Genomic DNA, 71,930 nt, shown 5'->3' with positions numbered 1-71,930 from the left:
TATTCTCCCTTTACAACACACACACACACACACACACACACACACACACTCACACTTACTTTGTACAGTCACTAAATGAATTGTTGTAAGTAGAGGACTACTTGCATACACACACACACAAACACACATATATACATATACATACATATATAATACATACATACACAAACATATCTGTCTATCATCTATCTCTATCCACCCATCATCCGTCCATCCATCCATCCATCCATCCATCCATCCATCCATCCATCCATCCATCTATCTATCTATCTATCTATCTATCTATCTATCTATCTATCTATCATCTATCTCTATCTATCCACCCATCATCCATCCATTCATCCATCTATCATTATCTATCTATCATCTATCTACCCATCATCCATCCATCCATCCATCCATCCATCCATCCATCCATCCATCCATCCATCCATCCATCCATCCATCTATCTATCTATCTATCTATCTATCTATCTATCTATCTATGGTATATTTGAAGCAACAGCAAGCAGTTGCTTCTTCCTATAACACTAAATATTCTTGCCACTCCTGCTGTTAGAAACGAAGGGATCTGTGCAGCCCACAGTGTTTCCAAAAAGGATTACTTCTCTCCCCCACGGAGAGCTGATGCAAAAAATGAGCCGCATTGAAAAGAGAGCTAGTGAAAAAGAAGTAACTTTACCAACATGAAAGTATCTGGAGACAAAAGGACAATTGATTTTCTGGGATGATGTGATTAATACACATTTTACCTGCTGCGACTGGCAGATTACAAGCTGTACCTCTTCCCTTTAATTGCTGTTTTACAATTCCCATTAAATGCGGTTCTTTGCAAGGTGACATGGCTTTTATAGTGCATATTTGCCAGCTGAGATAATGTGGGGGATGCTGGTTGGTAGCTTCAAGGGGGCAGATGAAGGAAAACTGGGACGAGGTAAACATGTTTATAAGTAAAGGTGTCAGATCCCTAAAAGTGATACTGCCATTCAATTGGGAGGAGGGGAGCCTCGGAGTTAAATCATTAGCTACATCTGAAACAACTGAGTTTTACAACTTTACACCTGGTTTCCTGTCACTGGGAGACTGAAGGTCCCAACATCTCTGGAGGGATGTTTATGGTAGCCATGTGGGATATATAACTTTGATGTCTAACTAGAGATAGCCATGGGAACGTGTGCTTTATTCACTCCCAGGGCAGAAGAGTTAAGGAAGCATCTTCATACTTGTGTATTGGTCAGAATCTGCATTCGGACAAAGAGGAGGGGTCATTATCAGCTTAATCCCATTTGCATGGCCTAAAGGTTTTCAGATGCTGCTTTGCTTCTAATGATTTCCATCCCGCTTGATTAAAGGTTCCTTTTGAAATAATCCCTTTCAAGAGTCTTTACTTTCTCAAGTTAGGAGAGGAGCCATTACATAAAGCAGCATCTCTCTGCAAAGTGGTCAACCAGGAGAGAAACATTTTTACTCTACCGAGGGGACCCAGCAAACCATGTCTGAGCATAACAGTGAATAAGGGGAAACTGACTGCTGGAGGGAGATGGAAACCCCTCCACAACCAGAGATCTGTTCCTTGTATCCTGACAGAGAGAACAGAGTGAGCTTGGAGGACCCCAAAAAGCCCCGTTGGTAAATCAGAATCAGGACAAAAGATGGCTGGGAAGGGAAGACCAGGGGAGTCACTCCAGAGGTGGGTTCCTACCAGTTCACACCTATTCGGTAGAACCGGTTTGTCAAATCTACCAAACCAGTTAGAAGAGGTTCCACCAGTGGACCCAGAAAGCAGGCCACACCTACAGAAGAGGTTCCAAAATTTTCTGAAACCCACCACTGAGTCACTCTTACCCAAGGTAGCCGAAAACCAGGGTGGAAATTGGAGTTAGAAGCCCCCTCTGACCAGGAGGAGCTAAATGAAGCCGCGCTGAGAGAGGATCCTCTGAAGAGGCATGTAACCCAGTTGGTGATGGAAATTTTGGAAAATCTCAACATCCAGGGGAAGCCAGACCGGCAACCGAGAAGCGTTGGAAGGGTGGCAAACGGGGGTGACGCCAGGGGAACTAACCCCCCTCTGGTCCCTGCTGATCAAGCTGATGGCACAGCAGCAACAGCTAGGAACCCAGAAAACCCTCCCCCCAGTTGGCGCATGGGTTGGGGGCCACTCCGAACCAACCCTGAAACCTGCAGTTAGAAAGGAAAACTCCTTCCCTGGAGGTAAAATTTGATGGGAACCTGAAAAAATTGGGATTTTTTGTGGCACACGTGCTCACCTACATGCAAGAATATGGATGTGATTTTCGAACCCAAGGATCCCGAGTGCGAGTGGTCACCCTAGCCCTGGAAGGAGCCGCCGCCAGATGGATGGTGACTTTACATGATGCCGATGCACCAGAACTGCAGGACTTTGATCGGTTCATGATGGCCCTGTGACGACGGTTCAAGGACCCCTGAAGAGCATTCGGAGACTTCAGCTTGTCCAGAATGCAGCAGTGCGAGCGATTGTGGGTGCACCCCGGTACACCCACGTTACACCTATCCTCTGCGAGCTGCACTGGCTGCCCATTGGTCTCCGGATACGCTTCAAGGTGCTAGTCATCACTTATAAAGCCCTTCATGGTATTGGACCTGGGTATTTGAGAGACCGCCTGCTGCCAATTACCTCCAACAGGCCTATTAGATCCCACAGACTAGGCCTCCTCCGAATCCCATCTACCGGCCAATGCCGATTGGCTACCACCCGGAGGAGGGCCTTCTCGGTGGCTGCTCCGACCCTCTGGAACGAACTCCCCGTGGAGATTCGGACCCTCACCACCCTTCAGGCCTTCCGCAAAGCCCTTAAAACCTGGCTGTTCCGACAGGCCTGGGGTTGACAAGTTCCCGTCCCCGCTCGAACTGTGTGGTTGTTGATTGCTTTTAAATTCTTTTGTAGTTGCGTGTTTGTTGTTTCCCCCGTGTCTGTATTCCCTTCCTTTGATTTGTGAGCCGCCATGAGTCCCTCCGGGAATAGGGCGGTATATAAATGCAATAAAATCCAAATCCAAACCCCCTCGCAGACCACAAAGCACGCGACCGCATTAAAGTTGTGAAGCAGGGACGCCGGCCAGTGGCAGAATATACTGAAGAATTCCGAGACCTGGCATGTCATGTGAACTGGCCAGACGATATCCTGGTAAGCTGGTTCAAGGATGGGCTGAGTGATGAACTCTACAATGCTGGTGTGGCCCGAGGTGCCCCAACCCATCTACATGAGTGGTATCTTATTGCTGAAGAGGCAGAGATCGACATGGACAGAAATCAGTATCGGGCAGGACAAATGTGGAAGAAATCCCCACCCCAATGGAAACAAGAACCTTTTAAAACTGCAAACAACACCTTCTCCAAAATCCTTACTTTGTTTCAAGTGTGGAAAAGAGGGGCACCGAGCTACAGAATGCTGTTCTCAGGCACTAGCTAAGAAACCAGATCGCCCATTGGGGGGAAAACCTACGAAACCGACCAGCACGGAAAGGAGATGGCCCTGAGGAGCAGGGAGACCGTAGAATTTCCACCCCTCCCTTCTTTGAGGAGGAAACCCTGGCTTCGCAGCAGGAAGAACCATACTCATCTGGAAGCGATCCAGAGGATGAACCACTGGTGAATCTTTCCTTTTTCTAAAGAACGGCAGCATGTCAGATCGCTAAAAGTGATACTGCCATTCAGTTGGGAGGAGGGGAGCCTCGGAGTTAAATCATTAGCTACTGTGCATCTGAAACAACTGAGTTTTACAACTTTACAACTGGTTTCCTGTCACCAGGAGACTGAAGGTCCCAACATCTCTGGAGGGATGTTTATGATAGCCATGTGGGATATATAACTTTGATGTCTAACTAGAGATAGCCATGGGAAAGTGTGCTTTATTCACTCCCAGGGCAGGAGAGTTAAGGAAGCATCTTCATACTTGTGTATTGGTCAGAATCTGCATTCGGACAAAGGGGAGGGGTCATTATCAGCTTAATCCCATTTGCATGGCCTAAAGGTTTTCAGATGCTGCTTTGCTTCTAATGGTTTCCATCCTGCTTGATTAAAGGTTTCTTTTGAAATAATCCATTTCAAGAGTCTTTACTTTCTCAAGTTAGGAGAGGAGCCATTACATAGGGCTGTTTCCCCCCACCCCCACCCCCTTCACCTACTACATCATTATGGTAATGATCAGTTACTTGATCTCAGTGAGAAAGTGAAAGGAGTAGGAAATAAGAGGCAAAAATAAAGTCCTGGATAGGAATAAACACAGATTTAGCTTGTTTTAGCTTTTATAGCAATAGCACTTAAGACTTATATACCGCTTTACATAGCTTTACAGCCCTCTCTAAGCGGTTTACAGAGCCAGCCTTTTGTCTCCAACAATTTGGGTCTTCATTTTACCCACCTCGGAAGGATGGGAGGCTGAGTCAACCTTGAGCCCATCAGGATCGAACTGCTGGCAGTTGACAGAGTCACCCTGTAATACTGCATTCTCTCCTTCCTTCCTTCCTTCCTTCCTTCCTTCCCTCCCTCCCTCCCTCCCTCCCTCCCTCCCTCCCTCCCTCCCTCCTTCCTTCTCCAACAATAGCACTTAGACTTATATACCACTTCACAGTGCTTTACAGCCCTCTCTAAGGGGTTTACAGAGTCAGCATTTTTGCCCCCAACAATCTGAGTCCTCATTTTACCCACCTCGAAAGGATGGAAGGCTGAGTCAACCTTGAGCCTGATGAGATTTGAACTGCCAAATTACAGGCAGCCAATAGTCAGCAGAAGTAGCCTGCAGTACTGCACTCTAACGACTGCGCCACCATGGCTCTATTATCTATTTATAGATACTATTTATCAGATACTATTTATCAAATGCAGATGGATCCTGCCCCCCCACCCTCCTTTCTGGGTCTTTAGGTTCTATGATGAACAATACTGATGAAGAATTTAACAGCCTTTGGTCTTATCGGTATACTGATAGTCCTGGAGTTACAAGCATTTGTTTAGTGACCCTTTGAAGTCACAAGGGCACTGAAGAAATGAGAGTCACAGCTGTTTTTCACACTGATAACTCTTGCAGCATCCCCATGGTCACGTGATCAAAATTCAGACAATCAATCAATCAATCAGAATAGAGCTGGAAGGGACCTTGGAGGTCTTCTAGTCCAGCCCCCTGCTCAAGCAGGAGACCTTAGACCATTTCAGATAAGTGGCTGTCCAGTCTTTTCTTAAAAACCTCCAGTGATGAAGCACCCACAACTGCTTGTGGCAAGCTGTTCCACTGGTTAATTGTCCTGTTAGGAAGTTTCTCCTTAATTCCAGATTGCTTTGCTCTTTGATCAGTTTCCATCCGTTGTTTCTTGTCCTGCCTTCTGGTGCTTTTGGGAATAATTTGACCCCTGCTTCTTTGTGGCAGCCCCTCAAGTACTGGAAGGCTGCTATCATGTCCCCGCAATCCTTCTTTTCTCTAGATTATCCCTATCCAAATCCTGCAGCCATTCTTCCTATCTCCAGTCTCCTAATCATCCTGGTTGCTCTTTTCTACACTTTTTCCAAAGTCTCAACATCTTTTTTGTAACGTGATGACCAAAGCTGGATGCAGAATTCCAGGTGCGGCCTTACTAAGACTTTATAAAGCGGAAGTAAGACTTCATGCGAAACGAAATGGTTCATATGTATAATGATTGCAATTGTCCCGGGATCATCTTTTGTGATCTTCTCTCAAGCAAAATCAATCGGGCATCATTTAACAACTCTGTTACTAGCTTAACAACTGCAGTGATTCACTTAACGGTGGTAAGGACGTTTGTAAAATGGGACAAAACCTATTTAACACCTGCCTTGCTTAGTAATAAATATTTTGGCCCCAGTTGTCGTCGTAACTTGAGGATTACCTGTACATTTCTCTAAGTTGGGTTGTAGTCTCCTTAGCAGTTCAGAACTGGGGTGGGGCACTGATGTTCCTGTAATCTACCCACCTCCACCTGAGTCTGGGGCAGTTCCACTCTCTCCGGTTGACCTATTATCCAGCGCTGGTTTTCGAGAAAGTAGAATATAAATCTAACAAAGATTCTCAATACAAATTTGCCTCTAGGACAGTGATGGCTAACCTTTTTTGGCTCCCGTGCCAAAAGCGGGGGGAGTGCAGGGGGGTCGTGTGTAGGCGTGCCACACCTATGCTATGTGCCCACCCCCCACTTTTGGTGTGCTTTTTTCGCCCTCCCCAGGCTCCAGAGGCTTTCTAGGAGTCTGGGGAGGGTGAAAACAGCCCTCTTGCCCTCCTGGGGGCCCTTCAGGGGCTTCAGGAGCTTCCCTGAAGCCTCCGGTAGGCGAAAAACGGACCTATGGAGAACCGGGAAGTTTGGAAATGGTGACTTCTGGTTTGTCAGTAGGGCTGATTTTAGACCTCCGGAGCCTTCAGGAGGCTTCCCTGAAGGCTCCGGAGGGTGAAAAACGGCCCTATGGACAAACCAGAAGTCCGTTCCTTCTGGCTTTTCAAGGAAGCCTCTGAAGGGTGAAAAACGGCCTCAAAAGAAGGCCGAAGTCAGCTGGCAGGGCAACGCCTGGTGTGCCCTAACAAATGGCTCCGCGTGCCACGTGTGCCATAGGTTTGTCATCATGGCTCTAGGATGTGAAGAACCTGAGCCTCTAGCCCACATGTCTGTCTCTGGGATGGGCTTTCTACAGCAACTCAAATTGCAATCCTGTAATCCTGATTGCCAACATAAGGTCCATCTTGGGGGATGGAAACCAAAACATATGAAGAACGGTGGCAGGAATTGGGTATATACAGGTCTAGTGAAAGGAAGGGACACGGTGGCTCAGTGGCTAAGATGCTGAGCTTGTCGATCAGAAAGCTCGGCAGTTCAGCGGTTCGAATCCCTAGCGCCAGGTAACAGAGTGAGCTCCTGTTACTTGTCCCAGCTTCTGCCAATCTAGAAGTTCGAAAGCACGTAAAAAATGCAGATAGAAAAATAGGAACCATCTTTGGTGGGAAGGTAACAGCGCTCCATGCACCTTTGGTGTTTAATCATGCTGGCTACGTGACGATAGGAGATATTTTTGGACAGTGCTGGCTCTTTAGCTTTGAAACGGAGATGAGCACCACCCCCTAGAGTCGGGAACGACTAGCACATATGTGTGAGGGGAACCTTTACCTTTACCTTAGTGAAAAGAAAGACTAGGGGTGACATGATAGCAGACTTCCAGAATTTGAGTGGCTGCCACAAAGAAGAAGCGGTCAACCAATTCTCCAAAGCACCTGAGGGCAGGACAAGAAACAATGGATGGAAACTAACCAAGGAGAGAAGCAACCTAGAACTAAGGAGATATTTCCTAACAGTGAGAACAATTAACCAGTGGAACAGCTTGCCTCCAGAAGTTGTGGGTACTTCATCACTGGAGGGTTTGAAGAAGAGACTGGACAGCCACTTGTCTGAAATGGCATAGGGTCTCCTGCTTGAGCAGGGGGTTGGACTAGAAGACCTCCAAGGCCCCTTCCAACTCTCTTATTCTCCTATTCTGTTATTCTGCTTGGAGAATGATTGTTATTTGCTTGATATTCTTGGAGTTGCATCTGAATATCTCCAGGGAAGGTACTGAATTGCCTTCTGCTGCCATTGCTTGCCACTGAAAAATACTGTCTTAATTTTAGGGTTTTATAACTATGTAAAAAAAATGTGTTCTGCTTTTTATGTGGTTTGATATTCTGTTCTCCGATGCGGTCATTGACTCCAATAAAATTATACTGCTACCAACAAATCATCACATTCATCAAGTCCAGAGATGGGGGAAATCACTTTTATGAGTCACGAAGCAGCAAAGAAGTCTCTACAGGTAGTCCTTGACTTACAACCGTTGGCTTAATGACCATTTGAAGTTACAACAGCCATTGATATAAAAGTGATGTAGGTACGACTCATCTTTACACTTACAACCATGATGTCAACCCTGAAGCTGATCCAACTGAAACCATCTTGGAACTTCAGTGCTGCCACACTGGAGCTGAGGGATAGGAAGGGGGGAATAGAGATAGCTGAGGTTTTGTAGCCAAAACAAAATACGGACTATAAGACGCACCAAAGTTTAAGACGCACCAAGAATTTGAAGAGGTAATTTTTAAAAAAAGGTTTTTGCACTCTGCAGGCCTCCCAAACACTCTGCATGCCTTGTTTTTTTACAAAAAATAAAAATAAAAATAAAAACCCGGCATGCATATGCTTTGGGAGGCTTGTAGAGGACTCCTAGAGGCTGGGGTGGGTGCAGAGGTGGGTTCCTACCAGTTCGCACCTATTCGGTAGAACCGGTTCATCAAATCTACCAAACCGGTTAGAAGAGGTTCCACCAGTGGACCTGGAAAGCAGGCCACACCTACAGAAGAGGTTCCAAATTTTTTTGAAACCCACCACTGGTCCTTGGATATGATTATTCTACACTATCATGCTCATATTTATAAAACTCAGTGCCTCTGTGAAAGGTAAGGATGACTACTGCGTTTGTGGTGCAATCAGAACATTGCGTGTGTTGAAGTTGTTTTAACGCAAACCAAAGATGCCTTTTAGAAAACAAGTTTACATCATACTCTTATGCATGCCAGTGCTGTGTGTGAGGTAATTTAAGGTGGTTCTGACAAGTGTCATCGGCATCTTCATGTCCAGTCACATAGGCAGCAAGCCACTCCCATCCGGTCACATGGGGCAGCAAGCCACTCCCACAAAGGAGGCCACACCCACAGAGTAGATTCAAACAATTTTTGAAGCCCACCACTGGGTGGGTGGGTGGGTGGGAATCTTGCCCGCACTTTGCAGGTCTCCCAAAGCCTATGCATGTCCATTTTTGCGAAAGGGGTGGGTTTCAGGAGGCCAAAAATTCTGTATTCAGTATATGACACACCCAGATTTTCACCCTCTTTTTTTGGAGGGGGGGGGAAGGTGCGTCTTATACTCTGAAAAATACGGTACTTTCTCCTGGGAACCAAGGATATTCTCATACTTGGTTGGAGAGAGAATAGAAGTGACGTTACCGGCACCTTGATTGGACCCTGCGACTGATTGTTTTGGGAAAGGGGAAAACTTTTACTTTTAATTAGGCGAAAACCATGGGAATCTTCAGAAACGGTTTTCACCAGTTTGTGCCAACATGATACATCCAATAAAACTATTCTTTGGGGAATCTACCTGCCTCGGAGTTTTGTTCGCTATGGGTGTATTTCTTGGAACCCTGGCATTAAACCGACTCTCTTAAAATTTTCCGCTCCAGTCAGAGCGGCTCTCTAGGGTCTTGAGCTGCTACCTAATCTACCCCGGAAGCAGGAAGATGAGATGGAGAAGAAATGTGATGAGAATGTGGATTCTGGGAAGCTAGCAATATTCTCAAGGTGACATCATCAGCAACTGGCATGTATTTATGATGATTGCAGCATCCTGGGGTCATGTGATTGTCCTTGGTGACCCTCCCACCTGGCTTCCGAAAAGCAAAATTAAAGGGGAAATCTAATTTACTTAATGACTGCATGATTCACTTAGCAACCACAACGACTTGCTTAATAATGTGGCAGAAATGGGGAAAATGGATTCATTTAATAATGTTACTTAACTGTAATGATTAACTTACCTGTGGCAAGGAAGGTCGTAGTTGTTAGTTGCGAAGTTGTGTCCAATCCATTGTGACCCCGTGGAAAACATTCCTTCAGGCCTTCCTGTCCTCTACTATCCACTGGAGTCCATTTAAGCTCAGGCCTACTGCTTCGGTGACTCCATCCAGCCACCTCATTCTCTGTTGTCCCCTTCTTCTTTTGTCCTCCATCGTTCCCAGCATTCCTGGCTCTTCTCCAGGGAGTCCTTCCTTCTCTTTAGGTGGCCAAAGTCTTTGAGTTTCCTCTTCAGGATCTGGCCTTCTAAAGAGCAGTCAGGGTTAATCTCTTCTAGGACTGACCGGTTGGATGGCCTTGCAGTCCAAGGGACTCGCAGGAGAGCAAGGTCGTAAAATATGGCAAAATTCACTTAACAAATGTTTCACTTAGCAATATAAAATCTGGGCTCACTTGTGAGTCAAGGACTACCTGTATTCCTAGCCTCCCCAATGTAACCAGCCACCCATTTTTTTTGGTCAAGCATGTATTAGATAACAGATATTAGTATAAACATGATTATGAATACATGAAAGGCAGAAGACAGTGGTTGGGTGTTTAGTTTTGGCACTGTGTGCTCTACAAAACTCCCCTTTTTGTTTTTGGTTTATATGAGCTACCATTGATGGCTAATGAATGTGGATATTTCAGTGTGAATTCAAACTCGACTTATGGCTGGGAACCTTGTGTTGAAAGAAATGTCCTTCTGGGTTCAGTTCCAAGTGTGGAAATACGACACTGGAAACACGGAGGCTGCTTGGAAAGATGGTTTAATGGTGGACAGGATCACACGGCTTGAGCTCCTGAATAGAAAAGGGGGATCACATGCTTCCAGATGTTGAGTGAAGAAGAAAAGGGAGTGAGATGCTGAAAGTCCCTGGTTTTATGCCCTCTCTGGCCTTTGATCTTGTATTCTGATTGGTTGTCAGACTCCAATGGGGCCTTGCAGGGGAAACATTGTAGGCTGTGAGTCCACATTGGGGTTGAGCCTTGCTTCTTTCCAGGTTCCCTGTGGTCAGATGGGCAAAGGGTTAATACTATCATGCCTTAATCCCATCAGCCTGGAGCTGAGGGGGGATATCTTTGTTATGTAGAATAGACCAACCCAGGCTTTTTAGTGGCCCATTGATAAAGGTGGGGGCTATTAAGAGTGAGTCTGATTTTAGAATTTTTTTTATTTTCAAAACAAACACAACACACAAAATCTTCCTTCTTTACATGCTGTAGAAAGTGTATCAGTTGGTTACAAAAGGTTTTCGTGCATCTCTTCCACAGTCAACAAGCATAATTCATATTAACTCAAGTATTCTAAAACTCTAAAATAAAAAATAAAATAAGAGTGAGTCTGCTTCCTGCCTATAAAAACATGTTTCTCCATTTCTTATCCAGGGAAATAGAATATTCTGCCTTTTCCATATTTCTCAGGAGATTTCATTGTTTTAGGAGACGGTGGGTTTTAACGTCCTACATTTGTATGAATTCAGCCCTGGATGAATTGCCATCCGCCGGTTTCCAAGCCCAACGACTGTCGAGGGCTTTAAAAAGTTACGCAACTGCAACACTTGGTTTGCAAACCGTTGTTTACAGCTTAGCGAGCGGGCTGAGCCGGCTGCAACTTGCAAAGCCTGTGCTGAGTGAATCCAGCCGCTCCGCTTCCGCATCCACCAAGCGCTGGAGTTCAGCCAGAGACGGTGCGCAAACGGCCATTGGTTCTGCCTGCTGCCCGGCCCCTCCTGGCGCACCGGCATTCCCGGGCCGGGCGCACGAAAGTGGGGCGGCTCAGCCCCGTCCCCGTTGCGCACGGACTGGCCGAGGGCGGTTCCCGAGCAAGCCCCGAGGGCGGGCAGGAAGGAAGGGCGATGGCGGGGGGCTCTCGCTTGCACCCGGGGAGAGGAGGTGCCGGTAAGGAACCGGGACGGGTGCCAGGCGAGAGAGAGGAGGCCTCTGGCCATACGCAGAGTGCAGCCGTCCCTTTCTGCAACGCAAACTCTGCGGGGTTCGGGGAAAGGGTTGGAAGTCCCGCGACGCGGTCCCGGACTTGGGAAGTCGGAGCAAGCAGCCGCTTTACGCCTTGTCAAACGGGCGCTCGGGGAGTCAGCGGGAAGTGTTGGGGCGCAGTAGGATGGGGCGCAACCGCAACCCTGTCGAGGAGGAGAACCCCAAGAGCAACCGGTGGTCTCAGCTCTGCCTTTGGGAGGAAAGGGCCAAAGGCTGGGGGGAAAGCTCGGGTGCGCAGGGAGAGTCGGTTCTTTTTTCTAATATATATAAAATGTCATTTTTTTCTTTCCATATACATTCACAAATATACATTCTCGCAGATACTGTTAACATTTATCTGTTGACTTCTAGCCTTTATCACAATCCCCTTAAGAATATAAAAGACACAATTGGGATCACTTTCTTGCCACCCCACATCTCCATCTTATTTTGCAACAACCCTACTCTTTCCTTCTTCCCAACCTCCTCCTTTCCTCCTCTCCTTCCTCTTCCTCCGAGAGTCGCTTCATGAGCGTGAAGCTGGAAATGTTACTACCGCTTTATAATGCCTTGGGAAGACCACCCATGACTCGGGGACCCTGCAACTGTCATAAATATAGAAGATGGAATAAGAGAGTTGGAAGGGACCTTGGAGGTCTAGTCCAACCCCCTGCTTAGGCAGGAAACCCTACACCACTTCAGACAAATACTTATCCAATCGCTTCTTAAAAACTTCCAGTGTTGGAGCATTCACAACTTCTGGAGGCGAGTTGTTCCACTGATTAATTGTTCTATCTTATACTGATCTTACGCTTAGAATGCTGCATGCAGTTTTGGTCACCGTATTATGAAAAAGATGTTGAGACTCTTAAGTGCAGAGAAGAGCAACAAAGAGGATTAGGGGGCTGGAGGCTAAAACATATGAAGAACGATTGCAATTGTGTATGTATGTCTAGTCTAGTGAAAAGGACCAAAGGTGACATGATAGCAATGTTCCAAAATTTGAGAGGCTACCACAAAGATAAGGGGGGGGGGTGTCAACTTATTCACCAAAGCACCAGAAGGCAAGAAGAGAAGCAATGGTTGGAAACTAACCAAGGAGAGAAGCAACCTGGAATTAAGAAGAGACTTCCTAACAGGGAGAACAATCAACCAGTGAAACAACTTCCCTCCAGAAGTTGTGGATACTCCATCACTGGAGGCTTTTAAGAAGAGACTGGACAGGTATTTGTCTGGAATGTTATAGGGTCTCCTTCTTGAGCAGGCGGTTGGACTAGAAGACCTCGAAGATCCCTCCCAACTTTGTTACTCTATTATTCTGTTATTTTGGATGTGTGTTTCTGAACACCACTACTCACCTTGGCCAAAGCTATGATGAGCAACCCCCAGAGATTAAATCAAAGTCACCAAAACTAGGTTGCATTATGAGGTGTGAAGAGGCCATCATACTAAGCCAGGGTCTCCAACCTTGGACACTTGAAGACTTGTGGACTTCAATTCCCAGAATTCCTCAACCAGCAAAGCTGGCTGAGGATTCTGGGAGTTGAAGTCCACAAGTCTTCAAATAGCCAAGGTTGGAGACCCCTGCACTAAGCCACAGAATGGTGGAATTCTGGGAGTTGAAGTCCACAAGTCTTCAAATGGCCAAGGTTGGAGACCCCTGCACTAAGCCACAAAATTGTGGTTTGGACTCCCTCTTTCTGGCTTCAAATATATATTGCTATACATTCTTGTTGAGCTTTCCTTAATGGGAAGGATATACAAAGACTTTTAAGAACTTGATAAAATCAATGTTTATATACTAAGCCAGGAGCATCCAACCTTGACCACTTTTAAGGCTTGTGGACTTCAACTCCCAGAATTCCCCAGCCAGCTATGCTGATTTTATCAAGTTTTTAAAGTTGCCACGGTTGGACTAACCTCTGCACTTGGGTATAATAATGTTAGGATATAATAGGTTGGCTCCAGTTCCTTTTCTAATTTGTGAGCTAGCAGGTTGGATTTGAACCCAGGCCACTATGGTTTGCTGCATTTAAATGGCCTAAGCCAGTGATAGCTAACCTATTTGCCCTCTTGTGTCAAAATTGCACTTGCATGCCCATACCCCTAATGCAATGCGCCCAGCCTCCCTGTGCATGCGTGCATGATCTCACGTTCCCCCACCCCCTGCACATGTGCGGCCACCCCCCCACTCCCCGTGCACATTCACATGACTCCCCCTGGCACATGTTGGGGCTAGCAGGCCTCCCTGAAGCCTCCTGGCACCAAAAACGGAGTGCGGGGGGGGGCGTGCCACCTCCCCCATGTTCCCCTCGCCCCCTGCGCATGGATCTCCCACATGCGCGGCAGAGACCCAAAATTAGCTGGCTGGCGGGAGGCATGCACGCATGCATGGTGGAGCTTAGCTGGGCAATGGCTCGCGTGCTCGCAGAGAGGGCTCCACATGCCATCTGTGGCACGAGTGCCATAGGTTAGCCATCACGGGGCTAAACCAAGTCCTGGCTTGATTTATAACCCTGCCAAATGTGGTTTGCCATCTTGGATTAATGGCTTAGTGAAGTCCACCACTGAAGGCTTATTCAGCAGAGCTGAAAACAAACCTGGTTTATGGACACAAGCAAATCTTGCTGCAAATCTCTGTTTATTGATGCCCCCCCCCCCCTGTGAAAATGTTGCTTTTGTAATTTACGAAACTAGTTGAGGGGCCAATTTTAGCAAGAGAATATTGCCAGCATCAGATGACAAGTAGCTATGACATTCTCTTTTTCTTCCCCATGAAGAATTTTCATAGAATTTGCTGAAAATGAGTCCATATTTTGGGAGTGATGACGGTAGTAGGGAGATGGTAGAAATAAAACCCCCCAAAATGTTGAATTTCTTGGATCCTGGTGCTTTTTGGTAGAGATGGTGTGGTCGCATTGCTGAATAAATACACATTTGGTAACAAAGGCTTGCCTCCTTTTAAGTAATGTTTATTATGTTGTAAGGGATGTTGTTTAGCAATGTAAAGTTTTCTAAGGGTTTGTGTTTTGGGCCTGATTGTTGTTTTCCCTGCCTTCAGTCCATCTGAAATCTAAAGATAGGGCATTGTTTATGCAAACTTGAAACAATTTTTACTCTGGAATCAAACTTTCATGTGGTTTGTTTTGATTTTCTTAAGATAGTCTGGTAATAATTCCTTTCCCCTCTTTGCCATTTCCTACTTAATCGAATTTTGAAGATCTGTCAGTCTTGTGCAAATCAAAGCCATTTCCTTCCTTTGTTAACAGTTTATTTGTTTGTTAAAAAAAACAGGGTATTAAAGCAACCTAAAATTAACTGAGGGGCCTAGAAGTTTCATACTGCTAATCCTTGACTTATGACTAAAACCAAACCCAAAATTTTTGTTGCTAAACGAGACATTTGTACAAGTCAGTTTTGCCCCATTTTATGACCTTTCTTGCCACAATTGTTAAATGAGTCACAGCCGTTGTAAAATGAATCTGGCTTCCACCTTGGCTTGTCAGAAGGTCGCAAAAGGTGATCCCATGCGCTTGGGACACTGCAACCGTCATAAATACGAATCAGTTGCCAAGCATCTGAATTTTGATCTGTGACCATGGGGTTGTACTTGTGAGAAATGGTCATAAATAACTTCCTTCAGTGCTGTTGTAACTTCAAACTGTCACTAAATGAACGGTTGTAAGTCAAGGACTACTAATTCTGTTTACAACAGTATTTTTTGACCTTGGCAACTTTAAGAGGCATGGACTTCAACTCCCAGGATTCCCCAGTCAGCATCCTGGGAGTTGAAGTCCACAAGTCTTTAAAGTTTGAAAAAAACATTGATCTGCAAGATAGACACTGATGGATGGCAAGTGTTTTACTTTTTTCTCCTCTTATTCTTTTGTATTCGAATTCTTTGCCCCCCCCAAAAAATTCAAGAAATCTTTTAATGTGATTTGAACCCTGCACTTCTGAACTGGAACTTAAAACATGCATCCCATTTCCGGTTGAATGATTAAGTTCATTTTATACTTACTTTATTAAAACGTGGTTTATTGGTTCACTGCAGAAATCACAATTGGCTGGTACACAATGTATAGTGAGCCGTAAATTTATGTTTTCATACCACAGTGGTTGGTTTCTGGCTTAGCAAGCCGTAAGAAGAACTAAATTATGGGTAGTAAAATCATGAATTTAGCCTTTGCTTCTTGTACCGATTCACTGTATGCATTTTATACTCTTAGCCTCATGGTGAAAAGTAGAAATACCAGTAGGATTTTTTCCTACTGGTAAAATTTCCATGGCATTTTTTCCACGATACATCTGACCATTAATGGTGTATTAATGTACTTAGAGTGTATAATGTATGTATAGTGTATAATGTAATTCTACTTTTGATTTTTTTGTTCCACATTTTCAGTCTGATCAGATTTATAATCTGTTTTTATTACTTTATAATTTTTTTTTATTCGAGGTGATAGCAGCATTCTTTTCCTCAACTGGCTTTATTTTATAAAATGAATACCCAACTGTAGCGTTTGAATTTTTTAAAAATACAGGTAGTCCTCGACTTAATGACCAAAATTGACCCCAAAATTTCTGTTGCTAAGTGAGAATCACTGCAGTTGTTAGTGATACAGTTGTTAAGTGAATCTGGCTTCCCCATTAACTTTCTTATAAAATTACATGGACAGAGTCTTGCAATTTTGAAAGTGCAAACTTCCTCCCCCTTCCTTTTCTGTCTGAGAAACTAGGGAGGGTCTCTTCTGAGTCTCCTTCCCCTCCTCCCATTATGCAGCTGTGGGCCATGCTGTCTCTTTTCTGACTGTTATTTTGGCTGGCCTTTTTGCCCAGTATCCCAAGGTCTTACTCACCTACCACTGCAATCCCTCATTCTCTTTCAGTCTACTTCCCATCCAGAAGTTGAACCATACTCTGGCTGTTGAACCATCTCCAGCTTGTGAGATATAAGTCTGTCATCGGCACCTCTATAACCAGGGGTGGGATTTAAATAATTTAACAACTGGTTCTCTGCCTTAATGATTTATTCCAACAACCAATTCATCAAACTGCTCAACCGATTCTCCCGAAGTGGTGCGGACTGGCTGAATCCCACCATTGTCTATAACTGTCTGGTTTGGCTCTGCAATCCAACAAGACAGACACAGACTTCAGAGGAAAATTAGAACTGCAGAAAAAACAATTACTACAAACCTGCCTTCCATTGTGGAGCTAGACATTGCAGGAGTCAAAAAGAGGGCTGTGAAAATATCTACAGACCCCTCACATCCTGGACATAAATTGTCTCAACTCCTACCCTGAAAACGAAGCTATAGAGCACACCAGAACAACTAGACACAGGGACAGTTTTTTCCCTGAATGCCATCACTCTGCTAAACAAATAATTCCTTCAACACTGTCAAACCATTCACTAAGGCTGCACGACTATTAATCTTCTCATCTTCCTATCACCCATCTCCTCCCACTTATAACTGTATACTAAGTTTGTTGCTTGCATTCTTACAATTTATATTGATTGTTTCCTAGTATGATTTGATTGCTCATTTGTACCCTATGACTATGCGATGTCCCTGTGATCAGCAGAACATAGACTTCCTGTTCACTGTCTCTCCGGGATGGTTTAGGTCCGATTGGACCACCCAGCAAGAAAAGTATTGGCGGCGATCTCAGAGCATCGAGATCGGGTGACCATTTCGTAGCGACATAGGCTCCTCCTCCCACCCATCACTTTGTTAATAACCCTTGCAGATTGTTTTTAAAACCACTCCGGGTTTATTGCAACTTTCCAACCAGAAGATCCTTATATATGATATGAATCACTTAAAAAAAATGTAATTCAACCTGATAAATTCAGGAAGGTTTTATTCTCTACAGCTCCTATGTATGTATGTATGTATGTGAAACCTTTGTGGAAATGAGAAATTTGAAAAGTAAGACTGGCAGTTATTAAACAAAGGGACTTTCATTTTGTAATGGCTAGAATTCCTTCCATTTTTGGTCACCTGTCTGGCTGATATATTAAGTGCTTAGACAGAGTAATAGGATTGGAAAGGACCTTGCAGGAGACCCTACACCATTTTTGACAGATGGGAGTCCAGTCTCTTCTTGAAAGCTTCCAGGGATGAAGCTCCCACAACCTCTGAAGGCAACTTCTCTTCCACGGGTTGATTGTTTTCACTGTCAGAAAATTCCTCTTATTTCCAGGTTGAATCTCTCCTTGATCAGTTTCCATCCATTATTCCTTGTCTGGTCTTCAGGTGCTTTGGAGAATAGCTTGACCTTCTCCTCTCTGGGGCAGCCCCTCAAATATTGGAAGGCTGCTCTCCTGTCTCCCCTGGTCCTTCTCTCCCCTAGACCAGCCATGCCCATTTCCTGCAACCGTCCATCGTATTGTATTGTTCTGCCTCAACAAAATACTGCACAGGTAGGCCTTGCCTTGTGGCCACAATTGAGCCCAACATTTCTGCTGCTAAGCAAGACAGTAGTTAAGTGAGATTTGCCCCATTTTGTGACCTTTCTTGTCACCCTTCTGGAGTCAATCCCTGCAGTTGTTAAATTAATAACACGGTTGTTAAGTGAATCTGGCTTCCCCATTGACTTTGCTTATCAGAAGGTCGCAAAAGCGGGATCACAAGACCCCGGGACACTGCAACCGTCATAAATAGATGCCAATTTGCAACTGTCTGAATTTTGATCATGTGACTATGGGGATGCTGCAATAGCAACATCACTTAGACTTATATACCCCTTCACAGTGATTTACAACCCACAGAGTCAAGAGTCCTCTTTGCCCCCAACAATCTGGGTCCTCATTTTACCCACCTTGGAAGGATGGAAGGCTGAGTCAACCTTGAGCCTGGTGAGGTTCGAACTGCCAAATTGCAGGCAGCCAGCAGGCAGCAAAAGCAGCCTGCAGTTCCGCACTCTAACCACTGCGCCACCACGGCTCTTGTTCCTCTTATAATGAAAATAGCAATAGCCCTTAGACTTATATACCGCTTTTCAGTGCTTTACAGCCCTCTAAGTGGTTTACAGAGTCAGAGTCCTCTTTGCCCCCAACAATCTGGGTCCTCATTTTACCCATCTTGGAAGGATGGAAGGCTGAGTCAGTCTTGAGCCTGGTGAGATTTGAACTGCCAAATTGCAGGCAGCCTGCAGTCAGCAGTAGTAGCCTGCAGTACTGCACTCTAACCACTGCACCACCATGGCTCTGTGGTGCAGTGGTCATAAGTGTGAAAAACGATCAAGGGTGGTTCAGTGGCTAAGACGCTGAGCTTGTCGATCAGAAAGGTCGGCAGTTCGGCGGTTCGAATCCCTAGCGCTGTGTAATGGCATGCACTCCCGTTACTTGTCCCAGCTTCTGCCAACCTAGCAGTTCAGAAGCACATAAAAATGCAAGAAGAAAAATAGGGACAACATTGGTGGGAAGGGAACAGCGTTCCGTGCACCTTCAGTGTTTAGTCATGCCAGCCACATGACCACCAAGACTTCTTCGGACAGCGCTGACTCTTCGGCTTTGAAACAGAGATGAGCACCACCCCCTAGAGTCGGTAACGACTAGCACATATGTGCGAGGGGAACCTTTACCTTTACAGTTACAAGATTCCCCCCCCGCCCGCCACCAGCATGGCTGAAATGTTTGCTTTCATCCAGCTATATTTCACAAAATGTGAATGCAATTCTTGGATTTTGGGGTGCAGCTTTACACATTGAAGATATTTGGCTGGCAAGAATTTTTAAAAAAATGTTTCCAGTTCAGATTTTTCCCTGTGATGCTTTCTGTCTCTTGAGGTAGATAGCTCTCTGCCATAGGTCAAAGGAATGACGCTAGAGAAGGCTTGTTAGTTGGACATCTCTGGAATTTTAAAGCAAATTTTGAGTTCTTGGAAGTGTTTTATGAGAATGAGAAATACTCCGTCTATGATTCAAGCATTACTGGGAAGGAAGACCATGTACTGTGTGGAATGCCTTGTCTCTCACTGGGGATGGAAGCAAAACCTATGTGCTTTGTCAACTTCCATCGCTACATAAAGATGTTAAAAATAAGATTGCTGTTAATCCTAGAGGGCATTCTTCCACTCGCTAATATGTCAGCATGTTGAGTAATAACGATATCTCCTTCGTAGAGTAGGTACCCTTTACCTTATTTGGTCGCCTGAAGGATGGTGGCAGGAACTGGGGATGTCTAGACTAATGAAAAGAAGGATTAGGGAGACATGATAGCAGCGTTCCAATATTTGAGTGGTTGCAAGCAATGGATGGAAACTCATCAAGGAGGGAAGCAACCTAGAACTAAGGAGAAAATTCCTAACAGTGAGAACAATTAACCAATGGAATGGCTTGCTTTCAGAAATTGTGGGAGCTCCAAATCTGGAGGCTTCTAAGAAGAGACTGGACAGCCACTTGTCTGAAATGTATAGGGTCTCCTGCTTGAGCAGGGAGTTAGAATAACAGAGTTGGAAGGGACCTTGGAGGTCTTCTAGTCCAAGCCCCTGCTTAGGCAGGAAACCCTACACCACTTCAGACAAATACTTATCCAATCGCTTCTTAAAAACTTCCAGTGTTGGAGCATTCACAACTTCTGGAGGCGAGTTGTTCCACTGATTAATTGTTCTATCTTATACTGATCTTACGCTTAGAATGCTGCATGCAGTTTTGGTCACCGTATTATGAAAAAGATGTTGAGACTCTTAAGTGCAGAGAAGAGCAACAAAGGCAAGCTGTTCCACTGGTTAATTGTTCTAATTGTCGGGAAATTTCTCCTTAATTCTAAGTTCCTTCTGTCCTTGATTAGTTTCCACCCATTGCTTCTTGTCCTGCCTTCTGGTGCTTTGGAGAATAGTTTGACTCCCTCGTCTTTGTGGCAGCCCCTGGGATATCGGAAGACTGCTATCATATCTCTCCTAGTCCTTCTTTTCATTAAACTAGACATACCCAGTTCTTGCAGCTGTTCTTCATACGTTTTAGCCTCCAGTCCCCTAATCATCTTTGTTGCTCTTCTCTGCACTCTCGAGACCTCCAAGATCCAAGACTAAATGACTAGGTCCCTTCCAACTCCATTATTCTATCTTCTACGTTCAGATTTGATTAGTACCTATGTACACATTTTAGAGCGATAAAGAAGGTACAATAAACCTCCAATTTAATGGAGCCCATCTTGTGGATTTTGAATGCAAATCTGAACATACACAGTATTCTTTCACCCATCTGCCAAATCTCATTTGCCGTTCTATGCTTGGATAGAATAGATAAAATGTACATGTGTAAAATCTCATTCCCGCTTTTACATATGCATGGAATGCATGAGCTATATGCAAAGTAAGCATGCATAAAATCCCATTGCCGGAATGCATATTATAATAACATTAGAGCATGGAAAATCCCATTTGAATGAATGGACTTTCTGTTTTTTAATAGGCATCTGTTCCCCCATTGGGGCATTACCTTCCAAATTGACAATCTTGCATTTTAGTCTCCAGGCCTCATCTTAGTTGTTCTCTGAACTTTTTTCGAAGTCTCAACATCCTTTTTTAAAATAGACCATCAGTTACATTTTACTGGAAGACCCATTTGGGTTTTCAAAAAAAATAATAATCCACTAATAGCTGGCGTAAGGGTTGATAAGCTGTGGCATCCATGTCTGTTGTGACTCAGCAGAAGCTTGCTGTGAGTTGCATCAGGATGCAGGAATAATGAGCAGCTGTTGCTTGTTAGGGTCGTCTTCTGCAGATAAAAGACGGATGGTGCCATGCCTTAGTTGCAGAAGTCAACATTTGTCGTTTGTGGTTCATCGTTTGTTCGTGAGTTCAGTTTCGAGATTCAAAGAGGCACTTGGATAAGTGATTTGCTTTCTGTAAACCTGATTCAAAGAGGCACTTGGATAAGTGATTTGCTTTCTGTAAACCTGGTTTGCTGTAAGAGCTTTTTGTTTTTGCTTTTGCTGTGTAACTTTTTGCCAGAGACTTTATCTACGTTTATTTTTGGGCTCACAGCCAGCTTGAACCAGGACTGATAAAGATATTTCCTTTGAAGTTTGGTCTGGCTGTCGTCTGTGAACGAGCGAAGAGGGGGGTCAGAACACATGTCTATTGCTAATATCAAAGCCCACCCAAAGTCTACATGGCTGGTGGTCAGAGTTGGAGGTAACAGAGATTGGTCATTTATCATTTTTCCAAGAAAAGTCTAAGGTAGAACTAAGGAGAAATTTCCTAACAGTGAGAACGATCAATCAGTAGAACGGTTTGCCTTGTGGGTACTCCATCAGTGGAGGTTTTTAAGAAGAGAATGGACAGCTATTTGCTCAGAATAGTATAAGGTCTCCTGCCTTGAGCAGAAGGTTGGACTAGAAGACCTCCAAGGTCCCTTCCAGACTTAGGATTCAATGATCTGTAGTTTTGTACTGTTTTCTAGGCATGTAGCACATATAACTCAAATTACTGAGTAACCTCCTTTTGGGGAAATTACACAATACATTCCGCCATAAAATGCACTATGTTTGAACAGTGTGCTAGATACAAATCATGGTGTAAAAAAGCGTGGGATTTTGATCATCTTGGCATTTTTTGCTCACACAGCAGGCCCCTTTGGGGACCCGAATTTAAGCAACCTGCCTCAAGGTTGACCCTTAATATTCTTCCTTCTCCCAGATAGTCTTTTTCTGGTGGACATTAAAGATGAAAATCTGGAGAATCTGGAAACAGGGCTTTGCAACAACCAGGCCAAACGTATGGAAGAAGCCTTATCTGCCACTGAAGATCTCTCTGTTCCAGGCCAAAAGAATGTAAGTATACCTCATTCTTTATAGATCAAAGCATCCGTACTGTTTCCTCCTGCTGTGTTCCTCCCCACAGGAACTGTGCGAGATAGAATGAGCTGTCCCTAGGTCAACTGTTGACTTTTGGAGTCTTCCCACCCTACAGCCTACATCTTATCTCTAGCTATGTTGAGTGGAACAGATCATAGAACATAGAACGTGGAGTAATAGGGTTGAAAGAGAGCTTGGAGGTCTTCTACTTCAACCCCTGCCCACGGCAAGAGACCCTATACCATTCAGGAGTTTCTTTGGACTTGATGGGATGGATGCACGTAATCATACAAACCATAGAAAGATCAACGTTGACATCGGCATCATCCAAGGGTAATCTCCAGGTATGCAAGATTCTCCGTAATTCCAGGTTGCTTCCCTCTTTGATTGGAAAATAATCAAAGAGGGAAACAACTTGGAATTGAGGAGAAACTTCCTAACATTGAGGGCAATTAAGAAGTGGAACAGCTTGCCTCCAGAAATCGTGGGTGCTCCATCACTGGGGTTTTTAAGAAGAAACTGGACAGTCACTTATCTGAAATGGTATAGGTTCTCCTGCTTGAGCAGGGGGCTGGACTAGAAGACCTCCAAAGTCCTACCAGCTGTGCTCTGCTCTATTCTGCCCCGTTCTGTTCTGTTGTGTTCCGTTCCATATTCCGTTCCATTCCGTTAAGACACCATGTCATCTGTTACTTTGGAAAGAAAGCAAAGAGGAACAAAGACAGCAGAAAGCAGATGATGGTTGGTTGATGCACAAGCTAGATAGTGATTGTGGGCAACAAATTTTATGCTGGTAGAGCTTTCTGCTGATGCGAGGATGGGTGGATAGTCCTTCAACGCAGTCATGTGAAGCAGCAGAACGTTGGCGATATTGTTGATATTGTCACTGTTGTTCAAGATAAGATAATATTGGGAGCCCTTGACTTAACCACTACAATTGAGCCCAAAATGTCAACCTAGAAATAAGGAGAAATTTCCTGACAGTGAGAACAATGAACCAGTGGAACGGCTTGTTTTCAGAAGTCGTAGGTGCTCCATAAATGGAGGATTTTAACAAAAGTCTTGACAGACACTTGTCTGAAATGATGTAGGATCTCCTGCTCCAGCAGGGGGATGGACTAGAAGACCTCCAAGGACCCTCCCCACTCTATTATTATTCTCTGAGGTGTTTTCCAAAGCATCTGGATTTGTCAAGTGGGAAAAACACAACTGTTTGTGAAAAACCTGAGCCGTTACCCCAGAATGCGCACAGGCCCATCGGTTTGGGCTGATGCTGATCTAGGAGAAGAATTTGCATTGTAAATAGAAAGTTCTTACTGCATGTTCTTTGACTGCTTGGATGCAGTTGGTTTCCTTTCGGTATACCAGAGGTTTTTTGTTTGTTTTTTTTCCAGCAAATTCAGTATTTTAGGATGTATCATGTTGTCATGGAAAATGTAAACCCACATGGCTTGATGGAGAAGAGATTAAAAAACGCTGGCCGTTTGTTCTTGCCCTACAAGCTATCCACAGCTGAAGACAGGGAGAGAAAGAGAGAGAGAGAGAGAGAGAGGGAGGGAGGGAGGGAGGGAGGGAGGGAGGGAGAGATGCTTCGTCCGTTTCCCTGATGTGCCAAGCAAGCAAAGGCTTCAAAGGGTCTTTGAACAGCAGCAACAGAAGAACAGCAAATAGACATTGGGGTTTTGAGCAGATACAGATAGATTAACAGACTTGGAAGGGACCTTGTAGGTCATCTAGTCCAACCCCCAAGCAGGAGACCCTACATCATTTTTGACATATAGCAGTCCAATCTCTTCTTGAAAGCTTCCAGTGATGAAGCTTCCACAACTTCTGAAGGCAACTTCTGTTCCATGGGTTGATTGTTCTCACTGTCAGAAAATTCCTCCTTATTCCCAGGTTGAATCTCTCCTTGTTCAGTTTCCATCCATTATTTCTTGTCTGGCCTTCAGGTGCTCTGGAGAATAGCTTGACCCTCTCCGCTCTGTGGCAGCCCCTCAAATATTGGAAGACTGCTATCATGTCTCCCCTGGTCCTTCTCTTCACTAGACTAGTCATGCCTGGTTCCTGCAACTGTTCATCATATGTTTTAGCCTTCAGTCCCCTAATCATCCTGGTTGCTCTTCTCTGCATTTTTTCTAGAGCTTCAACATCTTTTTTATAGTGTAGTGACCAAAACTGGATGCAACAGGAGCAACAGAACAGGAAGTAGAAATCGGGGCTTTGAACAATTTGAGTTTCCACTCAAAACCCTTCTCTAGTTATGCAAAACCCATGTTGGACACCCGGTCCTGAGTTTTTGCATAAGTGAGAGAAGAGTCAGCTTTGCATAAAATACACATCGATTGCCCCCTGGTGCCCAAGAAGCATAGTTGCTTCCCTGGGCTAAATCAAAAACAAGAAGCGAGGTTTGGAAACAAAAGAAAACGGGAAGAGGGTAGCTCTCCCTGTTGAACTTCCATGCAGAGTTGAGGGAGAGCCAAGAGCTTGGCATGTTGAGTGACACTGCAAACTTTACAACAGTGTAGGTAGTCCTCGATGTATGACCACCGTTGGGGCCATCCTTTCTGTTGTTAAGGAAAAGTGGTTGTTTAGCGAGTCAGGCTGATGTTACGACCTTCTTTGCCACGGTTCTTAAGTGCCACTTTACACTGGTTAGGTGGCCTGTGCAATTGTTAAGCAAATTTGGCTTCCTTGGTAGGAAGCCGGCTGTTCTGACCCAGCTCTCCAAACATGACAAAGTCTCTGAATTGAACTCAAAAGATCCCTTTATTAGAAGTGCCGGCCGTTCTGGCAAAAAGTTTCTCCCTCACCGCAGGCTAACAAGTCCGTCTGGCTGGAAGATGAATAGTTGTCTGCCGCATCTATTCATCTCCACCCCCTGCCTTTTTTCCCCAGAGCTGCGGTGGGGCCTCGCTAGCAGCAGTGGCTCTTCCATCCCAAGGACCAGCCAATTGATTTCCACTACTCTCCTCTCCTCTGCCTTCTGCGCATCTCCAGACACTGGACCCAGCTGTTCCTCCTCTTCCTCATCAGCCACCTCTAGATCTGGAGGCTATTGACTTTCCGTCTGAGGGCTGACGGATGGCCAGGCTCTGCCCCACCCTCTCCCTCCCTCCCTCCCTCCCTCCCCCCCTCTCTCTGCCAGCTCCATTCCCTCTTCCCCCTCAGAGCTTTCAGGTTGCTTTGATGCTGATCCTAACTCCCATGCCTCCTCCTCCTCTGATTTGGCTGCTGTAGGGGCCGGCAGCCGACAGGCCACAACACCGGCTGGGAAATACACAAATGGCAATCTTGTGACTTTGGTACAGTGCAACAATCCTAAGTACGTGCCAGTACATCCCCCAAACTTGGAGATGCTGTTGTGGCCTGCCAGTGGCCAGTAGATTTGGCAGCAGAGTCGGACAGTGAGGAGGTTGGGGAGGAACCTGGGCCAGTCCTGGAGTCTGGGGAAGGCTCTGATGAGGGCTCTGTGTCGGAGACAGAGAGGGGATCAAGGCCATCTGAAGGTTCTCAGCTGCCTTCAGAGTCAAACATCAGTGAGGCAGAAGAACAGCTGGAGCCTGTTCCCAGTGTGCGCATGTGCAGAGCTGCCAGAGGAAGGGAACAGCTAAAGAACAGGGGTTGACTTGGGAGTAAAGCCACAGATGGACAGTGAATGGCCCCTCCCATAGGAAATAAAAGAAGAGCGAAAGGGGAGTGGGCATTTGAAGGAAACAATTTGTTGGTTCATTCATTAGTTTCAGGAGTGTGAAGATCTGTCTGTGAATCTCAGAGACTCTGTGCCTAGTCTTTCCTTGCACAGCACCTCATTTGGAAAATATTTACATGGCAGCTTTCCAAGCTAGATAAGGTCTGTGGTCATAAATTCACCTTCGAAAGACTGTTTGCCAGGCCTTTGCTGAATGTGAATGGGAGGAAGTCACATTCGTTCAATAAAAGGGGTTTTGTCGGGACCAGGACTCTGCCTCATGCTTTTTGGGGAAGCCTAGGTCAGAACAGATGCAGTGATAGTCATAAGTGTGAGAACCAGTCGTAAGTCACTGTTTGCAGTGCCGTGGTACCTTTGCATGGTCACTGAATGAATGGCTGTAAGTCCATCTGTAGTCACAGGGTGGAATTTGGAGATAAACAGAGAAATTCTCCACAGTTTTCCAGCTTCACAGGCTGCAATTGGCTTTGGATCTGGATTAGGCACATTTACTGGAGCTTCCTGGCTCAGCAAACAAAAGTGTCAAAAATCAATCATTGGCATGAAGGATCTTTTCCCTCCACCTTGGTCTAGGTACTTGAAGTCTGTATGAATTTGAATTAAATTAGAATGAAAATATAAAGGCTGCAATCTCAAAGGCAGAGAAAATTGGGTGCCTGGATGGTTTGAGAAATGTTGCGTTGAAAAGCCCTGTTACTTTTGTGAGGTTTTTTTGTTTGTTTGTTTGCAACAAGATTTCAGTGGAGGAATCGTGTTTTATCATTTCCATCCATTGTTTACGTGAAGTGAAACCCACAGATCAACATTTTCAAGATGTATCATTGTTCAGGTTCATTGTTCAGGTTGAGTAAAAGCATGGTTGCTTGATCCAATTTTTTATTAACTTAGTTATCCAGGGTAACTTTTGTAAGCAGCTACCCTCAGGTGACCTGGCTATATCCAATAGATGGAGAGATGGGGAGAGAGAGATAGAGATCTATAGATAGATAGATAGATAGATAGATAGATGATAGATAGATAGATAGATAGATGATAAAGGGATAGAGAGATGGATAGAGTGATAGAGAAATAGCTAGAAAGATGCTGATAGATAGAAGCTGACCCCACCACCCTCACCTGCGCCAAATGAAAGAAGTGGCTCATGGACTTTGGTTCTCCTAATCCTTTCCTTCCTTTCCTTCCCTCCTTCCCAACAGGTTGCTTCCCACAACAAACAAATATTGGAAACTGTAATTTGTTTAGAAAACAGACATTCTGCCCATTCCTTTAGCAGTTCTAGCGAGTTCCAAACCAACAACATCATCCTTTTCTAAAACCCTGAATTGATGTAATAGCAATACACCTTTTCCCATATTTGGAAAATCGATACCCTTTCCAAAACTGAATTCCAAATTGAGTGCTTCATAGGGTGGCCCAAAATATTGTACAGAAGCAAAAAAGAAAAGAAAAGAAAAAGCCAGTATTAAAATGTCATTAATAGAAAAGACATTTTAGAAAATTTAAATAGCATTCAGAATAGAATAACAAGAGTTGGAAGGGACGTTGGAGGTCTTCTAGTCCAAGCCCCTGCTTAGGCAGGAAATCCTACACCACTTCAGACAAATGGTTATCCAACATCTTCTTAAAAACTTCCAGTGTTGGAGCATTTACAACTGCAGGAGGCAAGTTGTTCTACTGAGTAATTGTTCTAACTGTTAGGAAATTTCTTTTTAGTCCCAGGTTGTTTCTCTCCTTGATTAGTTTCCACCCATTGCTTCTTGTCCTGCCCTCAGGTGCCTTGGAGAATAGCTTAACCCTCAGATATTGGAATCCTGATATCATGTCATAGTGCTTTTTTTCATTAAATTAGATTTTCATTAAAAGTTTCCTGTGTTGTAATTCTTGTTTTTGTTTTCGTAACTAGTCCACTTTGAGAACAGGAACATAAATATTCTCTTTGATTACAGATTAAAGTGGAGGCTTCGTCGATGAGTTTCCTTCCTCTGTGCAGAGATGACAGTGAATGCTGCCTCCTGGTACTCACTGACCCCCAAGATAAGAACAAAGGTTAGTAAATAGATTGCTTCCCCCCCCCCCCATCCTCTCTTTTATTTCAGCATGGCTCTGAATGATCAGATGCACGAAACAGAATTTGACACCTGGGATGTGGGCATATGGAAAAGCATTTGGGAATTCTGTGCCAGCTACTCTGGGCACAGAGGAAGGGTGGGAGAGGAATAGAACTTGGCTTCTAAATGGAAAACACTGCGAGGAGTGACTTCCCTGAGAACCTGTCTGCTCTTCTCATCAAAATGACATTTTGAGTACTCCACAGGAATTTTTGTGACCAAATAGCAAATAGATCTTGCAACAAAATGTTGTGGCATCAGCATTCTAAATTCAGATTTCAGAGATGAAAACAGAACAAAGAACGGTTGTAGCAACTGAGTACGGCTAGTCTAGAGAGAAGAAGGACTAGAGGGGTGACATGATTCCAGTATTTGAGGGGCTGCCACGAAGAAGAAGGGGTCAACCTATTATCTAAAGCACCTGAAGGCAGGAGAAGGAGCAATGGATGGAAAATAATCCATCCAAGAGAAGCAACCTAGAACTAAGGAGAAATTTCCTGACAGTGAGAACAATTAATCAGTGGAACTACTTGCCTTCAGAAGTTGTGAATGTTGCTCCAACACTGGAAGTTTCTAAGAAGAGGTTGGATAACCATTTGTCTGAAATGGTAGAGAGCAGTGATGGCAAACCTTTTTTGGCACCGATTCCAAAACGGAAGCGTGCACACTCGTCACAACCAAGAAGAGGAGCTGCCCAGGTGGCATGTGCGCTCCGAAAAATGAACTTCTGGTTTCCAGCACATGCATGCGCACCAGCCAGCTAGGCTTCTGGTTACTGGTGCTAGCCAGTGCACATGCTCGCACTGGAAAACGGAAGACCAGATCTTCCAGTTTCCGGCACTGCCCCATGCACAAAGGCCAGCCGATCATCTCACGGGCGTGCGAGCCAGAAACCCAGAAGAGGAATAGGTGACACCGCTTGTGCCAGGTGTCATGGCTCTGCGTGCCACTTTGGGTACGCCTGCCATAGGTTCACCATCACGGGTTTAGAGTCTCCTGCTTGAGCCAGGGGGTTGAACTAGAAGACCTCCAACTTCCCTTCCAGCCCTATTCTGGTTGATTCAATAATCCCCTCTAAGATTAAGAATACTATTTGTGAGGATGTGGTTTCGTATCTTCCTTGCCGTCATAATGAACTTTGGTGGTGCAGTGGTTAGAGTGCAGTACTGCAGGCTATTTCTACTAAGTGCTGGCTGCCTGCAATTTGGCAGTTCAAATCCCACCAGGCTCAAGGCTGACTCAGCCTCCCATCCTTCCAAGGTCGGTAAAATGAGATTGTTGGAAGCAATATGCTGACTCTCTAAACCACTTGGAGAGGGCTGTAAAGCACTGTGAAGTGGGATATAAGTCTAAGTGCCATTGCTATTGCTATTGCGAACAAAGCAGCTTGTTTCCATACACAGTTGTCTTCATCAGACCACAAAAACTAGATATTTTTTATTCTAGGCTAGATAATAGTGCCAGCGTCACGGCGTTTCAAGAGAAATGACTTTCTTTTTCTGCCTGAGAATTTGTAAGTAGCGGAAGGAAGCCAAGAGAACATTGCAGCCTTGGTATTTTATCTTACAGTTTTTACGTGTACTTTTGAATTTTAATGTGTAACCCAATGTATAATGTCCTCTTCATCTCTGAGTCTCTAACTGTTCTCAGTCATGATTTGCCAGTTTTAATTTTGGGAACGGAGCGAGCCTTTCTTCATTGATTTTATTATCTCCCCGAGTCGAAATGTTAAGATTAGCCATTTTTTCCTTTAGCCTGATTGTGATTGTAATATGGTAATGGCTTCGGATGGGGAAGAAAGGAACAGGCTGTGTCTTGAGTTCAGTCAGATATAAATAAGGGGGAAAAAACCTACGTTTTTAATACGGTGGTTAAAAAAAGTTTTTATACTTGTTTTCTGGAACACTGTGTATTATAATAACTTCCTGAATTATGAAAGGTGTAGGATTTTACAGCCCATGTAACTGGTAATAAAAAGTACTCTTTCTATGCTGGTTTTATTTTTTAAATTTAATGGAGAATAAAGGCTAGATAGATTCTGTAAGATCAGTGGGAAAACAGATCCAGGTTACGGGAAGGGTGTGGCTTCGATGCTGCTAAGAAAGTACTGGTTACCTACACAGAACATGGAATCATAGGGCTGGAAGGGACCTTGGAGATCTTCTAGTCCAACCCCCTGTTCAGGGCAGGAGATTTATACCAGCTCAGACAAACGGTTGTCCAAGCTGTTTTTGAAAACCTCCAGTGATGGAGCACTCACAACTTTGGGAAGCAAGCTATTCCCTTGATTAATTGGTCTGGCTGACTGATTTAAAAGGGGGATCTGGAGGTTTAAAAAGGGAATCTAGTAGTTTAAAAGGGGAATCTGGTGGTTTAAAAGGGGGATCCGGTGGTTTAAAAGGGAAATCCGGTGGTTTAAAAGGGGAATCTGGTGGTTTAAAAAGGGAATCTGGAGGTTTAAAAATGGAATGGTGGTTCAAAAGGGGAATCTGGTGATTTAAAAAGGGAATCTGGAGCTTTAAAAAGGGATCTGGTGGTTTAAAAGGGGAATCCGGTGGTTTAAAAGGGGAATCTGGTGGTTTAAAAGGGGAATCTGGTGGTTTAAAAGGAAGATCTGGTGGTTTAAAAGGGGAATCCCATGGTTTAAAAGGGGAATCCCGTGGTTTAAAAATGGGAATCTGGTGGTTTAAAAGGGGATCTGGTGGTTTAAAAGGGGAATCTTGTTGTTTAAAAGGGGAATCTGGTGGCTGTTCCCGATCATTGTAGCTTTTCCAGTCAACTTGATCAAGCTTGACTTGGTACAATATAATACAATATTTTGTAAGAAGAGTCTTGTGTACATGCAGAGAATAGGAGACTGACCTGGAAATATTCAAGAACTTGGACAGGTAGTTACATTATGATTATAAATCTCAATGGCCATAAAACAGGTTAGTTGCGTGAACCACCTGATTTTACAATGTTTTATTACCAGTAGTCATTAAGTGAATCACCGTGGTTGTTAAGTGAATCTGTGGCTGTTGAGTGAATGCTGCAGTTGCTAAGCAAACCAATGGTTTGCGGTAAGTGTCATTTTTGAAAAACAAAACCAAAACCCCCAAACCCACATTTTGGCAAAGCCATCCTGAAACGAGGCCACGTAACTGCCGGATTCTGCACAAATCCTTTCCATTCCCCACCAGCTAGAACCGAAGAAGCTTCTTGGATGAGAAGTGAGCCGTCTTCCAAGAATAGAGCAGAATAAATTAGGATCTGGAGTAGAATATCAGAGTTGGAAGGGACCTAGGAGGTCTTCTAGTCCAACCCCCTGCTCAAGCAGGAAAACCATACCATTTCAGACAGGTGGCTGGCTGTCCAGTCTCTTCTTAAAAGCCTGCAGTGATGGAGCACCCACAGGTTCTTGTGGCAAGCTGCTCCACTGGTTAATTGTTCTCACTGTTAGGAAGTTTCTTCTTAATTCCAGATTGCTTCTCTCCTTGGTTAGTTTCCATCTGTTGCTTCTTCTCCTGCCTTCAGATGCTTTGGAGAATGGATTGACTATCTCTTCTTTGTGGCAGCCCCTCAAATACTGGACTACTGCTATCAGTGTTGCTTCTCTCCTTGGTTAGTCTCCATCCATTGTTTCTTGTCTTGCCTTTCGGTGCTTCGGAAAATAGCATGACTGTCAGCATTCCAAATAGCATCCAAAAGTAAATCAGAGTCGAAGGCAAAGTATTGCTCAAAGTTCCAATTTATTAAGAGAGCCTTGTTGGCACAACTGGGAAAACCCGAATCTGAAAGCTTCCTGGTTTTCCCCACCCAATTGAAAGTTCAAGATCTTTCCCCCACACCCACATGTCCATCACATGGTCCAATCTCCCACTGCCATGCTGGCAGTTCCACTCATCCAGTTCCGGTCAGGTGCAGAGGTGCAAAGACAAAGGATGACCTTGGCTTTCTAGAAAGGAATTTTGTAGGCATAGAAAATGCCTAGTAGAATAATAGAAAGTGTGGCAGGCCAAAGACCCAAAAGAAAAGATGGCTGCAGGCCTGACAATGACCCTCTCCTGTGTGTAGGAGCCCTTCAAAGACTGCTATCAGCTCTTCCCTGTTCCTTCTTTTCACTAGTAGACATAGCCAAGTCAATCAAGAAAGTTCAGTTGCCTTTTTTGAAAGCTATGAAAGCACCATGGACAAGCATGACTTGAGTGACAGAGAACCTTCAGAGGCATGGAGCATCAAAGCATTCTGCATTCAGAATACTAGGAAGTGAAGAATATGCAGATCCAGTGCTGGGGGTCCATCACATTATAGTGAATGTAGCTGCTTGCACAGGCGTGTAAGATCTTCCCTGTCTACTTATGCTTTAAGGAAAGGACATAGAAGAAGGTAGGAGCCAGTTACTACAGTGTGACAGTTGATATGCTAACTTCACTCGACTCTCTCTGAATTGTTGAATTGTTTAGATTTTCCATAGATGTGTGTAGGTGTCCTTGGCAAACAGGCTTAGTGCTAGGCCAGCCTTCTCCTCAATGCAAGCATTCTCACAAACATAAAGTAAGGGTAAATTTTCCCTGTCCATTAGTGTTGCGGCCTGTTGGCCACTGGCCTCTCCAGCAGCCGAATCAGAGGAGGAGGAGGAGGAGGCGTGGGAGACAGGATCAGCATCAGGGCAACCTGGGAGCTCTGAGGGGGAAGAGGGGATGGAGCTGTCAGAGGGAGAGACAGAGGCGAAGCCTGGGCCGTCCATCACCCCTCAGATGGAGAGTCAACAGCCCCCAGGTCTGGAGGTGATTGATGAAGAAGAGGAGGAACAGCTGGGTCCAGTGCCTTATGTGGGGATCCGCAGAAGGCAGAGGAGAGGAAAGTAATGGAAATCTATGGGCTGGTCCTTGGGACGGAAGAGCCACAGTTGCTAACGAGGCCCCACCCTAGCTCTGGGGATAAAAGGCAGGGGGAAAGAGTTGAATAGGTGTGGCAGACCACTATTGGGGAGCTGGGTCAGAACAATTAGTGTCCGACTGTAGGACACGGTACTCATCTCTGTTTCTTGGCCAAGGGAGCCAAGCATTGTCCAAAGACAATTTCCATGCTCATGTGGCCAGCATGGCTATACGCTAAAGGCACATGGGACACTGTTACCTTCCTATTAATCTGTTCGCATTTGCATGCCTTTGAACTGCTAGAGGGGCAAGGAGCTGGAGCAAGTAGCAGGATCTCACCCCATCACGCGGCACTCGGGTCCCCAACTTCAGCTGTCAGCTTTCCAGCTGACAAACTCAGCATCTTCAATGGCTGAGCCACGGCACTCCCACTTCCCAAATGTAGCGTTCCTTTTATCCCATTAAACCTGATCCTTGCTCCCTTTTTGTGCCTGTAACATGAATCCCCACTGAAGTTGTGGGTTGATTGTGTTTGCAAAAATTGGGTGCACGTTGTGAAGAGCACTGTTTGAAATTCTATGCATCCCACGATCCAAAGAACAAGGGCCAGCTGTGCAAAAGTACTCTTACAACTTTGCTTCGTCCCGTTTTGCACCCACCGTGTGCACAGAACAGATTTTGGCAAACCTCTTTGTAAGCCATGGCAGTTTCCTTAGGAGCTCATTTGAATCATAGAATCAAAGAACTGGAAGAGACCTTGGAAGTCTTCTAGCCCAAGGCAGGCGTCCTTATTAAATGCTTTAGAAAGAATGTATTTATTCTAATGTATATTCTAATAAATGATGTATTTAATATTGTATTTACTAATACATTAATAAATACATTAGAATTCTAGAACATAAAATCACAGGATTGGAAGGGACCTTAGAGGTCTTCTAGTCCAACCCCCAGCCGAAGGCAGGAGACCTTATTCTATCCTGGGCAAAAGGTCATCCAATCTATTCTTGAAAACCTCCCAGAAAGGTACATGTGGTCCTCAACCTACGACCACAATTGAGCCCAACATTTCTGTTGCTAAGCGAGACAGTTAAGATAATTTTGCCCCATTTCATGACCTTTCTTGCCACAGTTGTTAAGTGAATCACTGTAGCTGTTAAGTTAACAACACGGTTATTCAATTGAACCTGGCTTCCCCATTTGGGAGCTGTTCTGACCCCCTCTATACGGTGAGTCACGCCGACACAAGATTCCTGCTAGACAATTTATTCACAGTAAATTAACACACCGACAAGACGTTGGCAGCAACCCAGACTTCCACAGATAAGAAATACACACAAGAGCTTCTCCAGCTTTAGTATAACGGTTGTGTCCTGCAAACAGCCTCCTCCCAAAGTCTCTTCTTATATACTCCCTTGGGAGAGGCCTAATCACAACCACCTGGCCCCAACTATCTTCTATATCTCCATTGTTGCTGTCGGCACTTATCTGCCCGTCTTTGCCTGGTGTCCGGGACCACCTCCCTTAGCTCCTCCCCACTGCTCCAGGGTCTGACATCAGGGACAAACTCCCTTTGGCTTTCACTGCTGCTCCATGCCTCAGGCGCTTCCTGGTGGCCAACCAGCCTCTCTGATCCCTGCTTGGAGTCTGAACCCTGTCCAGGGTCCTTCACATCTTCCAGAGCCGACTCATAGGGCGCCTCACTATCAGAGTCTGTTTGCAGCTCCAACGGCTCCTGCTGGGCCACAACAGGGAGCTATTGAAGAGAAGCTGACCTAGGCAGATTAGAATTATCTCTGGAAACATAAAAAGTTAAAAAAAAAAAAAAAAAAAAGAACGGCAAAATAATTGTTAATGGACTTTTATTAGATGAAATAGTCTCCTTTCCCCACGTGTGTACTATTGTATAATTCTGCCCCATAATAAATAAATATCCTGTAACAGCCGATCCCTTTCGTAGGTGTTCCTTGGCAGCTTTGCTCTTTCTTTGATGTATTGTGTTTGCATTTCCCTGTTCTCTCTTGAATTAGGATCAAGGTCTGGTAATTTATTACGCTAAATCGGAAAAACAATCGGAGGCTTGGTAGCACAAACTGTACGCCCCTTTCCAAAACTCTGCTGTGTCTTCTAGAGCATTTCAAAAAATTGGCTGGTCAATTGTGATTTTTTTTTTTAAAAAAAAAATTTTTAGAGGAGCCAAAAAAGAAGTTACTGAATATAAAAAATAAAGACGTTAATAATTACTCTTCAGTCCATTTTAATTTAATTCAGTCAAAATATATTTCTTTTCAGAGAGGTAGCTCTTTTCATTTTTGGTTGGGTCCAGGCCCTTTCCCTTCATATTAAGTCTATGATTCATTCTCGAGATACTGTCAAGACGAGGACAATGGGACTTTCTGGTTTTTCTTTGAAGATGTTTCACTTCTCATCCATGAAGCTTCTTCAGCTCTGACTGGATGGTGGGGAATGGAAGGATTTATATTCCTTGCAGACAGCTGGTCCTTTGCATCCTTTTGGTGAGACTTGAAGGTTTAACTGACCTCGGGGTCACCTGAGTGGTACTCCTGGTTTCTGTAGCCTGCATTTTTCCCTCTGGAAATCCATTCCTACTCCCACACCATTCAAAGGGTCTTCATCCCAAATTGGATAGCTAAGATTCTCAATCATCGAGGTCCTGGTTGTCCCAAAGGTGCCTTTTTTTTCAGGAAGCAACTGGATTTTCTTGTTTTTTCTTTTGAAGACGTTCCGCTTCTTCAGCTCTGACTGGATGGTGGGGAATGGAAGGATTGATATTCCTTGCAGACAGCTGGTCATCTGCATCCTTTAGGCAACTGGATTTTCTTGCTTTTTCTTTGAAGACATTTCACTTCTTATCCAAGAAACTATTCAGAGCTGGAGAAGCTTCTTGCATTAGAAGCAAAACATCTTCAAAGAATAACCAGAAAGTCCAGTTGCCTCTTGAAAAAGCATTTTCATGACCCGGATGACTGAGAATCACCATAGATATATACTCAAGACAAAGATGGCAAGCTTTATAACCAACTTTTACAAAGCAGAGAAGAGCAACAAAGACGATTAAGGGACTAGAGGCAAAACCACATGATAAACGGATAAGGGAACTACTATAGGTATGAAGTACTAATACCACTCTATAAAGCCCTAGTAAGACCACACCTAGAACAATACTGCATCCAGCTTTGGTCACTATACTATAAAAAAGATATTGAGACTCTAGAAAGAGTGCAGAGAAGAGCAACCAAGATATTGAGGGAACTGGAGGCTAAAACATGCGATGAACGGTTGAAGGAACTGGGCATGGCTAGTCTAGTGAAGAAAAGTACCAGGGGAGACATGATAGCAGTCTTCCAATATTTGAGGGCAGCCATGGAGAGGAGGGGCTCAAGCTACTCTCTAAAGCACCCGAAGGCCAGACAAGGAATAATGGATGGAAACTGACCAAGGAGAGATTCAATCTGGAAATAAGAAGGAATTTTCTGACATTGAGAACAATCAACCAATGGAACAGAAGTTGCCTTCAGAAGTTGTGGGAGCTTCATCACTTGAGACTTTCAAGAAGAGATTGGACTGCCATTTGTCAGAAATCGTGTAAGGTCTCCTACTTGAGGGTTGGACTAGATGACCTACAAGGTTCCTTCCAACCCTGTAATGTTCTATGATTCTAACAGATTAAAGAGACTTTTGATTGATCTTAAGACATAAGCAGTCAGTGCCTGTCCCTTATATTTATAATCTTCTTCTTGGAAATTTGTTGAAACTCAAAAATGATGTTGGAATGAATGAGGTGGAAGGGACCTTGGAGGTCTTCTAGTCCAGCCCCCTGTTCAAGCAGGACAACCTATATTATTTCAGATAAGTGGCTGTCTAATCTCTTCTTAAAAACCTCCAGTGATGGAGCAGCCATGATTTCTAAAGGCAAGCAGTTCCACTGGTTAATTGTCCACACTGTTAGGAAGATTCTCCTTAATTCCAGGTTGCTTCTCTCCTTGATTAGTTTCCAACCATTATTTCTTGCTTTGCTTTCTAGGGCTTTGGAGAATAATTTGCCCCCTTCTTCTTTGTGGCAGACACTCAAATACTGAAATACCGCTATCATGTCACCCCTAATTCTTCTTTTCTTTAGCCTAGCCAAACCAAAATCCTGCAGCCATTCTTCCTATGTTTTAGTCTCCAGGTCTTTGATCATCTTGGCTGCTCTTATCTGAACTTGTTCCAAAGTCTCAACATCTTTTTTGCAGTATGGGGACCAAAATTGGTTTCAGGATTCCAGGTGTGGCCTTACTAGGGTTTGATAAAGCGGCACTAATACTTCACGTGATCTTAATTCTATGCCTCTGTTTATGCAACTCAGGATTGTATTCACTTTTTTGGCTGCTGCCGCACACTTCCAGCATTTTCACAAACTTAAAGTACTAGCTGATAACCTGGGGTTGCTCAGGTATTTATTTATCCTAATCCATACATCTGTCCTCAGAAATAATCCCAGACCAAACGTAATTTCTAAAGTTGGGTTTTCCCCCTTACCAGAGGGAGCCTCCTTTGTGAAGTACTGTGAAGCCGTTACCATGGCAACTCCACCGTGCTGTACAATAGAAGCCATTTTACGGCATACGGTAGAAGCCACAACGGGCTGTATCTTAACAGAACACACACCCTGAGAAGTGTTAGGGGTGTTTTATCCCCACGGTATTTGTTTCCAGAGAGTAAGTCATCTGTGTACCAAGTTTGGTAGAAATTGCTTGAGGCGTTCCAGAGTTATGCTGTAACACACACACACACACACACACAGCCATTTTTATAATAGATAGATAGATAGATAGATAGATAGATAGATAGATAGAGAAAGAGAGAGAGAGAGAGGTAGGTAGGTAGGTAGGTAGGTAGATAGATAAATAGATAGATTGATAGAGAGGGGGGTAGGTAGGTAGATAGATAGATAGAGAGAGCGGGGAGGTAGGTAGGTAGGTAGATAGATAGATAGATAGATAGATGATAGATAGATAGATAGATAGATAGATAGATAGATAGATAGATAGATAGATAGATGATAGAGGGAGGGACGGAGGGAGGGCGGGAGGGAGAGAGAGAGAGAGAGAGAGAGAGAGATTAGATAGATAGATAGATAGATAGATAGATAGATAGATAGATAGATAGATAGATAGATAGATAGGATGGATGTTGTAGATGCAGGATTTTCTTCCAGCTGTTTTTTGAGGAACAGATCCTAGTGGGGGAGATGTGATTAAAAAATGCAAACATTTAACCACTGTCAAAGGATTAGAAGTGGGTTTAAATAGCCAGAGAGAGGGATGCCTTTTTATCACTGTTGTACAAATAGTCCTTGACTTATGACCAATCATTTAGTGACCATTCAAATTTATGATCTACACAGTAAAAAGGGGACTTTGGACCTACTTGTGAAGTTCTGATGGTCCAGCACCTCCTGTGGTCATGTGATTGCACTTTAGATGTTTGGCATCATGACTTCACGACCGTTTGCAGTGTCCCACAGTCCCATAACTCTTATTTTATGATGGTTTTGCCAAAAACTGACATTGACTCCCATTTTGAACAAAAACTATGCCATAGGAAATACTGGGTTCGCTTAATGACCGCAGCGTTCGTTCAAGGACAACAGCATTTGCAGTCACGACCACCATGTTTGTTTAACGACTGCGGGAAAAACATCATAAAATCTGTCACATCACTGACCCATTTTATGGCCATGGTGATTTACGACTGTAGTGGGTCGCTTCCCGTATGGTTGTAACTTGAGGACTACCTGCCTATCGAATAAAAAAAAAAAAAAAGAAGTTTTGCAGAATCTTTCCTGTTCAAACCGAGAGTTGTGGAAGAGCCAAACTTTTAGATTCTTTGGTGTAGACTCCAGTAGGACTACATGTGTTAATACTTTTCTCTCACATTCTCCCAAGACTTCTTAAATTCCACCGCTGCTGAAAACTTGTGGAAGAAAAATGTTTTATTGCTGACAGAAATGTGAAAATAACGCAGGGCAAGAAATACAGACAAGCTTCCAAAAATTTATGAGAGCTGAAGGCACTCTTGGGACACACAGCCTTACTTAAACAGAAGTTCCTTGCTTCATTCATTCGTTCCTTTATTCCCTTTCTTTTTTTTTAACAGTATTAGCAATTTATTTGAACAACTCCTGGCGGCTTCCTGAAGATGTAATGAAGACGTCTGATCCTTTCCGGAAAGGCCTGAAACAGGTGAAAACATCATTTAAACCAGGGATCTCCAAACTTGGCAACTTTACGACTGTTTAAACCTCACTTCAGATTTTTTTTAAGCCAGACCAGTTATTCTTCTTAAAAAATAATGACGGATTCCTGGGCGCCTTCAACTTACGACTGCAATTGAGCTCAGATTTTCTGTTCCTAAGCGACACGGGGAATTTTGATGACCTTTCTTGCCACAGTTGTGATGTGAATCCTTGCATATGTTAAAACGTTAGTCACATGGTTCTTAAGTGAATCTGGCTTCCCCTGGCTTGGCAGAAGGTCGCAAAAGGGGATCACGTAACCTCGGGACACTAAGACCGTCACAAATGTCTGCCGGTTGCCAAGTGTCCAAAATTTGATCACAGGACTGTAGGGATGCTGCAACGGTTGTAAGTGTAAAAAATCATTCTTTTCAATACCTTTGTCACTTCAAATGGTCACTCTGTTGTAAGCAGGGGTGGGATTCAGGCGGTTTGCACCAGTTTGGGTGAACCAGGTGCTAATTTTGCCTCTGGTTCGCTGAACTGGTAGTTGGAAGGACTGGCTGGCCCCTCCTACCCCTCCCCTCCCTGGAGTCTCCACGCGGCCCATTCATCATGCGCGGAGGCTCTGAGACGGTGAAAAACGGGCCTTCTGGAAGTCTGGAAACAGGCCTGTTTTGGTCCCCGGAGGGCCTTCAGAGCCTAGGGGAGGCCATTTTTACTCTCCCGGAGGCTCGAAAAAAACCTCCAGGAGCCTGAGGAGGATGAAAACGCCTCCCACCCCTGTGATGCAGAAGGCCAAGTAGGCCATGCCCCCCCCCCCCATGGCCACGCCCACCCATCAAACGGGCAGAGAACTGGTTGCTAAAAATTTTCAATCTCACTCCTGGTAGTAAATCAAGGACTGCCTGCATTCTTTGTGCTGTCTTATATCTCCTCATCTCACTTGCCTTTCAAGGTTCAAACCTTTCAAGAGAGAATCGTTCTCTACGTCCTTAACTGCATCATTTTTGGCATGTTGGAGAGGAGCTCGACTGACGATACAGTCTTCGTTCCTCATCCTAAGAAGGAAGATGCCAGAATATTCTGGAAGAGTGGAGAAGCGGCGGCTTTTTATACCATCAAAAGAAGAGGTACGTCTTTTCTGATGGCCCTTCCCAACTCTTAAGCGTGTTTATAAGAGTCAAAAAGAACCAGACTACTTTGGATGATCCTATCTTGGCGGAGTTAAATAAATACATTTTAAAAACTTCTAGCCGATAACCCGACATGGCCAGGGTAATTATAGGGGGAAAATATCCGGACCAAACATAATTTCTAATGTTGGATTTTCCCCCTTACCAGAGGGATCCTCCTTGTGTAGTACTGTGAAACCGTTACCATGGCAACTCCACTGTGCTGCACAATAGAAGCCATTTTACAGTAGTACAGTAGAAGTTCTTTAAGGCATAACAAGCTGTATCTTAACAGAACACCACCACCCCTCTTAAGGAGCGTTAGGGGTGTCTTACCTCCCACAATATTTTTTTTCCAGAGAGTAAGTTATCTGTGTACCAAGTTCGGTAGAAATTGCTCAAGCCGTTTTATATATATATAAAATTTAAGAAGATGAAAACCATCTGGGTGACCTTGGGACACTCCCTTTCCCTCAGTCCAATCCATCTCAGAGGGTTGTTGTCTGGAAAATGGGAGGAGGAAGGAATATTAGATACGTTCCTTGTGTTGTTTATAAAAATACTAAAGATGGGATATGAAAAAAACAAACCAAATAATTCCCCCATGCTTAACTAATACGGCAGGCATCTCAAGCTCCATGACCCGGCCTTGAGCCTTTTGGAACTGGGCCGCAGAGCGGGAGTATCCCCATTCGCATGAACAGTGTATGAGCGTGTGCGTGTGTCCATTCGCACACACATTTGTGCTTGCTCACCACTCACATGGAACCATCCCCTCTCTGATCCCATCCCCCCTGCCAATCCGCAAACCCAAAATGGTTTTGGGGAACTATGCTGTAGCTGTTTAAAGATCATTTCTCTTTCCTGTAAACTAGCTATCATAGCAGTATTGCAATATCTAAGGGGCTGCCACAAAGAAGAGGGAGTCACTCTTCAAAGGCAAGGCAAGAAGCCATGGATGGAAACTAACCAAGGAGAGAACTAAGGAGAAACCTCCTGACAGACCAATTAACCAGTGGAACGGCTTGCCTCCAGAAGTTGTGGGTGCTCCATCACTGGAGGTATTCAAGACGAGATTGGATAGCCAGCAGTTTGAAATGATATGGGTTCTCCTGCCTGAGCAGAGGGTTGGACTAGAAGACCACCAAGGTCCCTTCCAACTCGGTTATTCTGTTATTCTTTCCTCCTTCGAATTTCCCACAAGCTTCCTGTAGCAGAAATAATTTCTGGGTTCCAATACCATTGCCTTCTTTCCTGAGTCTTCACATCACCCAGGCTCGGGTCAATGCTGGGGCTCAGAACCCCAGACAGTACCCCAAAGTTCGGAGGAGCTGGTAGAGTGGTTTAGAAGAGATTCAGGTTAACGTCAGGGTTCCAAGTGACACCCCCAACGGAAGAAGACTCTGAGGCTTGAGTTTCCTCAAAGTTCCATTGTATTAGAGATGTCACATTGACCCATTTGGGAAAACCTGAATCTGAAAGCTTCCAGGTTTTCCCCATCCAAGTGAAAGTTCAAGTCACATGTTCAGCACCCACATGTCCATCACATGGTCCAATTAGGCACCGTTCAAAACTGGAGATGCCTCCCAGTCACCTCATCGCAGCTGCAGGGTGAGTTGACCTTGACTTTCTGAGAAAGAATGTTGTTATGGCTACATAGTATCTAGACTCTGTATAATCCCCCCCTCCCGTTTTCCCACAGTAGAAAACGTGGCAGGTCTGAAGTCCAAAAGGTAAAGGTGGTTTCCAGGTCTGAAATCCATGGACACATCCAACCTCATCTTTCTGTCATTTTTATTTTGTCTCATATATACCCCATTTTCCCGAAAATAAGACCTCCCCAGATAATAAGCCCAATCGGACTTTTAAGCACAAGCGCTAAAATAAGCCCTTCCCCGAAAATATTGCCACACAGCAGCAGCCATGAGGTGACCACGCTCGCTGCCTCTTGTATCTCAAAAGTAATAAGACCTCCCCGAAAATAAGGCCAAGCGCTTATTTCGGGAGTCAAAAGAAAATAAGACCCTGTCTTACTTATTTTGGGGGAAACGGTAATGTTTTTTTTTAAATACAGTTTTGCAAAAATTGGTATACAGCATAATCTAATAAAAGGAATGCCTATGGCCGGCCAAGCCATGCCTTTCTGTAGTTAATTTGAAGCCACCAGAGATGCTACATTCGTCCAAGTGTCAGTAGGCATAGACAGAACCCCATAATTGGTTGACTTTGGGCTCCTGTCAGCAGCGTCCTGCTCCCTCCAGCTTGACCAGGACACTCACTCCTTGCAAAAGGTTCCTCCAGGCCAACATCACCAAGCCAGCTTGTTAATTAGGGGCCGAGCTGGAATGTACAATTTGTTTTGGTTTGCATCCTTTAGATGTGGGTCAGGTTGTGGTAGGATTTTTCCCTGAGCTGCTGGATGTTTTCAAGAGCATTCATGGCCGCCTGCTTTCTCAGCCTTTGCAATTGCTGTTTCCCACTCTGCTGGCTTGTAAGTTAGTCATTTAGCCCCAACCAAAGAGATTAAAAGTCTCCCGGGGAGCAGGCTATATGAGGGCATCTTTCTTTGACTTCCCTGAAAACATAGAATCGTAAGGTTGGAAGGGACCTTGGAGGTCTTCTGGTTCAAACTCCTGGCCAAGGCATGTGGACTTAGGCTATCCCAGACAAATGGGTGTCCAATCTCTTGTCCAAAACGTCCACTGTGTTCTGACCTAGGCTTCCCAAGATCATGAAGCCGACTCCTTGTCCCGATAAAACCCCTTTTATTTAAGTGAAAGGGAATTCCCCTCCAGCAAAGTCCCGGCCAACACTCTTTCAAGAGATTTCACAACTAGAGACCTTTATCAGGCTTGGAGAGCGGCCAGGCCGATATCTTCCAAATGCCACTCTAGCAGACAATACTTGGCAAGAGGCCAGGAACAGATCTTCACCCTGATGAATTGAACTAATTGTCTCCTGCAAACTCCCCTCCCCTTTTGCTCCTTTTTATTCCCTATGGGAGGGGCCATTCATCATCCACCTGTGGCTTTACTCCAGAGCCGGCCCTTGATTCTTAGCTGTTCCCTTTTCCTGGCAGCCCTGCGCATGTGCACATCAGGAACAGGCTCCAGCTGTTCTTCTACCCCACTGATCTCCGACTCCGAAGGCAGCTGATAACTGTCGGATGGCCCTGGCCCCCTCTCTGCATCCAACGCAGAGCCCTCATCAGAGCCTTCCCCAGACTCCAGGAGTGGCCCATGTTCCTCCCCAACCTCCTCACTGTCGGAGTCTGCCACCAGCTCCACTGGCGGGCCACAACACACTGATGGAACACACACTACTTCAGGAGGCAAGCCGTTCCACTGATTAATTGTTCTTATTGTCAGGTAATTCTTCTTTAGTTCTAGGTTGGTTCTCTCTTTGATAAGTTTCCATCTGTTGGCTCCTTGTTTTGACCTCAGGTGCTTTGGAGGTCAAATATTGAAGCCCCTTAAATATTGGAAGACTGCCCTCACGTCACCCTTAAACCTTCTCTTCACTAGACTAGACTAGACACACCCAGTTCCTGCAACTCTTCATGGTATGGTTTAGCCTCCAGCCCTGGTGGGGAGTGGTGGTCCATGAGAAAATTTTGGGGGTCCACAGAAAAATTATTTGCATTTTTTATAGTGCACTAAATATTATTTATTTGTTTTTTTAAAAATCATGTTAGTGGTTGTCCGCGGGATTTAAAATTATGAATTTAGTGGTCCCTGAGGTCCGAAAGGTTGGTGACCCCTTAGGACAGGGTATCACCAGCCTTCCATTATGTTTCAAGAGAGTGAAAGAAGATTGACATTAATCATTGCTTTTCTCCATTCTGGTCCCCAAAGAAGGGAGAATCCCAAATCAACGAGTTCTGGAGTTTTTCAATATGTGGTTAGTAGCTGGGATCCTGCCCTCCACCTCACTTTTATCTGCCATATATTGGTAGCGAATGGGTGGATGGCAAAAGATACAGAAAAGGAACTCTTGTGTGCCATCTAGTGGTGGTTCAAATTTCTGCATCTTCGAGGTAGAAAGCCGTGGTGGCGCGGTAGTTAGAATGCAGTACTGCAGGGCTAACTCACTGCTCACTCCAGGAGTTCGATCCTGATGGGGCTCAGGGTTGACTCAGCCTTCCATCCCTCCGAGGTCGGTCATTGAGGACCCAGATTGTTGGGGGCAAGAGGCTGACTCTGTAAACCGCTTAGAGAGGGCTGTAGAGCATTATGTAAGCTGTATATAAGTCTAAGTGCTATTGCTATCCTAGAGGTGACACCTGATGTGAGGGAAGGTAGTCCCGATTTCCAGAAGGTTGCATTGTAGAGGAGTAAGAGACAACTCAGCTCAGATAGTTGGAGTGAGAGAAAAAGGGCGAGGACAGCTTCTCCCTAAAAGTTCCCAGAGTGTAGACTTTATGGAGGTGGTCGCATGCTTTAGTTTGGCAAGATTCTGTCTGTAGGTGTGGAACAATAGAGAAATATGCTTGGAAGAATCACAGTGGGAGACTAACACTTATGCATTTAAGGTGGCCCTTGTTTAGTGATGACAGTTGAGACTGGCAACTTTGTTGCTAAACGAAGCAATTACTGAGTGGGAAGTCATGTGACCACAATCCACCTCCCCCCCCCCCTTTTGCCCTCTGATGCTGGGATAATTGTAATGGTTAGTCCCATATTTTACTTTCCATGAGGCCTTTTAACATTTTTCTTGTTTTGCCAAATACATTCCCTGCCTATTCTTCCTTGTATTTTTATTTTCATCTGGTGGGTGTGGCTTGAAGTTGCAGTCTAAGATATCCAAAAGACTGTTATCTTCTGCGCAGGTCCATTTAGTTTTGTTAGATCTTTGTCTTCCTGATTTGTGTATCTCAGTTGTTTGTGATAAAGTGTCATTCTTCCACGACTCCATATTTCACTCTCTGTAGTGTCCTTTTCACTCACCAACCTGGGAATTCGGTGGTGGTTGCTGCTTTGTTGGGGCAAGAACATCACTGGACGCTTTCAAAAAGAGATTGGCCAGCCATTTCTCTGCATTGGTATAGAGCAGGGGTGTCAAACTCCATTTCATTGAGGGTCGCATCAGGGTTGTGCTTGACCTTGGGGGGAGGGGCTGGGGGGGGTCGTGGCCAGCACGACATCACTCGTGTCGGGGGCACCTGTGGTGGCTGGAGCTCTTTGCCAGCGAAAATTGGCTCCCGAGTTCTGTTTTCGGCTGAGACTGCCTCCTGCAACCCTCTGTTAGCGAAAACGAAGCTCAGGAGTGCTGCATGGAGCCTTCGTGAGCTCTTTTCGCTGGCAGGGGCACTACAGGCTGGTCCTTCGCTGTTTCCAGGGCAGCAGGGTGGACCAAATCTAAGCACCCCGTGGGCCACGTCCAGCCCCCGGGCCTTGAGTTTGACATCCCTGGTATAGGATCTCCTGCTTGAGCAGGGGGTTGGACTAGAAAACCTCCAAGGTCCCTCCCAACTCTGTTGTTCTGATAAGTGAATGGTTGAGATGCTAAAAGGCTGGTTGTGTTGACCATGACAGAGTCAGTGTGGAATGGGGCTACAGAAAGCACACAATCCCCTTTTAAGGCCATGGTGGACCTCGTGTGCAGACTCTGCCAGCTCCCCCCCATGAAGGGTATCCCATGGCCAGAGTGTGACATTTCTCTTGGACTGCCAGCCAGTCCAACTTGCGTTGGGTTTCTTGACTCATGGGAGACCTTATGCTTTTCTTAGCTCCGTCCATATGTTCCAGCCCTATGAGTAACGGGACAGCAATGAGACCCACCCAAAGTGGGGACCTTATGCTGTGAAATTCCTGCAGAGTGGAAGAACCGAGCTGCCTTGTGAACGTAATCGCAAACACATACTTTTCATGCTTGGGCAGTGAATGAGGCTGTGAGTAAGCCTGATAATCTGTTGATGAGATCAGGGAAGGGAAGGAGAGCTTGCTTCCCCTGGACCTCAGGACTCAGGACTCAAACAAGAGCTGCTTTTAGCCAGTTGCGCAGACCTTGTAATTTAAGGAGTTCATTGACATCTTAGAATAGAGTCCCCCAACTTTTCTGGGTTGGCAGCCCGGAGCAGAGGGAGCGGGGAAAGGGGAGATGATTTTATGGGAGGGGCAAGCGCATGGGCAAAGCGCCCCTAATGTTCATGGTGATGCCCGTGGGAGGGGGGTCACGAGCACCCGCGACAGTACATGCGCATACCGGCTAACCACTCATGCGGTCCAGTGGCGATTAGCCTGCTGCCCCGATAGTGGGCTGCAGCCCGCAGGCTGAGAGATGTCCGATCTCTTCTTGAAAACCTCCAGTGATGGAGCACCCACAACTTCTGAAAGCAAGCCATGCCAAGGATTAATTGTCCTCACTATCAGGAAATTTCCACAGCATTTACCTTATTGACTAATTCAGCCACTTTATCAAAGCAGGCAATAAGGTTGATCTGCTTTTGACGAACCCATACTGGCATCTATTCATTGTCGTGTTGGTTTCCAGAAGCTCAATGAGCTGCTTGGTTATCTTTTCCAGGATCTTCCCAGATTTTGATGTCAGGCTGATTGGTCTGTAGTTTGCTGGATCCACTTCTCCCCCCCCCCCCCCCCCCCCTTCCTTTTTTTTTTTTTTTGGTAGATTGGAATCAGGTCATCTTCTTTTCCCATCCTCTGGTAATTCACCAACTCTTCACGGGCTCTGAAAGATTATTTTGTGATTCTTCTTGGTTTCTCAGGAGGCATCAAACCCAGCAAAGAGCTGAAGGGGTGGGGAAAAGGCCATAATAACTGATAACCATAATAACATAATAACCACACTATAAAATGATGTTGAGATTCTGGAAAGAGTACAGAGAAGAGCAACCAGGATGATTAGGGACTGGAGGCTAAAACATAGGAAGAACGGTTGCAGGAACTGGGCCTGGCTAGTCTAGTGAAGAGAAACGACCAGGGGAGACATGATAGCAGTCTTCCAATATTTGAGGAGCTGCCACAGAGAAGAAAAGATCTTCCAAAGCACCCGAAGACCAGACAAGGAGCAATGGATGGAAACTGAACAAGGAGAGATTCAACCTGGAAGTAAGGAGAACTTTTTGGCAGTGAGAACAATCAACCCATGGAACAGAAGTTGCCTTCGGAGGTTGTGGGAGCTTCATCCCTGGAGGCTTTCAAGAAGAGACTGGACTGCCATCTGTCAGAAATTGTGTAGGGTCTCCTGCTTGGGAGGAGGGTTGGACTAGATGACCTATAAGGTCCCTTCCAACTCTGTTATTTGTTAAAGTAGCTAAAGGAGAGTGAGCAGGTTGGAAAGGTCACACATTGTGGGAGATTAGTTGTGTGGGTCTTTGTGGGGCAGTTTCTTCCAAAACATGGTTGGAGGGAGGGAAGCCAAATTGTATTTTTGGAGTTGGATATATATTAATAAGTGGATTACTGATACAGATGCATCTTGTTTTCCATGCTTTGCATGAAGCCTGAAAATAAGATTCCATAATGAGGAGAAGAAAGAACTGTAAGTGGTTGTGGGTTGAAATTGAATTTAGAACTAAGGAGCAATTTCCTGACAGAACAATTATTCAGTGGAACAGCTTGCCTCCAGAAGCTGTGAATGCTCCAACACTGGAAGTTTTTAAGAAGATGTTGGATAACCATTTGTCTGATGTGGTGTAGGGGGTTGGACTAGAAGATCTCCAAAGTCCCTTCCAACTCTGATAGTCTACCCTTATTCCTATTTCTATTCCTATTTCAGTCTGTTCTATTTTTGAAGATGTTCACTTTTCCTCCAAGAAGCTTCTTCGGTTCTAGCTGGTGGGGAATGGAAAGGATTTATGCAACATCCTGCAGTGGAAATGGTATAGTATAAGATTTCCTGCCTTCAGCAGAGGGTTAGACTAGAAGACCTTCAAGGTCCCTTCCAAGCTATGTGATTCTTTATGAAATATGTAACACCTTCTACTCCAACACCCTGCCTGGAGGAAGAATCCTGATATCATCCAAGGCAAATGACTCTCCAACCTTTGTTTGAACATCTACAGCAGTTTAAAACAATTAGTTCCTTTTAATAAGTTAAACCATGCAGCTAAAAGAGGAACAGCAGTAATAATGCTTGCATTTGCTGCTCTTCGTCTTTTAACTGTATTGTTTAAATGTACAGCAGGGTTACTCCAACTTCAGCAACTTTAAGATGTGTGGACTTCAACTCCCAGAATCCCTCAGCCAGCATGCAGCATGAGGAATTCTGGGCCATGCCTCTTAAGGTTACGGGTAGTCCTCGGTTTACAACAATTCATTTAGTGACCATTCAAAGTTATAACAGCACTGAAAAAAATAACTTATGACTGTTTTTCACAGTTACAACCTTTGCAGCATCCCCATGATCACGTGATCAGAATTCAGACCCCTGGCAACTGATTCATATTTATGACAGATACAGAGTCCTGGGATTAAGTGATCCCCTTTTGTGACCTTCTGACAAGCAAAATCAATGGAGAAGCCTGATTCACTTAACAACCGAGTTACTAACTTTAACAACCACAGTGATTCACTTAGCAATGGTGGCAGGAAGGGTCGTAAAATGGAGCAGAACTCACTTAACAAATGTCTCGCTTAACAATAGAAATTTTAGGCTCAATGGTGGTTGTATGTCAAGGATTACCTATATTGAGATTGAGAAACACAGACCTAAAGTGATACATCAAGAATTACTGAGTGGGAGGAGCCAACATCGCAACGATTCATTGTTGGATTCGGCTGTCCGAATCCGCCAATGATACTTTTGCCCCTGGACGGTCCAGCAGGACCTAAACCGTCCCGAAGAGACAGTGACTGGGAAGACAAGACCTTGCTGGTTGCAGGGATATCGCAAAGCCCCTGATCGACCGAAGGGGAGTGCTTCCAACCGGCGGCAAACAGGCAGCCCCCCCCCCCCGGCTGACATTGTTGGAGATGACTCCACAGAAGAGAGAATGAAAGTGTTTCTACTGGGGAGGTTTTTTTTTTCTTTTCTTTTAGAAGATTGCCCTAAGAAACTCTTTTCTTAAGCTTAATTAGTTCATTAAGCAAGAACCAAGGGGCGTACTTAATCCCCATTGGACTGTCTTAGAAAGTTTTTTGCTCTTGCTTGTAATCTTTTGTGGATTGAGTGACTGCAACGCTCCTGTTTTTTCCGCTTGAGGTGAAGGGATCTCTTTTTTCCTTATTTTTCTTTACTACTTTAACTTTTTTGGCTTAAATTAAAACTCTTTTTACTTCAACAAATTTCTTCTACTACTTGTTGCAATATTATATTGGAGATACTTAAGGAAAGAAATTTTAAAAGAATTGAATCTGCCACTTGAAAGCCCAAATCTGAAGCTCTTTTTTCTTTTGCTGCTGTAAGAGTATTTTCTTTGTCCACACTTATCTGATTATATTGACTGAGACTGCACAACAAAAGGACTTGGAACGTCTCCTTCATACCTGATAAGACTCAAGGTTACAAATAGTGGTGTGTGTAAAATACTTTGACAAGAATTGGAAAAGGAAAGAAAAACTTTAGAACCCTTCTTCTTTGAAAACCATAAAAGAACATTCGTCTAAAATAAAAATAGATATACTCTTCAAAATCTGTGATAGGCAAGAGTGGCAGATTGTACCAAATTTCTCTTTTCTTCTTGTTCTTTCCCTATATTATTTCTAATTCTAAAAAATGGAGCAATACTCAGATGAAGAAAACTTGTTAATTCAAAACATTTTGGCTGGACTTCAAAATATCTCAGAAGGATTTGAGAGATTCTACAAGAAATGGGACAGACTATGGGATATTACAGAAAAAGATGATGGGGTTATAGCCCCAGAAATTAAGGAAGTGAATGGAAATGCAGAAAACAAAGATAAGAACTTAGATGAACTTATAAACCAGTGTTTCTCAACCTTGTCAACTTCGCTGGCTGGGGAATTCTGGGAGTTGAAGTCCAGACATCTTCAAGTTGACAAGGTTGAGAAACACTGTTATAAATGGAGTAAACGTGAGTGAAAGTGGAAAGAAGGGAAGCTGGAAAAGTGACTTTGACAATTTGGTGTTCCACTCCAAACTTCAAGATGTAGGAGAAAAAGAAAAAGCGAAAAAGATGGAGGTAATAAGACAAATCTATTCAGAAACAAACCTGAGAACTAAAGTTAAGCTTACATTAACAACAACTCAAGGGCAACAAAACTACATGAGAGATCGTTCAATGTGCGGAGAGAAGTCTTAAACCCTGGAAAGGTTTTGGATATAGAATTGGCACAACAACTGGCGAGAGATGAAAGGCTATTTTGTTACTGGAAAGATACTGGTTAATAATGCCAATTGATGGGAAAAAGCTAGTTAATTTTTGACTGATTATTAAGTAGAGATTATAGTACGTTTTACACTGTTTTAAATTACCACTGAATGTTTATCCATTAACATAAATTTACTATGATACTAATAGAGAAATAATAATCCTAGTTAGGATAAATAACCAGACCATAGAAATACTAATATACATTCTGGGTGTATATGTCAAATAGAAATGTTAATATTTCTTAGATTATCTTAGATGTCTAATGTTTATTTTCTTAGCCCGTAATTAAGTAATTTGGGATTGAGGGAAAAGTCATATAAATCTTATTAATAAATCATTGTTTAAAGACGGTTATAAAGTTATAATATTGTGTGGGTCTGGAGAGGAGAGGTGCGATAATTAGTAAATAACCTTTAGTTAACTACAATAATAACAATGAAATGTTAATGGACAATATTTAATGATACATACAGGTGTGTTACGGGGGGGGGGGAATGCTCAGATATCCTACTTAACCGAATTAAGTTTAGAACATGTCTTAAAGGTATAAGGGTATGGGAGATTTATTGAAATTGCAAATGAACGCCAGTAGCTGGTTGTGTCTTCTAATATAAATGGTTCTAGATAAAAACATGTTTAAACAATGGTAACTAAATGAGAATTATGGTACAGAGATAGTAAAATATATAACTTTTTCTTTCTTGATTTAAAATGTCCAACATGATTTGAATGAAGTATATGTAAGGACTGTGGAAGAAACGCACGGAATATATTTGTAACCAATCGATACGCTTTCAACAAGATGTAACGAAAGATGATTTTTTTTCTTATTTTTATTTCTGTTTAACTAAAACAATAAAAAAATTTCTCAAAAAAAAAAAAAGAAAAAAAATTACTTTGGGTTAGTAGTTGAAGTGTTGGATGAGGAGCCAGAAAACATGGCTTCTTGTCCTGCTTTAGGCCGGTCACTCTCTCTCAGCCCTAGGAAGAAGGCAAGGACAAAGCACTTCTGGAAATTGGCAAAAAACTAATATGGGGTTGTCCAAAGATTTGTCAGAAATCAAGACTAACTGGATTTGGGTGGATAAATAAATAGAAGCAAGATATGGTCTCTTCCACTGCTTAATAGGTCTAATTTATGCCTCCATATTTCACATTTTAGGGACGTGGTGGCTCAGTGGCTAAGACGCTGAGCTTGTCAACCAGAAAGGTCGGCAGTTCGAATCCCTAGCACCGCATAACGAAGTGAGCTCCCGTTACTTGTCCCAGCTTCTGCCAACCTAGCAGTTCGAAAGCACGTAAAAAATGCAAGTAGAAAAAATAGGGACCACCTTTGGTGGGAAGGAAACAGCGTTCTGTGCAATTTCAGTGTTGAGTCATGCCGGCCACATGACCACGGAGACAACTTTGGACAGCGCTGGCTCTTCGGCTTTGAAACGGAGATGAGCACCACCCCCTAGAGTCGGGAACAGCTAGCACATATGTGCGAGGGGAACCTTTACCTTTACCTTATTTCACATTTTGATCATCCTTGGCCAAGCTTCCATCCATTGGTTCTTGTTCTCCGTGGAGGGGAAATCCTTTGAAGTTCTCCAGAACTTTGGATCAGGCAAGAGATGACCCAAAACATCTCTTGAAGAACAAAGGAGGCAGTCCCCAAAGGCAGGCCATGGATTTCAGCGGTGAGAAGGAGATTTGTGGAGGAAGACATTGTTCACAAGTTCCTTTTCTGAGTTGTTTTGTCCTCCGCATGCAGGAAATTTGTGTGGAGAACACACCAGCCAATGTTACATGCTCCCAGTTTTGGACACCATGTTTGTACGAAAGAAGTTTAGAAGACGTGGACTCGGGATGCAGATGCTCCAGGATTTTTGTCAGTCTTTCCCCTCGGAGGATGCCTTGGGACTCAGCTATCCTATCTCGACTGAAATGGAGAAAGGTAAAGTTTGAGGGTTCAAGAAAAGGAGAAGATTTTAAAGATTACAAATCCATGGCAGGCAAGAATCATAGCAAACAGCTCCAAAATAAATATTTGGCATTTTGAGGAAGGGCTGGGAAAGAAATCAACAGAGATAGCATTTTGCCAGAGTAAGCCTCTGTGGGCAGCATACCAGCCTCCTAGGCCATTCCCAAATCCTGTTTGCTGTCTCTGAAGATCCACCAAAATTTAGGGGCAAAAATCACTGTGTTTTGGAGCAAACAAGCTAACATTGCTGGTTTGCGTACGCCTTAAAGAGGAGCATCCCATAATGCAATATTTAGCTTCAAGTCCCACATTCAAACTTAACTGGGTCCCCCCCCCCCCCATCGTACTTTTACAGCATAGAATTAATGGAAAACCTGGAAAAACTTACTTTTCATGGGTCAGCTTCAGGGTGTATTACATGGAACTCTGACATTATGATTCTCAAAAGTGGCAACTTGAAGAGGTGTTGAAGTCCTCATAGCTTCAAGTTGTCAGAGTTTGAGAAACATTGGTTTAGAGACACATCTAAGGTCTCCTGCCTTGAGCAAGGGGTTGGACTAGAAGACCTCCAAGATCCCTTCCAGCCCTAGGATCTTATATTCTAGTGCTTTTGTAAGCAATCAGTTACCTTTTGGGATGGCTAAGAATTCTTAACCTTGATATGCCATTTATTGCAGAGCGTGGACTCCAAGAATTGGAGAATGGGAAGTCCTCGAATTACGACCGTAATGAGAATGCCCATTGTTCGTTACCCAAAGAGTATTTTTGCAGAAAACCAAAAGTAAAAAAAAAAACAGCTTTTGGCAAAAACAACACAAATAGTAGTAGCACCTACACTATATACCGCTTCACAATGCTTTACAGCCCTCTCTAAGCGGTTTACAGAGTCAGCATATTGTCTGCAACAACCTGGGTCCTCATTTTACCCACCTGGGAAGGATGGAAGGCTGAGTCAGCCTTGAGCAGGTGAGAATTGAACTGCTGGCAGTCAGCAGAATTAACCTGCAATACTGCATTCTAACCCCTATGCTACCATGCAATAGACTAGAATAGATTAATGAATGAATAGACTAATGAAAGAATAGAAAATAGAATAGAAAATAGAATAGAATAGAACGGAGCAGAGCAGAATACAGAATGGAATAGAAAATAGAATAGAATAGAACAGAGCAGAACAGAATACAGAATAGAATAGAAAATAGAATAGAGCAGAGCAGAGCAGAATACAGAATAGAATAGAATAGAAAATAGAATAGAAAGCAGAATAGAAAATAGAATAGAATAGAACAGAGCAGAGCAGAGCAGAATATAGAATAGAATAATAGAACAGAGCAGAACAGAACAGAGAACAGAACAGAACAGAACAGAATGCAGTAGAATAGAATGCAATAGCAATAGCCCTTAGACTTATATACCGCTTCACAGTGCTTTACAGCCCTCTCAAAGTGGTTTTTCAGAGTCAGCCTATTTGCCCCCAACCATCTGGGTCCTCATTTTACCCACCTGGGAAAGATGGAAGGCTGAGTCAACCTTGAGCCAGTCAGAATCGAACTTCTGACAGTCAGCAGAATTAGCTTGCAATACTGCATTCTAACCACCATGCCAAGATGTCCATCAATGCGGAATGTTGCAAAGCAGCTATACATTTTGGCTGGTTGCTGAGTGTCTGAAATGTGGTCACTTGACCATGGTGTGTGTGTGTGTGTGTGTGTGTGTGTGTGTGTGTCCCTGGCATCCAGAACTTCAGAATTAATCCCTTTCGGGGGACCATAGTAACCTCAAATGGTTGCTAAGTGACTGGTTGTAAGTCGAGGTCTACATTTTGAGTGCGCCGATCAATAATGAAGATGGTGTTCATTCCTAAAAGCATGAAATTTCCAGTGCTGTCTTCAATTAAGCCAATGCAATCTTTCTTAACTTATTTTTGTTGGAATAATCTCTGACATTAGTCATGCTGTTGGAAGCTCTTCTCCTTATAAACAGCTGTGCAGCGTCTACTCCGATAAATGCCTTTTTCCTTTTCTCTTTTTTAAGAAAAGGGGAGGCCCAGATGCTGCGTGAAGAAAAACTGACGGTTGACCGGAAGCCATAAATCAAAGCTTCCAGACAGGAGTTTTCACTGCTTCCAAATGTAGTTGGTAAATGTTCTGCAGGAATGCTTAGATGTCCCAGGCTGACATTCATCAGATCACATTCTTAAGGCTGCTTCACAGGCTCAGATATTAAATGAAGTGAAATAAAACAAGCAAGTTGTGGTGTTAAAGGGTCAGTTCTAGCCAGAAAATGATAGTTTCTTCCCGCTCTTTTCTCCTAAACGATTGTTGGAACATAGCGAGTTCACAGCCAGAAGAACAGAACGACACAATTGGAAGGGACCCTGGAGCCCCCCTGTCTTCTGTGGATCTCACCCCATTCCTAAGAGGTCTGTAAGGGGGCGTGCATAAGCGGTCCTGGTGCGCTTATGCACGCCCCCTTACAGACCACTTAGGAATGGGATGAGGTCCACCATGGACAGTTTAAGGCTGAAGCTGTGGGGGTTTGAGGATGTAATAACGGAGTCAGATAGAGCATTCCAGGCGTTGACCACTCTGTTGCTGAAGTTGCATTTTCTGCAATCGAGTTTGGAGCGGTTTACCTTGAGTTTGTATCATTTGTCCATGTATTATTTTGGTTAAAGCTGAAGGAGTCATTGACAGGTAGGACATTGTAACCAGTGGTGGAATTTAAATAATTTAACAACAGGTTCTCTGCCCTAATGATTTCTTCCAACAACCAGTTCACCAAACTGCCCAGAAAGATAACAACCGGTTCTCCCGAACTGGTGTGAACCCGCTGAATCCCACCACTGATTGTAGCGGACAATTTTGTGTACTACACTTAGGTCCGACCACAGGCGGCGCAGTTCCAGATTGTCCAAGGCCAAAATTTTGAGCCTGGTAGCATAAGGGATTCTATCGTGAGCAGAGGAGTAGAGTACTAGTCTCATGAAATAACTCTGGACCCGCTCAATCATATTAATGTCCGATAGACAGTGTGGATTCCAGGCAGACGAGCTGCATTCGAGAATTGGTCTGGCAAAGGTTTTGTATGCCCTAGTTAGCAATACTATGTTGCCAGAGAAGAAGCTTCGCAAAATTAGGTTAACAACTCTTAATGCCTTTTTGGCAATGCTCTTACAGTGAGCTCTGGCACTTAGATCATTTGAGATGAGTACTCCAAGGTCCGTGACAGAGTGAGTGTCGTCTACGAGGTCGTTTCCACCCAACTTGTATTTGGTGGTCTGGTTTTTATTGCCAATGTGTAGGACAGAGCGTTTGTTGGTTGAGATTTGGAGTTGCCAATTGTCTGGCCATTCTGACACAAAGTTGAGGTTTCTTTGTAGGGCAGCAGCATTGTTGGTGGCGTTACATAGTTTTAAATAATTAGTTCTGGAAAATGCAATGAAAACCAAAACCGGCTGGTACTGAGAAAACCATGTGACTTACTTTACTGCAGCTCAAAGAAATAGTGATTCACAAGGCAGCTGTCTTCTTCCTTGTATACCAACTACCAGGAGAAAGACGAGCGTCGGGACGAGATTTCTGCTTCGAAATGCTTCAAATACCGAAATTGATGAGTTTTGAAACAGTCGAATACCGAGGTATGACAGTACATCATTACTTTTCCTGTTCTTTGTCTTCCCTATTTAGTTTGTCAAAAGTTCTTGGAGACCTACCCAAAGGAGCAGTCTCGGCTGTGGGAAGTGGAAGCACCTGGGGACTGGACCCAGCGTGTTAACATCTGGCTAAAAATCCAGCTGGAACAAAGCTTGCCAAAAAGTGAGTTGAAGAACCGTGATATTTGATACACCTGTTCATTTCTATCCTTCACAATTGAATATAAAAACGGCAGAGGGTCTCCTTGAGAGCATTTGAGCAATAAATCACTTTTTAGGAAATTGGCAGATGTGTTTTTGCACTACTGTAGCTGCATATCTGTCTCTCTAACCAGATTCTGGTCCTTTTTGCAAGGAGAAAGAGAATCGAAGAATCCTCACTTAGTGACTACCTTGTTTAGTGATTGCTTGCAGTTACGACGGTGATGAAAAAGTAACTTTAGCTACCAAGTCTTGCATTTACTACCTTCCCAAGTGTTGTGGCCCACCAGTGGCCAGTAGAGCTGGTGGCAGACTCTGATAGTGAGGAGGTTGGGGAGGAACATGGGCCAGTCCTGGAGTCTGGTGAAGGCTCCGATGAGGGCTCTGTGTCAGAGGCAGAGATGGAGTCAGTGCCATCCGACAGTTATCAGCTGCCTTCGGAGTCGGAGATCAGTAGGGCAGAAGAACAGCTGGAGCCTGTTCCCAGTATGCGCATGTGCAGAGCTGTCAGGAGAAGGGAACAGTTAAAGAACAAGGGTCGACTCAGGACTAAAGCCACAGGTGGATAGTGAATGGCCCCTCCCAGAGGGAATAAAGAGGAGTGAAAGGGGAGTGGAGTTTGCAGAAGACAATTTGTTCAATTCATTAGGGTGAAGATCTATTCCTGACTTCTTGCCAAGTATTATCTGCTACAGAGTGGCATTTGGAAGATATCAGCCTGGCAGCTCTCCAAGCCTGATAAAGGTCTGTAGTTGTGAAATCTATTGAAAGACTATTGGCCAGGTCTTTGCTGGAGAGGAATTCACTTGAAACTAAATAAAAGAGGTTTTATCAGGACAAGGAGTCTGCTTCATGATCTTGGGAAGCCTAGGTCAGAACACCAAGGGTAAAACATCTATCTAAGAATCAGTTTAAATGTAGTTCCTGTTGAGTGACCCCAGTTGGGAATGGCCATTTGGTTATTAAGCAGAACAGTTGCTATGTGAAACGGCACCTGTGTTTTGGATCAGACTTCAGCTTTCCTTGGCTTTACAGACCTGCAAAGCTCCTAAATGTGAAGATTGTTTGCAAAGTTCCTTTTTTCCATCACTGTCGTAGCTGCGAGGTCTACTTGCCCTTGCAAACTTCACAGATGCTCTTTGTTCCTGGACGAAGGTATTGCCCGTTTTTAGAGTCAGTCTTGGCAAATGTAACTCCTGCTGTCAACCCTGAAGCTGGCTTGGCTGAAGCCATTTTGGAGCCTCAGTGCTGCCACTATGGAGCTGAGGGATTGGGAGGGGGGATTAGACATAGTTGGAGTTTTTGTAGCCAAAATAAAATACTTTCTGTTGAGAACCAAGGACGTTCTCTTGGGCGGAGGAAGGAGGAGTGATGTCACCACCATCAGACAGTGCCTTGATTGGACCATGTGACTGATTGTTTGGGGTTGAGGGAAAACGTTTACTTTTAATTAGGCGAAAACTGCGGAAACCTTCAGAGTCGTTTTTCACCAGATCTGTGCCAATATGATATATCCAATAAAGCTATTCTTTGAGGAATTCATCTACCTCGTTGTTTTGCTTGGTATGGTTTTATTGCTTGGAACACTGAGACCTGTTTTTAATCACTGTACCAAACTGGACCTCTCTGTTATTAATGTATTAAATCTATTAATTATAAATCAATTTATTAATTTATTAAATGTATTAATCACAGGTTGTCTTTTGAGTCTGATATCTTTCTGACATATTCAGATAATTCCGTTTTTAATCTGTTATAGAGTCAGTGGATTTCCCAGAGTGGATCTCCTGTGGGATTTCTTTAGATCAGAGGTGAGCAACTATGACACCTTGATGACCTCTGGATTTCAACTCCCAGAATTCTTAAACATGAGTCGCTCAGGAATTCTGGGAGTTGAAGTCCACAGGTTACAAAGGGGGCCATAGTGTCCCACCCCTGCCTTAGAATCTTCCCATTTTGGATTGCATTTATTTTATTTTAAATCTTTTACCATTTCCCTTTTTGCCTTCTGACAAAATCATTTGCTGTTGGATCAAGAAACCCATTAAAAAAAGCAACAGCAATAATACAAGGGAAGAGATTAAAAAGACACACACGCACACATAAAACCCATATCTTGCTGCTGGCCATGTCAATAGTTAGTTGATCTTGTTGGATACTTCCATGGAACTAGAAATCTGCTCTTGCTAACTCTTCTCTTTCTGCTTTTTTAGTATTTATCGTTTGCTGAAACTTCATAAAATTTCTCAAGAGAAACCAAAAAGAGAGCTGCTTTGCATCTCGGAGGAGATCAGAGCAACTACAACTCCATGCCCAAGCCGTTCTGATTGCATATTATGGGATGGAAACACTATTCTTTATGCTGTTTGAAAACCTTCCCCTTACCCCACACCCCTTAATGTAAATGCAGGATATTATCTTGCACCACTAGTGTCATCTAGTGGCAGATGTCTACAGCTGGCCAGGAGAAATGTCTGCAGCTTGCAATCGTAAACAGGGTGGATTTGATTTAAATCAAGTCGATTTAAATGATGATTTCAATCACTAGTGAAACAGGCTCGATTAGAAACAGAACCCCACGAATTGGATAAAATTATTCAAAGCTCAGATAGAAAGATGATAGGGAGAATATATAAATTCCTCCTGAAGTATAAAATGGAAGAGGAAATTGTGAAAGAACAAATGATAAAATGGGCACAGAACTTTGGCTATAATATTAAATTAGACAAATGGGAAAAATTGGGGGGAACAAACTTAAAAATGACACAGTTGCATACAAGGAAAACCAGTACAAAATGTTTTACAGATAGCACCTGGCACCAACAAGGCTAGCTAAAATCTTAACAAATACCTCCCCAAAATGTTGGAAATGCGAATCAATACACGGAACATATTACCATTTATGGCGGACCTGTGAGGAGGCTAAAATTCTTTGGAAAAAGATCAAAAATTGGCTGGAGGCAATAACCTGAAGTTTTTTTATTACGAATAATGTCAGCAAGATACAAAAAAGAAATCCAGTATTTAATTACAGCGACAAGGGTTGCCTTTGCCCAGAAATGGAAAAACAAATTAATTCCAAGCGAAGATGAAACAATAAGAAAGGTTATGGATTGCGCTGAAATGGACAAACTAACTAAAGAAATCCAAGGAAAAGAAGAATCAGAATTCTACCAGATATGGGATAAATGGTATAGGTGGATGGAGGAAAGAAACAAGAATCAATGAAGGAATATAACAAAACTCAAAAATAATAGTTATGAGTAAAATAAGAGGGTTAAGAATGGTGAAATCCAAATGAAATATAAAAGAAGGGGAAATAATATAAGGTGAGCAGTATCAATTGATAATTGCTATTAGAAAGAACAGGAAGCTCCTGTTCATATTGTATTGTGTAAATGTGGTGTACGTCTTAAGTTTTGTGTGTGCGTATTTTACATGTTTGCAAATAAAAATATTAGAAAAATAAATAAATCAACTCAATTTAAATCATAATTTTTAAAGAGCAACTGTCATCTCTGTCCTCCTCTGACCTGCTGAAATTTTTATTTTATTTCAATATAAACATTCCATCTTCCATTAAACAGTGTGTCATCTGGGAACAAATATTTTGTGTGATGTTTAATGTATTCCTAGCTTAGTACAGATACCTTAAATGCCTAATACTATAAAAATCCTCTTCTTGATTTATTTAAGTCTCCTAACTATGTTGACTCTATTAATACATTTTCTATATTTTACACAACTACTTTTACTTCTAATTCCTATATTTATTCTCTAACCATCGATAACATGATTCCCATGTAGTATGATGATTAGTTTGTTCTTTCTCTTTAATTGCCAGTATTAATCTGTCCATTTCTGCACATTCTAATATTCTTCTAATCACATTCTCCTCTGTAGGAATCTCTTCACCTTTTCCAGTTTTGTGCAAATATAATGCTAGCTGCTGTTATTACATGGGTAATCAGATATACATTTTCTTTACCATAGGTTTCTGGTAAAATCCCCAACAGGAATATTTCAGGTTTCAAGTCAATATATTGTTGTATCATCTTTTCCAAACACGTGTGTATTTTTGCCTAGTATACAGCCTCATGCTACATAATAAGCTCCATTTCATGCTGAATAAATGAAATTATTAATGTATCTTAAATAGAAAACTAACTTTAGATAGATTTTTACTCCCAAAGCATTTTAGTAAAAAAAATTGATTAAAAATCATTCAATTTTTTAAAAAATCCTTTTATTTATTTAAATAAAAAATCATTGATTTTTATCCACGCTGTGTAAGGTTTTCTAAAAATGCCCTAGTTGATTCATGAGTATCGAGTCAAGTTTCAATACAAAACTAGTCATTTATTAGGAGCATCATAGGCAAGATATTTTCGGAGTCAGCTCTACGCTTTGTTTGATTTATAGCTGATACCCCTGTTACTTTCCTCCCCTCAGTCTATGTCATAAATCACATTCCCCTATGAGTTGCACCCCTCCCAAGCCTGCTGCAGTAATCTGAGATCCGACTTCAGCTGACAGTATGCGAGAAATGCACTCCCTGCCCCCTTCTCTCACTATGACAATGCTGGGAGTTGACACCCTGATCCTAAATGACTTGATTTAGAATCTGGATTTCTTGTTGCAGTGAGTGTTGCAGTTTGGCCGAGATTGAAGCCTTAAGCAGGTAGGAGAACAGCAGTAATTCTGAACAGTTCTTAGCAACTGTTCAAAGTTACGAGGTACCTTCCCAGAGCTACTGACAAGGAATATCTGTCAGAGTATGAGAATTCATGACTTGGCAGAGACATGGCAACAAAGCCAGCCAATGAAAAGGCATAGCAACTGGGTCAGTTTGGAACAGAAACAGTATTTGCTATGTGAGCAACAAAGAGACAGCTAGGAGCCAGGGTGTAGCTTAGCTCTATAACTCTGAGTCTGTGCTGTACTCAAAACTAGTCTGCTGCTCTGAAGTGAAACTAAAACTGTTCTCTCCTCTGCCTGTGTTTGCTTGTACTCTCTACCACATTGGAAGAACCTGCCTTTGGTATTGTATATTTACTTCATGTGTTATATTATATATAAGGAGAAGTTAATGAATCCTGCTGAATCAGTTACCTGTGTGTGGTTTCTGGATGTGATTGCTGCAACAAACTCTGACAGTGTCTCTTCCAGATGCTGATCGAAGTTCTCCCATGCCAAAGGATCAAGACGATGAAGTCGAGGAAGGCCGGATAAATACAGTGAGTTGATAAAATTGGTATTTGTGTAATCTGTGTTTCAGACTATTGGACCAGAGTTGGAAGGATGATGAACAGATGCCTCCTGGGTGCTTAGATTAGTCAAGATTGGGTGAAAATATCTGTTGCAGTTAAAACTGCTCTTTTTATCAAGACCAAGGAACTATAGATGGATTTTAGGCATGGTTCTCTAAACACCACCCAATATTATGATATATATGTCAGGCCTGTAGTTATGTTCCTTTTAGGATCTTTGGCCTGCCACACTTTCTATTATTTCATTATGCTGTTTCATTAGTGTAGTAGTTGGGAGGGGGGAATAGAAAGGAGTAGAATTGTGGAATGTGTTGTCATTCTTTTCCAGAAGTCCAAGGTCATCTTTTGTCTCTGCACCTCTGCACCTGACCGGAAGCGTGGCCGAAGAAGATTGGACCATGTGATGGATTTATGGATGTGGGGATAAGATCATGAACTTTCAACTGGGTGGAATCCCAGGAAGTTTTCAGAATTGGGATTTCCACAGATGTGCTAAAGTGTCTGACTTATTAAATTGGAACTTTAAGGATCGTTTTGCCTTGGACTCTGATTTAATTCTGCATGATACTTGGAACACTGACAATATGTTTGCTTTCTGCTTTTCACTAAATGCTAGACTTGGTCAGTTGCAAAACATCTTTGGTGTCACTTTCATGGCAGATTTTCTTATGCTATTTCTATTTCTTAGCCTTGGCTTTTTTCTAGTTCCAAATGGTTTTTTTAAAATTTAAAATTATTATTATTGGAATTTATTAATTTTTTTAGCTTTGCTGTATGCCACTCAGAGTCACTTGTTTACTGAGATGAGTAGGTGTATACATTTGATATATCAATAAATAAAAAAAATGAGTGGTGCTGTGGAGCTCTCGCCTCACAGTCAGGGGACTGTGAGTTCAATCCTAGGTAGAGGCAGCTATTTCTCTCTCTGGGCACAATGAGAACATATCTGCTGAATATAACTCCGTACTGGTGACAGAAAGGACATCCGGTCAGTAAGCACTCAGCTTCATTCAGTTGCCCAGGCTTCACCCCACAAGGGATTATAGGGTCATTAAAAGAAGAATATATCAATAAGTAAAATAAAAATATTTCCATGAACTCCATGCAAGCGTAAAATGTCTGCCCAGGTAGGATAGGATCTATCTCTGTTTCCATTCAGACATACACAAACTTTGGCAAAGAAATGTATTTGGTGTCAGGGTTCCAAAGACCATCCAAAAGTAAATCAGAATCCAAGGCAAAGTGTTGCTCAAAGTTCCAATTATTATTATGTTGGCACATCTGGGAAAACCCGAATCTGAAAGCTTCCCGGTTTTCCTCAGTTCAAGATCTTGCCCCCACACCCACTAGTTCATCACATGGTCCAACCTCCCACTGCCATGCTGGCAGTTCCACCCATCCAATTCCGGTCAGATGCAGAGGTGCAGAGACAAAGGATGACCTTGGCTTTCTAGAAAGAATTTTGTTATGGCTACATAGCATCTAACTCTGTACAATCCCCCCTCCCGTTTTCCCACAATAGAAAATGTATAGCAGAATAATAGAAAGTGTGGCAGGCCTGAGGTCCAAAAGAAAAGATGGATGCAGGCCTGACAGATAGATTTATAACTTGGAGCTTCCTGTTCCTGTGTAAGAAATGTATTCTGATTGGTTGTCAGACTCCCATGAGGCCAGGTTGAATCTTGCTGAGGCTTTGGGCAATTCAGGTGCAGAGACAAAGGATGATCTTGTCTTTCTAGAAAGAATTTTGCTATGACTACATATCATCTAACTCCGTACAGTCCCCCCTCCCCCCTTCCCACAATAGAAAATGCATAGCAGAATAATAGAAAGTCTGGCAGGCCAAAGACCCAAAAGAAAAGATGGCTGCAGGCCTGACAGCTGGATCTGTAGAGTTGCTCAGTCATCCAGGTCATGGTTGTCCCAAAGGTGCTCTCAATCAGCAAAAGGGCTGAGGAAGCTTCTTGGATGAGAAGCAAAACTTCTTCAGAAGAAAAAACAAAGTCCAGTTGCCGCCTGAAAAAGCACCTTTGGACCAGGTATTTGGGTATTTTACTGAGGTGAGGCCTGCCTATGAAGCACTGTCCTATGCTGAAGTTGGGAATAGAACGGAAAAATCCTTTAGAGATGCCTCTCCTCAAACTGGTATACAGAATATAGAATAACAGAGTTGGAAGGGACCTTAGAGGTCTTCTAGTCCAACCCTCTGGTCAAGCAAGGGGTGATATTCACTTACCTTCCCTACTGGTTTGCAAATGTGAGTTCATCCACGTCCGTGCATGCACTCAGCCTTCCGTGGATGCACTTTGGCTAAAAAAGGGGGCCTGAATAGGATGCCATAGATCCGGGGCGGGTGGGTGGGGCCACCCACGATTTCCGCTACCGGTTGGGGCGAACCGCTCCGAACCGACAGAATACCACCTCTGGCTCAGTCAGGAGACCTTATACCAGTGATGGTTAAACTTTTCATCACTGAGTGCCAAAACTGGAGCACACGCACACTGGGAGTGCCAGAACCTGGAAGAGAGCAGCTGTCCGATACGCATGCGCGCGATGGAATCTGGAAGCGCAACTGGTGATGTCGCATGTGCCCACAGAGTGGGCTCTGTGTGCCACCTGTGCCAAGCGTGCTATAGGTTCGCTCTCATGGCCTTATACCACTCTGGACAAATGGCTGTCCAATCTTTCCTTGCAAAAACCTCCAGAGATAGAGGGCCCACAACTTCTAGAGGCAAGTTGTTCCACTGGTTGATTGTTCTAATGGTTAGGAAGTTTTTCCTTAGTTCTAGGTTGGTTCTCTCTTTCATATTCTTTCACCTGTTACTTCTTGTCCTGCTCTCGGGTGCTTTGGAGAATAGGTTGACCCCATCTTCTACGTGATGGCCCCTCAAGTATCATGTAAAAATAGCTATTATTTATTTATTTATTTATTTATTAGACTTATATACCACTTCATAGGGCTTTCAGCCCTCTCTAAGTGGTTTACAGATTTTTAGCAAATTGCGTCAGCAGATTGCCCCCACAGTCTGGGTCCTCATTTCACCCACCTCGGAAGGATGGAAGGCTGAGTCAACCTTGAGCCGGTGAGATTTGAACCGCCGAACTGCAGATAACAGTCAGCTGAAGTGGCCTGCAGTACTGCACCCTAACCACTCCGCCACCTCGGCTCCTATTATGTCACCCCTGTGCCTTCTCTTTGTTAGACTGGCATGCCTAGTCCCTTTAACCGATGCTCGGTTAGCTTCCCACTTCTCTTGCCTTCTGGTGTTTTGGAGAATAAGTTGATTCCTTGTCTGTGACAGCCTCACAAGTCCTGGAAGGACACGTCCTTGCTAATCCTTCTCTTCCGTAGGCTGGGCATATCTATTCCCCTCAATTGTTCATCACGCACTTGAGCCTCTCCAGGCCACTAATCAACTTTGTTGCTCTTCTCTGCACTCTTTCCAGAGTCTCAACATCTTTTTTTTTGTATTGCAGTGACCAGAATTTGCCATAATATTCCAAATATGATCTTACCAAAACCTTATAAAGTGGTGCTAATAAATACTTCACGTGATTTTCAAACTATCCCTCCATTGATACAGCCTAGGATTGCATTGGATTTTTTTTTGATAACTTCATGAAGACCACTATCTCTTGTGCCCCGCCCCATCCAGACCATGCGCTGCATGGATTAAAATAATCATCAGTTGGACTTTTTCCTATTATTTGTGTCCATGACTTCTAATGTACAGATCTCCTGCTTGAGCGGGGAGTTGGGGTGTTAGGACAGAGGTGTCATACTCGATTTCATTGAGGGCTGCATCAGGGTTGTGTTTAACATCAGGGTGGGGGAGGGAGAGAGGGGCACGGCCAGCTTGACGTCACACATGACGGGGGCACCTGTGATGGCTCTGCCAGTGAAAACGGGCTCCTGAGCTCTGTTTTAGGCTGCGGCAGCCTCTTGCAACCCTCTGACAGCGAAAATGGAGCTTGGGAGGGTTGCACACGGCCCTTGTGAGTTCCGTTTTGGGCTGCAATGGCCTCCTGTAACTCTGCCAGCGAAAATGGAGCTCCTTCCTGAGCTCCGTTTTTAGTCCCAGAAGCTATGCAGGCCAGTCCTTTGCTGTTTCCAGGGTGGCCCCATGGGCCAGATCTAAGCACCCTGTGCACCGCATCCGGCCCTCGGACCTTGAGTTTGACACCCCTGGATTAGAAGATCTCCAAGGTCACTTCCAACTATGTTATTTTGTCGGTTATTTGGTTAGCTGTTCTGTAAGTTATTCTGATAGTTCTCCTGTTATTCTGCTTCTGTTTTAAGAGTCTTGGCTGTATCCCACATCTTGGAGCACTGCCAGACAAACCCATGGCACATCTTGGTGACCGTAGAGGGGCCCCAGACCTTCCTTCTCAGAGCAATGAACTTCAAGTTGAGTTGAAAGCTGAAGAACCAAAAAAATTGAAGAAGAGAACGAGCAGAGAAGAACCAGCTGGAGAGGGTGTTGCGAAGCACTTGAGGACAACGTCCTAATTTTTGTAAACAGCAGAAGGAAGAGAAAACACACAAAATCTGAGGATCGGGTAGCAAGTTAGGAAATCTCCAGTGAATATTTCTTCATCGATTGGCATATTTAGAGGACTCTGCCCACTGTTTCTCCTCCATGGCAATTTGAAGAGATGTGGACTTCAACTCCCAGAATTCCCCAGTGATTGACTGTCAGAACAGCAAGGCGAAGGAAAATGTAGAGCAGTGATTCTCAAGAATCACTCAAGATATGTGGACTTCAACTCCCAGAATTCCCCAGCCAATCTAAGTGAGGAATTCTGGGAGTCAAAGTCCATATATCTTGAGTGATTCTTGAGAATCAATGCTCTACATTTTTCTACGCCTTGCTGTTCTGACACAGGTTCCATTGAAATGACCTGTTTAACAGAGCCATTATAAAGTGTGAATGAGACAATGTTGTACACGCATTGCATTTTTCTTAGGATGACCATAAGATCATTTATGTCCTAGTCAACTCCCGTCTTGACCATTGCAACACGCTCAACACGCAGCTGGTCTTGAAAAGCATCCAGAATAGGGGTGAAATTCAGCAGGTCCTGGCAGGTTCTGGAGAACTGGTAGTGGAAATTTTGAGTAGTTTGGAGAACTGGCAAATACCACCTTTGGCTGGAGAGATTAGTAATAGCATTAGCCATAGCATTTAAACATATACTGCTTCATAGTGCTTTTACAGCCCTCTCTAAGTGGTCTACAGAGTCAGCCTATTGCCCCCAAACAATCTGGGTCCTCATTTTACCCACCTTGGAAGGATGGAAGGCTGAGTCAACCTTGAGCCTGGTGATATTCGAACTGCCAAATTTCAGGCAGCCGGCAGGCAGCAGAAGTAGCCTGCAGTACTGCACTCTAACCACTGCACCATCGCGGCTCATAGAGTGTTGGTACTTAGAGTTGAATCCAGTGTGTCAAATCAATTTTCTCTCTTAATCTCCCACCCTGTCCTTTTCTCCCCCATTAAGGAAGATAATTTAGGATCATTGGGTGGGTAATTTGTTCTGGGAAGAATTAGATAACCGTTGACAGAAGTGAGTCTAGGGCTCGATTAGTCTTCTAAGACCTATCCTGATTGTTTAGCAAAAATCAGCCAACCCATTAAGTACTGTTGGAAGAAATATCCATCTGGTTCAGTTCCAAGCAGGGAGATAAACACTGGAAATATGGAGGCTGATTGAAAAGATGTTTTAATGGAGAAGAACTATCAATCACATGGTCCTGGTCAGGAGTGGTATTCACTTACCTTCTCTACTGGTTCGCAAATGTGAGTGTGCATGCATTCATCCGTGCATGCACTTTGGCTTGAAAACGTGCCTAATGGGAGGGCATAGAACCAAGGTAGGTGGGTGGGCCCACTGGCGATTTCCACTACCAGTTCAGGCAAACTGGTCCGAACTGTCAGAATACCACCTCTGGTCCTGGTGCAGCTGACCACATGGCAGAGAGAGAGGGAGGGAGGGAGAGAGAGAGAGGGAGAGAGGGGGGGGTATTTATACCTTCTCTTGGGACTTGCCCTTGAGCTTCCTGTTCCTGTGCAAGAACATATGTTCTATTGACTGTAGTCAGACATTCCCTACTAGGAGTTTGTCTGATATAGGTTTGGTTGAAGCCTGGAGGATGATGCATTGTCCCCAGGTGATTTTGCAATGTGGTAGACAGGCTGCCCCAGTCCTCTTCAATGGGCACAAAAGATCTAGTGGGGACAGGGAGCTGCAGCTCTGAGTTTCTGTCTCCCTTAAGATTTCTCTTTTTTAGCAGAAATGCAATATTCTGCCTTTTAAATATTTCCTAAAACGTTTCATTCTTCTAGAAAGAGGAGTGGGTACTAACTTTCTACAGTAATTTGTAGGAAGAATTAACATTTCTGATCTGGGGGGCAGAGGACAGTGGATTAGTAAGCTTTTGTGAATCTCCAAAAAGGGGGGGAAAAGAATGCAAATGTATCTGGAATTCAACGTAATGAAACCTTTGTAATTCATGCTCTTTTAAACTGAGCTCACAGGGCTTTTGCAAGTTCACCAAGTCTGCTAATCAGCCAAACGGCATGAGTGCAAACCTTGCCAGTGCCATGTAGTTTAAGTAATTTAAAGTAAAATAAGCCACTAGTTGGGTAATTAACCTAAAACGTATTAGGATGGAACTACAGTTCAGTGGCTAAGATGCTGAGCTTGTCGATCAGAAGGTTGGCAGTTCAGCAGTTCGAATCCCTAGCGCTGCGTAATGGAGTGAGCTCCCGTTACTTGTCCCAACTTCTGCCAACCTAGTAGTTCGAAAGCACGTAAGAAATACAAGTAGAAAAATAGGGACCACCTTTGGTAGGAAGGGAACAGCGTTTTGTGCGCCTTCGGCATTTAGTCATGCTGGCCACATGACCACAGAGACGTCTTCGGACAGCGCTGGCTCTTCGGCTTTGAAACGGAGATGAGCACCTAGAGTAGGGAATGACTATGTGCGAGGGGAACCTTTATCTATTAAAAATGCCAGGGCTGGCTCAGCATAGATTAGGAGGAGAATCACCTTGCTCTGAAGTTATTTTGCAAATCAAAACTAAAAGATTTTGGGAACCTCAATCCTTGGCACGATACAGTGGCAAATCATTAATTGCATTATGAGGAAAAGCTTTGGAGATGGTATTAATTTCAGGTGGTCTTAGATCAGGCAAAACTCACTCCATTCATTAGCTTGAAAATATTCCTTATTCTGAAAACGTGTGTGTAGGAAAAGGATGAAGTTTTTAATCTTGGCCACAAGGTGGTGCTATTGCACTTTATTTGAATTTTATTTCCTCCCAGCCCACCCACCCCCAAATCTAGGCGGTGAACTTTTTCCCTCTTTGCTCTGAAGTATGTGTTTTCTTTTTTGATCCTCACGAAGTATATTAAACATGTCTTAAATATATTAAATAAAACAACATTTGCTGGTCTTGCACTATCTTTATTTTTGTAGCTTTTGCGTAGCACCTGGTGATCAGAGCTACAGGTGGCACCAAGTATGGCATACAGTCATTAAATTCAAGGTGTGGAAGATACTTGTGGTTTGTCTTGAATAAGGGAGTTTATTGCAGCTAGATATCGAACTTAACTTGGCTAATCTCAGAAAACGAAGCAATTTGGAGTTAGTAGAAACATAGAATAATAGTATTGAAAGGGACCTTGGTGGTCTTCTAGTCCAACCTCAGCTCCAGCAAGAGATCCTATACCATTCTGGAAAAATAAAAGTAAAGGTTCCCCTTGCTAGTCGTTCCTGACTCTAGGGGGCGGTGCTCATCTCTGTTTCAAAGCCGAAGAGCCAGCGCTGTCCAAAGAGATCTCCGTGGTCATGTGGCCGGCATGACTAAACGCCGAAGGCGCATGGGACGCTGTTACCTTCCCCCCAAAGGTTGTTCCTATTTTTCTACTTGCATTTTTTACTGCTAGGTTGGCAGAAGCTGGGACAAGTAACGGGAGCTCACTCCGTTACGCAGCGCTAGGGATTCGAACTGCTGAACTGCCAACCTTTCTGATCAACAAGCTCAGCGTCTTAGCCACTGAGCCACTGCGTCCAGAAAAATAGCTGAGGCTAAAACATATGAAGACTGGTTGCAGAAACTGGGTTTGTCTAGTTTAATGAAAAGAAGGACTGGGGGTGAAATGATAGCAGTCTTCCAATATCTGAGGGGCTGCCCCAAAGAAGAGGGAGTCAAGCTCTTCTCCACAGCACCAGAAGGAAGAACCAATCTAGAAATAAAGAGAAATTTTCTGACAGTGATAACAATCAGTGGAACTTTTTGCCTCCAGAAGTTGTGGGTGCTCCATCAGTGGACGTTTTTAAGAAGAGATTGGACAGTCATTTGAAATGGAATAGGGTTTCCTGTTTGAGCAGGGAGTTGAGTAGAAGACCTCCAAGGTCCCATCCAACTCTGTTATTTTTGAAAGACTCCAGTGATGGAGCACCCACAATTTCTGGAGGCAAGTTTTTCCACTGATTAATTGTTCTCACGGTCAGGAAATTTCTCCTTATTTCTAGGTTGGATCTGTCTTTAATGATCTTCCACCCATTGCTTCTTGTCTTGCCTTCTGGTGCTTTGGAGAATAAGTTGATTTCTTGTCTGTGACAGCCTCACAAGTCCTGGAAGGACACGTCCTTGCTAATCCTTCTCTTCCGTAGGCTGGGCATATCTAGTCCCCTCAATTGTTCATCACGCACTTGAGCCTCTCCAGGCCACTAATCAACTTTGTTGCTCTTCTCTGCACTCTTTCAAGAGTCTCAACATCTTTTTTTTTTTTTTTGTATTGCAGTGACCAGAATTGGCCATAAGATTCCAACTATGGTCTTGTCACGGCATTATAAAGTGATAAAGTCCCGTGATCATGAGCCCATCCTCTTATGGATGCAGCTCTGGACTGAATTGGCTTTTTTGGATTTATTTGCACTGATGCTATAGAGCCTGAAAGATGCTTTCAATTTTAGAAGATTCTATCTATAGGAACTGCAAGAGTTATGTTCTGACCTAGGCTTCCCCAGCAGTGCGAAACCGAGTCCTTGTCCCGATAAACTCCTTTTATTTAATTTACAGTGAATTCCTCTCCAGCAAAGTCTTTCCTCTCCCACAGTCTTTCAAGATTACTGACCTTTATCAGGCTTGGAGAGTGGCCAGGCTGATATCTTTCAGATGCCACAATACTTGGCAAGAATGCAGGAATGAACTAATTGTCTCCTGCAAACTCCACTCCCCTTTCAATCCTCTTTTATTCCCCATGGTTGGGACCATTCACCGACCACTTGTGGCCTTACTCCCAAGTCAACCACTACTCTTTAGCGGTTCCCTTTGTCTGGCAACTCGGCACATGCGCACATTGGGAACAGGCTCCAGCTGTTCTTCTGCCTCACTGATGTCTGACTCTGAAGACAGCTGATAACTGCCAGACGGTCCTGGCTCCCTCTCTGCCTCTGACGCAGAACCCTCATCAGAGTCTTCTCCAGACTCCAGGACTGGCCCAGGTTCTTCCCCAACCTCCTCACTGTCCGAAATTGCTGGCCTCTGGCAGGCCACAAGATGCATAGCATTTTGTTTGTGCAAAATACTTTGGTCTAAAGTGCTTCAGAATTGAAGATATGGTGCGGTTAGAGCAATGAAAGTGCAGTGTTACCTTGGTGCTCAACTGCTTTGAAACTCATCAAATTTGGCACTCAATGCATTTTGACGTGGACACTTTTGTCCTGGTCCTCATCGTTTGTTTGGTACTCAACACACAAGTTAGAACTTGTCAGTGGTGGCTCAGTACATTACAGGTAGTCCTTGATTTAGAACAGTTGGTTGAGTGGCCGTTTGAAGTTACGACAGCACTGAAAAAAGTGACTTATGACCACTTTTCACCCCTAAGGACCATTGCAACATCCCCATGCTCACGCAATCTGCATTCAGTTGCTTGACAGCTGACTCACATTTATGACGGTTGCAGCTTTCCAGGGGTCATATGATCCCCTTTTGCGACCATCTGACATGCAAAGTCAATGGGGAAGCCAGACTCAC

General features: G+C 43.8%; 1 protein-coding gene across 4 annotated transcripts; it reads left to right on the top strand.

Annotated features, from left to right (window-relative positions):
- Nucleotides 1-11,347: 11,347 nt before the first annotated feature.
- Nucleotides 11,348-66,605, top strand: FAM169B (family with sequence similarity 169 member B). 4 transcript variants are annotated; one of them, XM_032233390.1, is made up of 9 exons: nucleotides 11,348-11,518; nucleotides 22,246-22,379; nucleotides 28,059-28,158; nucleotides 39,242-39,327; nucleotides 40,279-40,453; nucleotides 52,546-52,728; nucleotides 56,445-56,573; nucleotides 61,781-61,848; nucleotides 66,182-66,605. In XM_032233390.1, the coding sequence occupies exons 1-9, from the start codon at nucleotides 11,476-11,478 to the stop codon at nucleotides 66,389-66,391; spliced, it is 1,128 nt and encodes a 375-aa protein (XP_032089281.1). In that variant the 5' UTR covers nucleotides 11,348-11,475; the 3' UTR covers nucleotides 66,392-66,605. The 4 variants fall into 4 exon arrangements, with proteins under 4 accessions (XP_032089281.1, XP_032089279.1, XP_032089282.1 ...); XM_032233388.1 differs by having other exon boundaries at nucleotides 61,769-61,848; XM_032233391.1 differs by lacking the exon at nucleotides 52,546-52,728 and having other exon boundaries at nucleotides 61,769-61,848.
- The last annotated feature ends 5,325 nt before the right edge of the window (nucleotides 66,606-71,930 follow it).

This window comes from Thamnophis elegans, chromosome 16 (genome assembly GCF_009769535.1).
Source record: "Thamnophis elegans isolate rThaEle1 chromosome 16, rThaEle1.pri, whole genome shotgun sequence".
In the NCBI taxonomy this organism is placed as follows: domain Eukaryota; kingdom Metazoa; phylum Chordata; class Lepidosauria; order Squamata; family Colubridae; genus Thamnophis; species Thamnophis elegans.
Note: the sequence above shows the minus strand (reverse complement) of the source record. Positions and strands in the feature narration are given on the sequence as shown.

Coding starts and splice junctions, on each gene's coding strand:
- FAM169B (XM_032233388.1), top strand. CDS start 11,476: ATGGCGGGGGGCTCTCGCTTGCACCCGGGGAGAGGAGGTGCCG. Junction 11,519..22,245: donor CCCGGGGAGAGGAGGTGCCG/GTAAGGAACCGG, acceptor TCCTTCTCCCAG/ATAGTCTTTTTCTGGTGGAC. Junction 22,380..28,058: donor CTGTTCCAGGCCAAAAGAAT/GTAAGTATACCT, acceptor CTTTGATTACAG/ATTAAAGTGGAGGCTTCGTC.